Source organism: Crinia signifera, chromosome 4 (genome assembly GCF_055691185.1).
Source record: "Crinia signifera chromosome 4, ASM5569118v1, whole genome shotgun sequence".
NCBI classification, from domain to species: domain Eukaryota; kingdom Metazoa; phylum Chordata; class Amphibia; order Anura; family Myobatrachidae; genus Crinia; species Crinia signifera.
This window is the reverse complement of record NC_139220.1, coordinates 254,495,377-254,567,465: the sequence shown is the minus strand read 5'-3', so window position 1 is coordinate 254,567,465 and position 72,089 is coordinate 254,495,377. Positions and strand designations below refer to the sequence as shown.

General features: G+C 45.3%; 1 protein-coding gene across 1 annotated transcript; it reads right to left on the bottom strand.

The window, feature by feature from the left end:
- Nucleotides 1-14,487: 14,487 nt before the first annotated feature.
- ARRDC4 (arrestin domain containing 4) lies at nt 14,488-55,274 on the bottom strand. Its single transcript, XM_083184251.1, has 8 exons — nt 54,455-55,274; nt 37,035-37,098; nt 32,045-32,192; nt 27,790-27,892; nt 26,299-26,555; nt 24,062-24,224; nt 20,057-20,211; nt 14,488-15,676 (listed from the first exon to the last, which is right to left on the bottom strand). The coding sequence occupies exons 1-8, from the start codon at nt 54,735-54,737 to the stop codon at nt 15,632-15,634; spliced, it is 1,218 nt and encodes a 405-aa protein (XP_083040377.1). The 5' UTR covers nt 54,738-55,274; the 3' UTR covers nt 14,488-15,631.
- Between the last annotated feature and the right edge of the window lie 16,815 nt (nt 55,275-72,089).

Sequence of the window (72,089 nt, the reverse complement as noted above, 5' to 3'; positions counted from 1 at the left end):
TTTGGGATTGTCACCCTTGATGCTTTTGCTTTTCCATATGGTGCAATCCTTCTTTAAGTGACCCACTTCCTTTCATCTGAAGCATGCTCTTATTTCCTTAGTGTGTGGCTTAGTGTCCACCATTTTAAGTGCTTTCTCTGTGTCACTTTCAGTATTACACTCTGTAAGCTCCTTCCAACGCTGATACTCCTCTATGAGCCTGTTCTTCACAAAGTCTAGTGTGATCTCTGCTTCAGGTCTCATTTCTATTGCATTTATGTGTCTGGTAAACTGCATGTGTCTGGTAAACTGCACAGTAGAAAAGCTACTATGTGGTTTCTTTTAATTTCTTCTACCATTGACCTAAGCTTTATAGTTATCTCTAGTGGTGCATTAATGTGTTCTTGCATTGTCTTGTCTTTGTCTTGTCTTTGTCTGGTATAACTTTCTTAATAGTAATAGTTTGCTGTTCAAACTTGAACTCTCTGCAAAGCTGTCCACATGCCTTTAGCTGTCTGTTGTTGTTCTCTCTAATATGAATGAGTTGATCATCTTGCACTAGTAAGCTTATGGTTGCTGCAGCCTGTTTGTCCTTCTTATTCCACTGCTGATCCTCTTCTGCAGGTCTGCCTGCACTTATGACTTATGACCCTAAATCATCCCTTGTTAATAGCATTTCTACTTTAAACATTCATATCTGATAGTTTTCATTAGAAAGCTTCCTTGCAGCTAGTCTGAGATCTGTGTAATTAGCTATATCCCCTTTTGCATGAATCTCTCTATTCTGTAGTATTAAACTTGTTTGTACTCACATTTTTCCTCATAGATTCTCCTGGGTGGTTCTTGTCTATTTTTACACAGTCTGCTGTCAGCATCTGCTGGGACTTCTCTGACTTGCAATACACCCCAGATTTATTTTATCTTGTATAGACTTCAACTTGTCCTGACTCCAGTCTGGGCCCATAACCTGTTGGCGTTTTTCGTTGGAACTACCATAGGTGTGCAGCATTCAGCATCATATAAAAGATAGTCACAGATGTTACCTTGCAATCAGAGAGGATGAGTCTTGTAAAGGTATAACTTCTTTATGTAGAACTGGGTAACAGGATCAATATAACATGACAAAACATTGTCATGTCTGCAACATGTGCTTCTTCCTTCACTCCATCAGACAACATGAACAGGAAGCATCAGAGAGATACAGAAATATAACAGCAGACACAGAATACATATCACAGTATATCGCCATCTACTGTCCCTCCAATGTACATGCATAAATACATCCATATGAATGAAACCCACAGCCTGTTGCATATATTCCAATACCCCATCTGTCCACAGGACACTATGACCCGCGGGTGGGACAGTGGGGCAGTGTTTATGTAGCGGGACTAATCGGGATAATTGAAAGGTATGGTCTTGGTGACTTTGTTCTCTTTAAAATCACTGACATATTTTATTTATTTTAATAACAACTAATAGTAGTACATGCATGCACTAAATGCAAGCTTTATTCTACAGTTTGTCATACCTCTATAACCAGGATGTCAAAACTTTTAAAACAAACACCACATGACTCTGTGGAGCAGGCGAGCACCAATATTCAGGATATTTCATGAGAACGGAAATAATCTCTGCACAATTTATTTCAGTCTTTCATTCCACTCTGTAAATAGTCATAATGAGATTTCCTGATGATAGCACTTTGTTCTTTTTGATTAATAACACAGCCAGTGGCTGCAAGAGGAAGGTGCATACGGTACAATGTCACTGCAGTTAATGAGAATTAGGCCCAGAAATGGTTTCAGGAGACAGCAGGATAATTGGCTCTACCAAGAAAGACACAAACACTATTAAAAACAAATACTACAAACTAAAAACAGAGACTTACCCTGCATGAAGGGTGACATCGCTGACATAAGCCATTTTTGTCTGGATGGTGAAACTGGATCATGTTTAACTCTTGCTAAACTAATGTGTAATGCCTTCTCCCACATGCACATAAATAGATTAAAGCCAGTTACACACTGGAGCGTTGGGTAGTCATTCCGACACCCCCCTCAGCTCAGATCACCCATACACACTGGAGTAATGAAGGATGGAATGATCATTTATTTACATGCATAATGTCATTAGCACAACCTGACCGAATCAACCTAATCAAACCTAGCATCATCGTAAAAAATCGAGGGAGCGCACTGTATTTCCCTACGGGCGATGGCGATGCGTGGGACTGTGCACCATTTCTAAGCAATCTAGTCAGGTTTCTTAGAAATGGAATGAAAATTGCCCCGTGTGCATGCCAGTTAATCATACAAAGTGAGAACGGATCTGATCTTGAAATGGAAACAGCATGACTGCAAAAAGTACTGAATGTGTGGTTTGAAGTAGAGGGATGAGTCTAGGATAACTCTATGACAGTGCATTTAGGGGCTAGAGCAGTGGTCGCCAACCCTTCCCTCCAAGCTACTCGTAGCTCACGTTAGTGATCCGGATGGCTCGACCACTCTGTGCCCGGCTGCCTGCCCCTTCATTGCCTGCCACCGCTGCCTTCCCCTGAGGCTGAAACAGACATATTTCACCTCTAGAGTCTGACAGGGAGCACAGCGCTGCAGCACTGTGCTCCCTGTCAGATGCTAGAGGTGAAACATGACCTCTAGCATCTGCAGTGGTGTGCTGTATACTGATTTGGGCCGCGGGTGAGGTTTCCATGTGCATAGGTGACGACTGGGAACCATTCAGGAGGAGTGTGCTCCTGGCCGGAGCGCCAGCTGGTTTTACCTAGTGCCGTGATGGCTAACCTATGACACTCATGACACGCCAAGGCACTTTAAATGACACACGTCTGAGCAACCGGAAGTGCGCAAGTGAAACTGCTAAGCCAGCACGCATGCTGCGCCGCCTGGAAGGGGACAGAGGGGGCGTCACCTGTCCACTGAAGGAAGTAGAGCTAGCTCTCGATCTAGTCCGCCCCTGCTGCTGTAGTCGGGCCTGTGCTGGGGACTACAGACCCGCCTCCTGCCGCTGAGCCCTGATCGACAGAGGCTACCAGAAGAGCTTTGGGCGAGGACTGGGCTCCGGTATCCATTTTGAAAGGTGAGACACCTTTCCCACACATGGTCTCTGTTGAAAACTCTGCAGGCTCCAAATACTACACTATTCAGTACTTCTATTGGCACTGGTGGCTGCCTTTTCGACAGACACTGTATTAGTGCAGCCTTCTTAAATTATATCTTGCTCTTTCAGATTGACTTTCATATTTATAATGTGCACCATAGTGTGTGGCAAATGTATAATGGGCATCACGGTGTGTGAAATATGTATAATGGGCATCACGGTGTGTGGCATATGTATAATGGGCATCACAGTGTGTGGCATATGTATAATGGAGCATCACGGTGTGTGGCATATTTATTATGGGCATCACGGTGTGGCATATGTATAATGGGCATCCCTGTGTGTGGCATATGTATAATGGAGCACCACAGTGTGTGGCATATGTATAATGGAGCATCATGGTGTGTGGCATATGTATAATGGGCATCACTGTGTGTGGCATATGTATAATGGGCATCACGGGGTGTGGCATATGGATAATGGAACATCACGGCGTGTGTCATATGAATAATGGAGCATCAGGGTGTGTGGCATATGTATAATGGGCATCACAGTGTGTGGCATATGTATAATGGGCATCACTGTCTGTGGCATATGTATAATGGCTGCAAATATCACCAAATTATTGATATTTCTTGAAGTGACACGTGACTCGAGGAAAGCTACACTTTTTTATGATTTTCAACACACCAAGCTGAAAAGGTTAGCCATCACTGCCCTAGTGTATCATTGGGGCTGCTGATCATGGCATTTTGGGGGAGTGTACCTCTTTGCTGTCCACCTCCAGGGATGTCTGCTGACCCTGCCACCTTGACTCAAGCAGGAGATGCCACGCCTCCAGGCCTGCCTACTATGTCATGCACTACACAGGCTGGGTCGTCAGTACCTCTGGATCCTTCCTGAATTGCATGCGTCATTCTGCACATCCCCCTAGGTCTCACAGCCAGCCACTGGGCTAGATGCAGCTTGGCAAATCTCATCGCAACAGCTGCTCCTGGTAATGCTTTTACTGTTATGTATTTGAAGTTGCATTTTAAACTGTTGGGGCTGAGTCTCCTGGTTTACCACACTCCTTCAAGGGGCTCCTGCTTCCTCTGAAAGCTAATAACGGATCCTTCACAATACCTGAACAATGGTCAGCGAATTTCGGTGACCTAAATCAGGCGCTAATGTATTGGTGAGTAAATAATATATAAAGTTAAATAGAAAATAAATGCAATAAAAGTATATATATACTATCAGCTTCAGCGTTCTATATGCTCAAGTGTTTGGGCATATAAATTGTATTATAATCCGGTGTCAGAACTCTGGAACCGGACTTCACAATGAGAGATCCAATTAACCCTAAGGTTAGGAAAGCTGTGCTAATTCGTTACTGTCTCTTTAAGACACACACCATGAGTTTAATTAACGTGCAATGACAAGCTGGAGACTGCTTTAGAAAAATATCAAAAAAGAACATTTATTTACATACATATATATATATATATATATATATATATATATAGGAATACAAAACTGCCGGCACTCCAGGGTTAACACAAACAGCATACTCAGGTGCCAGAATGATGATTATACACAGTCCAATAATCCCAAGATGTGGGATAATAAACGGCACTCAGAGATTCACAGCTTTTGAAAAACTTGTATTAGGAAATATACATGTAGGGCATCACAGGTGACGTTTCGGGGTATCAGCCCCTTCTTCAGACCTTCCTACAGCAAATAACCCACAAGAAAATAACACATTTTATACCTTACCCATAGCTGACACGCTGCGCAGCGTCTTCCCGCCGCGTCATCTGCTCCCGGAAGTCGTCAGCACACACTTCCGTCTCAGGACGCCCCGGACGTTGCTAAGCAACGTTCGGCTTGCGTTCCATTAGACAGGAAGTGTCAGCCCGACATCCCAGGCAGCAGGACGAGCGGCTTGGTAACACCAGCGCAAACGTGCCAGCCGGGAACAAAGTACAAATACAAATACAGGCTGGTGTCCATATAACAAGAGGCAGTGTGGCACACTTGCAGAGCAGCACCATCGCGGATTAGTCCTATGCACTCACCATACAGGAGTGACCGGCATCCAATCCCGATGTGCGTCCCCGCTTGTCCACAACAACCTCAAAAAGTCATGGATCACTAGAACCTGAATAAAACAAAAAGAAGAAGAAAAAAATAATGAATAAAAAGAGAGAATACAAGGCATACATTGGGATGAGGAATATACAATATAACATTACATATACATGACAGATGATATTCATATCAAACTATTCAGGTTGATCTTCTCATTGAGACCACCAGGATGGATGGTACCCAACCTGAAGATCCACCTGGATTCAAGTAAAAGTAACCATTTGGCTCTATTGCCACCACGCATCGATTCAGGCACATGGTCAATCATGAAATACTTCAGGGAACTTAAGGGGTGACCCATATTCTTAAAATGACGGGCTACAGGTTGGTCAACCTCCCTACCCATAATGGATAGGTTGATTGCCGACCGATGCAGCCCCATTCTCTCCCTGAAGGTCCTGGTGGTTTGCCCTACATAGTACAAATTGCAGGGACAGTAAATGACATAAACCACATGTGTGGATTTACAATGAAGGACATGCCTAATGTCATACTGTTTGGTGGAGTGCGGATGTTTGAAAGTACTACATTTAATAATGTGGTTACAGGTGGCACAGGATGGACAGCTATAGCAGCCAGGGGGTTTGAAGGTGGTGTTAAGAGGTTTTGGAACACCTCGACCAGTGATGTCGGTGTGCATTAACCGATCCTTCAAATTAGCACCCCTCTTAAATGCTGCTAATGGCCTAAGTGAACGAAGGCCAGGCAAATCCTGGTCAGTCTTGACTATAGGCCAGAGTGCATTGGTTGCATGTCTGATTACAGGGCTAGCAGTGGAGAACATACTGGTCCATGGTAGGACCGATGTGGTGCTTCTGTCCTTTGCAACGAAAAGTTGAGCTCTGGGGAGACCAAGAACTTTTTGTTTTTGCTCCTCCAGAGTCCCAGGGTCGTATCCTCTCTGGATGAATTTAAGAATAAGCTCATCCAACCTGGTTTCAAGGCTCCCTCTGTCACTCACAATAAGCGAAATGCGCATCATTTGCGACAGAGGCAAGCCGCGTTTAAGTGCAATAGGATGATGGCTCGAGGCCATAAGGAATGTGTTCTTTTCCACATCTTTTGAATACACATCAGTGCTAATCATGCCGTTTTCAACCTTGATAGTAACATCAAGGTAGTTAGCTGTAGAAGTACTCCATGTCGCTGTATATCGAATTGTCGACCCAATGGAGTTGACATGATTTATCAAATCCTGCAATCTCTCCTCACCTCCGGTCCACAAAATGAAAACATCGTCTATATAACGAGTATATAGAAGAAGATACTCGCTAACACCAGGACAATTAAGGAAACTCCTCTCCTCCTCGACGAACATAAAAATATTCGCAAACGAGGGGGCCACGGCAGAGCCCATGGCACACCCCCGCTGTTGCAAATAATATGCTCCGTCGAAGAGGAAGTAGTTGCGCTTAAGGGTGAGACTAAGCAACTGAATAAACAATTGGTGGTCAAACAACTGAGGATCAAGATATTGATTAATAAAATTGGATGCAGCCTCCAACCCTCCCTCATGAGGGATAGAGGTATAGAGGCTGCATACATCCAAACACACCATTAAAGTCCCAGGGGGGACAGTACCAACCCTTTGAAGCAACAATAGGAAACTGGTAGTATCTTTTAAGAAAGATTCTTTGAGGGGCAAGAGTGGTTGCAATAGGGAGTCCAGCAATTGGGCCACTGGTTGGTATAACGAGTCACAGGCCGCAATGATGGGCCTTCCTGGAGGGTGCTCACGGCTCTTATGCACCTTAGGTAAAGAGTATAAGGCCGGGACCTTGGGCCATTCAGAGAACATGGCACTAAACAGTTTAGATGACAATTTACCACTCTTAACCGCCTCCGATAGAATAGACTTCAGTTCCAATTGATATTGCTTAGTGGGGTTAAGGCGTAATTTACAATATACCTCAGTATCAGAAAGTTGTCCATAAAGTTCCTGACGGTAGTCCTGAATGTCCATGATAACAATGGCCCCGCCTTTGTTGGCGGGTCTTATGACGATATCCTCATAGCTGCTGAGAGATTTCAATGCCTGTATTTCAGCAGACGTCAGATTTTTATGTATTTTCGCAGGTGCAAGTGAAAACTTGTTCACGGACTCATCTAGCAAGCGTCCAAAAGTCCGGATAGAGGGGTTTTGAGAGGGGGGATCAAAGGTGGACTTTGATCTACTCATCAGAAATTTATCAAGCGGACCATCGCAAGCTTGATGAGGGTGTGCTTGAAAGAATTCTTTAAGCCTCATTTTACGAAGTAATTTGTGGTGATCTAATTTCCACAGGAATGGATCATGGGAGTTAGTGGGGACATAGGACAAGCCCTTATTCAGGACTTGAATTTCAGTAGTGGTCAGAGTACGTTGAGAAAGGTTCATCACTACAGTCTCCGATTGTCCACCCGGCGTCCTGGATTTCGCCTGGTGGCGGAGATTTTGTTTGCCCCGGCGGGTGGGCGGCCTCTGCCTGCTCCACGGGGTCGAGCGGCGGCCTGGTCTAAAGGGGCATCCTGGGTACTTGAGGGGTCATCCGATTCTGAAATTACAAAATCACTGTCGCTAGTTGCCAAGTTGGATTCATTGCGACTTCTACTTTTATTCCCTCTTGGTTGCCACGGGCGTCTTCTCCCGTCATTAGACTCAGGCCGTTGTTGCTTAGTCCCAGAGATCCATCCATATACACGATTTTCCTCGTAATCAAGGTCGATAGTCCTCAGTTTATTTCTTTTAAATTTTGTTAAATCCTCTTTATAGGCCTTGCATTGTGCTTCAAGTTTTGCAAGCCACTGCGAATTAGAGGCATCATTAAGGACAACATTGTTCTCATTGACAAAAGTGCTGATTTTGTTGCAGGTGGTCTGCAATTCGTCCCCCGTGCCCGGGAATAAAAGTAGAAGTCGCAATGAATCCAACTTGGCAACTAGCGACAGTGATTTTGTAATTTCAGAATCGGATGACCCCTCAAGTACCCAGGATGCCCCTTTAGACCATCAATCACCAGCACCATCAGATCCAGGGCGCATCTGTTCAGAATTCCAACCCATTTTCTGACAAATTCGGGGTTATGTCTCCCGATGGTTGGGGTGTTGCGTACTCTGAATCTGAATCCCCTTGGGATCCGCTTTGCACGGAAATAGTCCGACAAGGACGTACCGTGCATATGAAAATCAATTTCGCGGCGGCGTAGCCGAAACAGTTGGTGGTATAGTTCATCCATAGAGAGGTCAGAGTCTTGTGATGACTCACCCTCCCCAAGGGGGCTCTGCCGTGGCCCCCTTGTTTGCGAATATTTTTATGTTCGTCGAGGAGGAGAGGAGTTTCCTTAATTGTCCTGGTGTTAGCGAGTATCTTCTTCTATATACTCGTTATATAGACGATGTTTTCATTTTGTGGACCGGAGGTGAGGAGAGATTGCAGGATTTGATAAATCATGTCAACTCCATTGGGTCGACAATTCGATATACAGCGACATGGAGTACTTCTACAGTTAACTACCTTGATGTTACTATCAAGGTTGAAAACGGCATGATTAGCACTGATGTGTATTCAAAAGATGTGGAAAAGAACACATTCCTTATGGCCTCGAGCCATCATCCTATTGCACTTAAACGCGGCTTGCCTCGGTCGCAAATGATGCGCATTTCGCGTATTGTGAGTGACAGAGGGAGCCTTGAAACCAGGTTGGATGAGCTTATTCTTAAATTCATCCAGAGAGGATACGACCCTGGGACTCTGGAGGAGCAAAAACAAAAAGTTCTTGGTCTCCCCAGAGCTCAACTTTTCGTTGCAAAGGACAGAAGCACCACATCGGTCCTACCATGGACCAGTATGTTCTCCACTGCTAGCCCTGTAATCAGACATGCAACCAATGCACTCTGGCCTATAGTCAAGACTGACCAGGATTTGCCTGGCCTTCGTTCACTTAGGCCATTAGCAGCATTTAAGAGGGGTGCTAATTTGAAGGATCGGTTAATGCACACCGACATCACTGGTCGAGGTGTTCCAAAACCTCTTAACACCACCTTCAAACCCCCTGGCTGCTATAGCTGTCCATCCTATGCCACCTGTAACCACATTATTAAATGTAGTACTTTCAAACATCCGCACTCCACCAAACAGTATGACATTAGGCATGTCCTTCATTGTAAATCCACACATGTGGTTTATGTCATTTACTGTCCCTGCAATTTGTACTATGTAGGGCAAACCACCAGGACCTTCAGGGAGAGAATGGGGCTGCATCGGTCGGCAATCAACCTATCCATTATAGGTAGGGAGGTTGACCAACCTGTAGCCCGTCATTTTAAGAATATGGGTCACCCCTTAAGTTCCCTGAAGTATTTCATGATTGACCATGTGCCTGAATCGATGCGTGGTGGCAATAGAGCCAAACGGTTACTTTTACTTGAATCCAGGTGGATCTTCAGGTTGGGTACCATCCATCCTGGTGGTCTCAATGAGAAGATCAACCTGAATAGTTTGATATGAATATCATCTGTCATGTATATGTAATGTTATATTGTATATTCCTCATCCCAATGTATGCCTTGTATTCTCTCTTTTTATTCATTATTTTTTTCTTCTTCTTTTTGTTTTATTCAGGTTCTAGTGATCCATGACTTTTTGAGGTTGTTGTGGACAAGCGGGGACGCACATCGGGATTGGATGCCGGTCACTCCTGTATGGTGAGTGCATAGGACTAATCCGCGATGGTGCTGCTCTGCAAGTGTGCCACACTGCCTCTTGTTATATGGACACCAGCCTGTATTTGTATTTGTACTTTGTTCCCGGCTGGCACGTTTGCGCTGGTGTTACCAAGCCCCTCGTCCTGCTGCCTGGGATGTCGGGCTGACACTTCCTGTCTAATGGAACGCAAGCCGAACGTTGCTTAGCAACGTCCGGGGCGTCCTGAGACGGAAGTGTGTGCTGACGACTTCCGGGAGCAGATGACGCGGCGGAAAGACGCTGCGCAACGTGTCAGCTATGGGTAAGGTATAAAATGTGTTATTTTCTTGTGGGTTATTTGCTGTAGGAAGGTCTGAAGAAGGGGCTGATACCCCGAAACGTCACCTGTGATGCCCTACATGTATATTTCCTAATACAAGTTTTTAAAAAGCTGTGAATCTCTGAGTGCCGTTTATTATCCCACATCTTGGGATTATTGGACTGTATATATATATATATATATATATATATATATATATATATATAGCGGATTGGATAGAGGTCTAAGCGACTACAAAAATACCTGTATAAGAAACGTATTTCTTAGGAAATATAGAAATTTATTTTATACATATAAAAATGCACAATAGCATTAGATATAAGAACAAACAGTACAGGAGATTTTAATATAGAAAAAACACAGCGATGTAAAAAATGCGTAGCTTGTTTAAAAAGGCCTACACGTGTAAACGCTAAAAAAGAGGGGAGATATCAACTAAGAATTTATAAAAAAAATTGTAAAAAAGGTTAAAAAGAGAACTTATCTATTTGTGGAGGAGTCAGAAGGCTGTACCCAACGCGTTTCGTCGATTAAGACTTCATCAAGGGGTCCCCTTGATGAAGTCTTAATCGACGAAACGCGTTTCAAACCGCGCGCGCACAACTGCATCTTTCGTGTTTGATGCCAAGGTGGGCCTGTGTATTTAAAGGCCAGGGCCTATTTATAATCCCATTCCCACCCTCTTTCTGCTCTCCTCCTCTCTCTCTCTCTACTCTCTGAGCGGGCACACTGGCACCACTATCACCCCCCCACCCCCCCCCCCCCCCTATCATGGTGCCCCCTCTGTCATTTTCTCCTGGATCCGCCCCTGGTGGATGAGAAAACCTGAATCTTCTGAATAACAGAGGAAGTAAAGGAAAAGAACCCGCTACGGGCTTATATAACTCCAAGATTACCGTGAGTGGGATACGCCCATCCATTTGAATACATTATTAATCTTCTTCACATTTAAAGAAACCTTTATAGGTGTACCCTCACCTTTCACTTGGTGAGTGAGGTACGCTCATTAAAAGGAAAATCCCGCTCTGTCCGTTTGAAAGGACTTATTATAGATCAGAGTGAGGAAAACGAATCTACACAAACATATTCTTTTATTTTCTATGTACACATATCGGGAGAACAAAAGATTGATCTGACAGACAAGAACCAGAGGATTAATATTAAAAAGATAACACTACGTGCCTGTACTCCGCCATAGATACTGTGAGTGGGGTACGCCCATCTATCTCTTCTTTTCCCGAATCCACCTTGATCTTTCTGATCCATATGGAATGATATGTAACAGTTGGTTTTCTTTTATTGGCTCTTTCCTCATATTGGGAATACATCGAGAGTGAATATCCAAGGTGGTGATAAGATTGATCGAGACACCGACACTTGACATTCCTGCCTAAAATCCTGCGCCTTAGAAGTCCGGAACCCCAACTTTTGTATTGTATGGTATTGTAAATTGTTATTCGGTGATAACTGTAGGATAGTACTGACTCGAGGCTGCGACAGCACCAGCAGGGGGCCAATTCCTATATTTTTTTCTTGTGTAGAGGATATAGTTGTTTTGTTAATACTGTAGATACAGATGGAGTAGGCTACATCCTTGCTGGCGGATCGCTAGAACGTCCCCGCTGGCGATCCGCCAGCAGCCTCGCCATCCATCATACTGAGACGCGCATGCGTCTCACGTGCACGCGCGTCTCAGTCTCCGTCGCCAGCGCGACGGAAACCCTGTCCGTCTCCACCTCAGGGAGACGGACAGGGTTAGGGGAGGTTAAAAGGGGGGGGGGGGGTGCGGGCAGGCGGCGGGGAGCCCGGGTTACCGCCGACAAGCCGGCGGGGACCCGGGGGAGCAGATGGAAGCGCTGTCGGAAGGGGGCGCGCGCGCCTCTCGTGCGCGTGTCCCCTTCTCGCCATCGATATGGCGGCTGGCGTTGCCAGGATGGGAAGTACTCCATCTGTAATGTATTTTTGAGATATGAGGTTAAGCGGGAGGTAGAGGCTTAAATTATAAAACACACATGACTCAAAGAATTATGTAGATAGTGCCTTCAGACAGTCTACAGGGACCAAAGCCCACAGTGAATTGCAGAGCTAGAGCTACGCTGTGTGACAACGGCTAGTGGATCAGGTTTGGATTCATTCATCTGCTGCATGCAGAATTCATTTTCACTGGTGGGTCCTACAGAGCTTTGTTGGAAGAGCAGTGGTCAGACTTGGATCCCACTGTGAATCACAAAGAAGCTGCTGTACATGCAGATGGCCCTTCAGTGCTAGGAGCCCAGAGGCAGGTGTTTCCATTGCCTCTGGTAGTTATGCCCCTGGAATGAGGGTGGAAAGATAATTAACTAGAAGAGATAGCAGACAGATAGTTGGAGATACAAGTGAGAAGAAAGGGGAGAGGTAAGGGGAGGAAAGGTAGATTTAAGTATCATCAGCATAAAGATGATATTGGAAGTCTACATAACTAATTAGCTTACCTAAAGAGAATGTACAAAGAAAGAAAAGGAGAGGTTCAGAACCTTAGGGGACATATACAATTAGAGGAAGTGTGTTGGAGGTGGAGTCATGATAGTAGGCAAAACAGAACAATCAGAGAGCTAGGAGGACAACCAGGAGAGAGCAGTATCATATCTACAGTGTCAAAAGCAGCAGAGAGTAAGTAACAGTGTCAAAATTTCTACTCTCCCTATCCTCAAACAGGCGATTACCATGTGGAAGTTGGTACATAAGCTCATGAAGGGTCAGGGATGGGACCCTGACACTCCTATATTCAATCCTAGGGGCTTATCAGAACTCTCCTGTTTGCAAGTGTGGGAGACATGGAATAGCTGGGGTGTTTGTACGCTGGGAGACTTACACTCTGGGAACACCTTAAAATCCTTCCAGGATTTACAAATATAATTCCCAATCCCCAACTCTCAGTTTTACAGATATCTCCAGTTGTGACACACCTTCAACACACAATTCAAATCATCGACTCTGTCCCTTCTAGACTCCCCAGTTAAGAAACTGCTGCGTGATAGGCCGCAAAGACATTTGGTTTCCATTGCTTACTCATCTATGCAGCAGCTCCACCACTCTGACCCCTTAGACAAAGATGGGTAGCAGACTTAGGCGCTATCTCAGATGATATATGGTCCTGTGCCCTTCAGGCCCCAAGACACTCTACTACTGCCATTAATATCAGCAGATTAAATTATTTATACTGCACAGAGTCTATATGACGCAATGCTATTGTGCCTCATTGGGGTCTCTTGTTCCCCATCCTGCCCAAAATGTGACTCCCTGGATGGCTCTTTTCTCCACATGATATGGTCATGTCCTAAGATTGCGCAGTTTTGGAAGATGTCATTAATATCCTAGTGGCCACTGGTATACCAAGAGAAGCCTTGTCGTCAGTGACTTGTCTACTATCGGCCATAGATGAGGAGATGCTACCTGGATATTATGCTATTAAGGTATGTACATTGGCCAAAGTATGTATAGCTAGACTGTGGTTGGCTAAGGAAGCTCCAGGCACAAACTCCTGGATATCCGTGGTGAATGAGGTAGTGGGCCACGAAAAGTTTGTATACCTAGCTAGAAAGGCAGAGAAAAAATATTATTCAATATGGTCCAAGTGGCTTGACTCCACATACTCAAAAGCAATGGCTCCAGACGTCTAAATGCTGCAATTCCCTCTTCATACTATTGCCCCACATAAATAAACCCGCCAACTTTAAGACCAGGCCCATGATTACCCTTTGAGTACCCAGATATTGCCCTGAGAAATACAAAAACATTAAAGTGCTAGGTTTGGTTTATATGATGTGTCCGCTAATTGACAACATTCCAAGACAGCAGGGGTTAAAGTGGGGAGGGGGAACTTTGTGGAACTGAGTTGGTTCCACCACCTGTAATGGGAGGGGGAACTCCGTTCCACCTCCACCACAGCCATGCACAGTAATTACAAAAGAAAAGCTTTTCCCAGTGGCTTCCTTTCTGGCATGGTGTCATTGCCACTGAAGTGAAGAAGAGAGGAGAGAAAGCTGCTGGAGGAACAATGATAGATATGTGTATAAAGGGCACTTACTGTAGACATTTTGTGTAAGGGGTACTACTGCTATGGGCATTATGTGTATATAAGCAATACTACTGTAGGCATTATTTGTAAGGACCACTACTGTGTGGTATACATGTATAAGGAATACTACTTTGTAGTGTAACTTGAATACATTTTTTTAATACAACAAGAATACAGTAGAGACCATGAATTAAAACTAGTGAACATGTAATTATGAAAACACACATCAACCAATCAAATTTAAACTCTTATATAAAGAGCCTAGAAATGAAAGTACAGTACTGTACATGCTTTTGGTTGCTTGAATTAGGGTGGGTTATTAGATAGACAGTGTCTAGATAGAAAGTCAATAGGTTTAGTGCAAGTGATTAATAAGTTGACAGGGTCAAAAGGTCGACAGCATAAACATATCGACATGAAAAAGGTAGCAACATGAAAAAGTCGACGTGAAGAATTTGCCGGTTTATTTTGGTGTCAATGACGACAACTGTCCACATGGACCTTGCCAAGGGGTATTCTCGCCATGCTTTGGGCTCAGTGTCTATGCTCCGACACTATTATATTTTCGCTCTATGCCGAAATGTATGGTGAAGTAAGAACAAGCCGGTTTAAAAAAAAAAAAAAAATGAAAACTCATGACACCCTTGTCATGTGTCTACCTATTTCATGTCCACATTTTGACCCTGTCAACCTATTGCATGTCGATCACTTGGGGTAGACCTGTTGTCTGTCTGTCTAGACACTGTAGATCTATCACAGGAAGCATCTTAAATTACAGCTACTCTGTGCCAATCTTCAAAACTGTACTCCCATATATGTTGTGGAATACCGGAATTGATTCATTATGCTTCACATTGTTACCAATTTGTAACACATTCCCCAAGTGTTGATTTCACAGTTATGGATGGAACTAAAGATAAATAAATTTATTAAAACACAAACACACACACACACACACACACACACACAATTTCCAGAATCATTAAAAGTTTGACATCTTTCCAGTAACTTCCCAAAGGTTTTCTTTTTCCCCAAAGAATACATTTAGAACCCTTTCAGGTCCAACGTCTAGTCAGTTTCAAGAGTCCTAGCATTAGAAGCAAATCCAATGGTGATCCACTTTAAAATAAGAACATTAACATCGTTCAACATTCAATGTAGACCATTTTTGAATAATTAAAAAAAAAACATTTAAACCAGACTGTTTGAATTGCAAAAAATTTGAACTCCAATGGTTAAGATGGGCTGAAAAAACCCAGAAGTTTTAGCATTCCCCATTGTTCTAGGCACAGAATCAGGATTTGTTTTAATTAACGAGTTTTCATAGTTCTTGAGTAAATTAGGCCACTCTTTCTTCTGTAGTGTAGTGGGGATGTTGGTCTACCTGCATATAGAAAACATATAACTGTGTAAAATGATTCATGAGAAAATATTCATAACACTTTGAGAATTTTAGATTTGATATACAGTACTGTAGAAATTGAAATATTCCAAAATAAATTTGTTGTTTAAACTGTTGCTAAATATATTTCAAAATATATGTCTAATGTATAATATTAATTTTAGGAAATGTCATAGTCAAAAACCAGAACCATTTAAAAACCACAAAAGTGTAAAGGTGCCCATACACTAGTGCGACTTCTCCGAAGGAAGAAGTCATACAGGATCCACATTGAACCACCTAGCAGCTTCCAGGGCAGCTGGATTGCATACGATACATCATATTCGGTCCTTTTGGATATGATGTATTATGTGGGATCCCAGAAAGGCCCGTGGTATCCGTTATTTCTATAGTGCAAGCCTTGCGATCTCTGGCTCCGATCCAATGCACGTGGGGCCATGTTGTAAAATACATGTGATTTGACACTTTTCATTCGATTTATTGGACCAATCCGTCGGAATCAAATGAAAAGTGCTTACATTGCACTAGTGAATGGGCACCTTAAGGGACAGGTTCAGTTAACATTTAGCAAGATAGGTATATTTATAATGGGTGCAAAATAGGTTCAACAGGCCTTGCACTGCACACTCTGCACTTGAGTATATTTACATTGCCCTGGGAAATTGGTCCCTCCTCATTCACTGTGCTATCCTTCCAGGGACATCTTCGAGATGATGGCACCATAAGTAAAAGCAAAGAATCTGGTACAGTGCCACAGTATCCTCTCACTTGTGCACATGCACCATGGTTCTGAAAAGTACTCAGAAGTAGGCGGACTAATCTATTTGGTAAGATCGGGGGGGGGGGGGGAGATACACTGTTCAGAAGAGGGGGTTTTCTACACAAGGGTTACCTCGACTCTTAATATACCGCTGTTTAGCCCCACCCCCCGCCCACGATGTAGAGCAGTACAAGAAGGGATGATGATCGTTTTAAGCTGAGCAACTCACCGATAACTTTAATTTAGTAAGTAAGTAAGTTTAATTTATATAGCGCACTTTCTCCAACGGGACTCAAGGCGCTTTACAGACATAAAAAAAAACCAATGCACATAATACTGGGATTTATGTACTTACCTAAATCCTTTTCTCCGAGTCCAAGGGTGTCACTGGAGTTACACTGGGGAATAGAAGGCGACCACAGGGAGCATGGGCACTTTAAATATAAATTAGTGTGACCAACTCCTCCCCTTCTACTTCCCCTCCCAGGCAGTCATAACGATTGTGCCCGGAAGAAGCAGGAAGATATTCACATACTCCCGAAAAGGAGGTTCATCACAACAATAACAACATTCAATACGTATAGTAGAAAAAAGAAACAGTGAGAAAAACACTGAAGTAACATAACACACAGAGTCAAAAAGACCAATTGGTAAAACAACCCATAACTATAACCTTGACAAGGGAAAACTCCAAGGTTACATGTGAGGAACTTAACCATGAACTATAATGGTGGAGAACAGCGCTGAGGCGGGCGTCCAGTGACACCTGTGGACTCGGAGAAAAGGATTTACAGTAAGTACAGAAATCCCAGTTTCTCCTTTATCCACTAGGTATCACTGAAATTAATCTGGGGACATCCCAGAGCTCCCAACACGGGCGGGAGTGCGCTGAGAACTCTTTAAGACAGAGCTTTCAAACTGTGAAGCTGGCGCCGCGAAGGTATCAAACCTATAGAAACAGACAAAGGTTTGACGACCTGACCACGTAGCAGCTCGGCAGAGCTGTTGGACCTAGTGGAATGTGCCCCTATGGTAGTAGGAGGTGACCTAGTGGAATGTGCCCTTATGGTAGTAGGAGGTGTCTGAGACCCAGCAATGTATGCCTGAGGAATGGTCAGACGAATCCATCTGGCAAGCGTCTGTTTGGAAGCTGGCCACGAACGATGTACAGGGTCATAAGTGACAAACAAGACATCCGACTTGCGAAAAGATGCCATGCGGGAGACGTAGATGCGCAGGGCCCTAACCACGTCCAAGGACCTTTCCTCTGGTGAAGCCTCCATGAAAGCTGGGACCACAATGGGTTGGTTTATGTGGAAAGTGGAGACTACCTGTGGAAGAAAAGATAGACTTGTACGAAGCCCTGCTCTGTCCGGATGAAACTGAAGGAAAGGAGAATGACAAGAGAGCGCTCCAAGCTCAGAGACTCTTCTGGCCGAAGCGTGAGCCAACAGAAGAACCACCTTCCAAATAAGTTAACGGAGGTCCACATATTCTAATGGTTCGAACACTGATCATTGTAAGAATCTGAGGACCAAATCTAGTTCCCAGGGTGCCGTAGGCGGACGAATAAGAGGTTGTAACCTCAGCACCCCTTGGAAGAAAGTTTGTACTTCTGGGATGAAGGCCAACCTTTTTTGGAAAAAGTTAGAGAGGGCCGAGACTTGAACCTTCAGGGAATTCAGTTTTAAACAGGAATTGAAACCAGTCTGTAGAAACAGGAGATGTCAAGCCTTTATGAACAGGGTGGCGGAAACCCCATGCCCCTCACACCAAGCCACATAAGATGGTGGTAGTGTCTTGAAGTGACTTCCTTTCTGGCCCTCATCATGGTAGGTATAACAGCTCTTAGAATACCTGCTCACCTTAAGATGGACCTTTCAGCAGCCACGCCGTCAAATGAAGATATCCTAAATCTGGAAAGATGAAGGGTCCTTGACTGAGGAGGTCTTCTTGAAGAGGTAGTGGCCATGGCTCGTCGACCAGCAGACCTGTCAGGCAGGTGTACCAAGAGCGACGAGGCCAGTCTGGCGATATTAGAAGGACTGTGACTCCCTCCCTCCCTCCCTATACGTTGTAATACCTGCAGTATCAATGGGAATGAAGGAAACAGGTACACGAACTGAAAGGGCCAAGGCAGGACCAGCACGTCCACCCCCATGACCTGTGGGTCTCGATTCTGCACATAGTACTTGGGAAGCTGGAAATTGTGACGGGAGGCCATAGGGTCCACCTAAAGATGGCCTTAACGTTGAACCAAGGTCTGAAACACCTGTGGGTGGAGACACCATTCTCCTTGGTGGACACCCTGCTGACTTAGGAAGTCAGCCTCCCAATTGTCTACTCCAGGTATGAAGAGGGCCGACGAGGCCTGATCATGGGCCTGAGTCCACAGAATGATCCTGCTCACCTCCTTCATGGACGCCCGGCTTCGAGTGCCGCCCTGCTTTTTGATATAGGCGATGGCTGTGGCGTTGTTGGACTGGACTCGTATGGCCCTGTCTGGAGGAGGATCGTGGTGCGCACCTCGTATGAGCGGTGCCCATTACATCTCCTGAGACAGTGGTCTCTTTCAGCCAGGGAGCCGGGAGCATACTGTGGCAGCAGCAACTATCTGCCTGTCCTCAATGGCAAATATTGCTGCTTTATGCCCTAATTACAAAAAAGCCCAGGAGTGAGACAAATGTTACCTGCTCCCTTTCGGGCACAATCTAAGACTGCCTGGGAGGGGAAGTAGAAGGGGAGGAGTTGGTGACACTATTTTATATTTAAAGTGCCCATGCTCCCTGTGGTCGCCTTCTATTCCCCAGTGTAACTCCAGTGACACCTAGTGAATGAAGGAGAAACAGAGGATGTTGGAAGTACAATAACAGACATGTCATAGACAAAAGAATAGATGGAATAGATAGGTGGAATAGATTACCCCTAAAAGAAATTACCCAAAATGGGTGATTTCAGTGTATACTCAGGTCCATGTATTTTTCATCCCATCCACAAGTGCACCAGATTAAGCAGCCATGGTGGGCGCACTAAGAAGGTTACACCGTATGAGGCGAGCCAAACAAGGTCCCAGTAGTGATCTTACCAAGTTTTTGGCTGTATGTGTAGACCCAACTTTTATAAAGTCCCCTTCTTTGTAAGGGCTGGGTTGGAAATGGGAAACTTACCACAAACATGCAACAGTAAAAAGTATCGGAAATACATTTTATCAGGCGAATATATGAACAGCTACCACCACCCTGGTTTTACATCTCTTCACAAACCAAAGTGGTGCCGTAAACAGTATGGGCTAAATTTACAATGTACTGTAAGTTGATGCATTTTTGGTGGATTAAATAAAAAGCTGGGCCTGTTCCTTTGAAATGCACTGAATTGTAAACGTAACCCTAAATTTACGTAAATTTATTAATTGACTACTTTCCAGTTTTATTTATAAAATATATATTTTTTTAATATTCAGTTTTTATTTAAAACTGAAGCTGCTGTCTAAAAAAAAATAACATTTAAAATAATTGCATATTGAGGTTTACTGATGTTCTAAAACGGATGCAATATCAATCAGTTAAGGCTAAATGTACCTCAAACACACATGCATACTTTACCTCTGAATACAGCGGTGGTGGCTGGAACCTGAACTGCTGCATGACATCAAGTGGTGGGAAGTGAAGGCCTTCAGCAAAGTCATCTTGTTCTGTGACTGAAGGCGCGCTCCATGAAAGATCTCCTTCTGATACAATATCGGCATAGTTTGGTGGTGCTGGTGATATAGAAAATGCAATAGAACACACATGCAAATCATTTACTGTATACTTACAGAATAGCAAAATAATAAACTACAGCATTTACACTAGTAAAACCAGGTGAAAACCAGGCTTGAATTTAGCCAGCCACAGAACCTGTGTAATGCCTGAGTATCTTGGTTTAAAGGGATAGTATGGTAAATTCATATAAAACAGAAAAGGAGCCAGCACACCTGAAAATCAAACAAAGTGTTTATCAAAAGACCAAAGCATTGCATCCATGAATATATAAAGTGCATGTAGTGGGAAGCTTGGCAAAATAGGTCATCATGGTACTGTAGTCAGCGTCATGGAATAAAATCAGCCATTGCCTATGCTCAAAAAAGTTCTGGTCAGCTCTACAGCTGTTTTGGTGTGTAACTTAACACCATCAACCATCATCAGGAGCATAAAAATGACTTAAGGCCCCCATACACTATGAAAATTGTTCGGATGAATCAGGCCGTGAAATCGGCCCAAATCGCACTTTGTGGTCCCGTGCGCATCGGATGGGCTGCACATAAGATTTGCTAAATCTTATGTGCAGCCCGGAGCCATGTGGGGGACAGCAGTGGGCAGGGGATGCCGGCTAATAGAGAGCCAGGTGGAGGGAGCAGGGGGAGGTGGCGTAGGGAGCCGGGTAGGCGAGGAAGCTGTTGCCCTCAGACTCAGAGTGCCAGCAGAAGCAGGGCGCCGGGCAGGAGAAGACGATGGCTGCCGGGCACTTGAAAAAAAAAAGCCCATACAGATGAATAGGAAGTCATTGATTCCTCGCCTGCCCGGCTCCCTATGCCGCCTCCCTCTGTTCCCTCCACCTGGCTCTCTATTAGCCAGCATCCCCGGCCCGCTGCCGTCCCCAGCACGGCTTCCTCCCCTGCCTGGCTCTCCACAACAGCTACCCCCCCCCCCCGCCCTGCCGGTCTCAAGGCTCCCTCCTCCCTGGGGACTGCATATGATAAATCCATGCCTATTTATCATATGCAAAACTTGGCACATCAAGTGCCTAATCGTGTGTTCCCCTCCTGGGGAGCTGCAGGGGAAATCAGGTCCGACTTGCCCCTAGGACTATTGTATGGGGGCCTTAAGCACAACATGCAAATATATATCAGGCAGTCAATCAATCAAACATCAAACACTCAGTAGTGCCTCTTATACAAGCTAGGCTACACAGTAGTACTATTTATATATGTTATGCCACACAGTAGTGTCACTTATACACAATGCCCACTGTAGTAGTACCCCTTACACATAATGCCCACAGTCAGAAGCAGAGCTACCATTGGTTGCGCAGGTGCATTGCACAGGGGCACCTGAGGAATAATGGGTCCACTGCTGCTGAAACCAACAATACGTTATCCCCTGGCCCTCCCACAGACCAACATTGAGCAATGTTTAATGAATGGCCCACTGCAGGGAGCAGGGCCCACTGCCTGAGGGTCATTGCCCTTACTTTAGAGAGGTAGGCATGACCTTGTGTTCTGGACTGATAGCAGAGTCCTGACACCTATAAGCACTAATGATCACAGCCACATACAGCCTCTAATTAACAGCTGTCCTTTTTCTTCTGACACACTGCCTGTGAATTAAAGACAGCTCACAAGCGGTGGGTGGTAGTGCTGGAAGAATGGTGGCAGACAGAAGTGCTGGGGTCAGCTGGCAAAGACAGAAGTGCTAATGACACAGCCGTTCCCAGCTGGCTGTGCATGGCAGTCTACACATGCGTCCACCCCTGATCAGGAGTCAAAGAATGATAAATGGTGTAGGGCCCCGGGAATGTGTATGGAGCTGCTTGTCCCTCCACCTACTACAACAAACCATGGATCAGGTGTACTACAAATTGAAAGCAACATGGAAAATTAGTCTTCTGCCCAAAAGCCTGTACAATTTATTTTAGTTAATGTTAGTTAGAATGTATACAGCAATTTAGAGACGCTAGAAGTTGTAGACTGATATAATGCAGGTCCCTCACATTTGCACCAGTAGGCAGACTTCTCAAGTTTTCCAAGCAATGGCAGGAGTCTGTTCAGAAAAGATGAGTTCTGGATGTGGTATCTCAAGCATACCGATCAGGATTTTTAAAGGTTCCAAGAATTAACAATTTTGTGATATCAGAAGTCCAAATGATGGCTCTTGCATTCAGGGGACAGTTTACACAAACTAATCAATTTTACAGAGAAGAGGAAAGAGCATCGGGACCTGACAGGGGCCACCAAATTGACGCCCCCACGTGCAAAATCTGCTGATCCAGACCACCATCTTCACCTTGGCCACGAAGGTGTCCTTCTACCCCCACCCGGAATAGACTACCTGAACCCTGGATATCTCAACCACCCTTCCTGAAACAGGAGCAGTCATGCTGACTTCCTGCACCACCCTCAGCTATGGTAAATTCTGGATTCTCTATATAGTGTGCACTCTCTTCCTTTCCCCATCATGCTCGGCCACTATGCCCTCGCTTTCTGTGGCCCTGCTCTCTCCAACAGTCAGCAGGTGGTCCTGCCACAGATAGCTCTCGAAATGCATCAATGTGCTGTATTTACTATTCCCTCATTTTTACCATGTGTCTCTGCCCCATGCTATGCTATCAAGGTGTGCCATACCTCCAATAAAGTGCATACTCAGCAGGCAGGATGTACTTCTCATGGATCTATTTTTTCAGGGTATATCATACTACCACTCAAGTGTCAGATTCCCATTGTATACCGTGGATCCTCTTATGGCTTATCTCCCACAATGTAACCTACAAAGTATGCCCAACATGGCTGCCTCACCTGGTAAGCTCGTGGATGCAATACATGGACCTGACGGTTATAGTAGGACTTTTCTCAAAGCATTAGGATGCTGCACCCTCCCATTCTGTATCATCTCGTCTTGGCATGACCTAATCCACCTAGGATAATCCTATGTGGAGCGCCCAGACAGTAACCTCATTTGGTGAGGCTATACAGGAGGCTGGGAAGATGATCAGCTCAGTCTTAAAAATGTTAGAAAGTGCTGGGACAAGATGGAGCCAGGCAGAAGGAGGGAAAATAGTAAACAGGAGGTTTTTTATAGTTGACAGAAAGTTTGGGGGGTGGGGTTGTTTCCAGGTGAAGGCTATTACATCATCTCCAGATACAAGGGAAAAACATAAGTCAGAGTTGGTTAGATGGATGAAAATGAGTGATCAGTTATATGTTGGAGTCGGAATTTCACAGAAATGAGGGGTAGGCTATTGAGGGTGTGTTGGGATGTGATGTCCTGATGTTTGGAGTCAATTTTGGATGTTTAGTACAGTAGGTGGCAAAGTCAATGGCAGAGAGTGAGTAAGGGAGTTAAGCTGGGGTGGGCAGAGGAGGGAGTTGACGATGGCAAAGAGATGACGGGGTTCTAAGTTTGGGAGGAGATTAGAATCCTGATGTACTGTATGTTTAGTGGTGGAAAGGGCAGGAGGAGAACATAAATCTGATAATAATATTAAAATAATAATAGGGGCGTATGAAAGCATTAATAATGGTTGAGGTGTACAGGTTTGGGGCCAGAAACTATTTTGTACAGGTCCTTACCCTAAGACTGCTATATATATAGTAAGCCTGATTCAGGTTGGATCGTATATATGACTCTTAGAAATGCAAATAAGGAGGAGGCGATTAATACCTCCTTTCCTGCATTAGGCGATTGCTAAAAATGTGATGCAATAGCAGTTCTAAATGAACATCATGACCATCGCATTGAGAAACAGTGGTGACCCTCCACCTACACAGATTTTCTGATTGCCCTCCACCCCCGTCCATTCCTACGAAGGCCTCTGCCTGTCAATCAGAAAAAAAAATACAAAATACTTCCTACCTTCTGGTTGATCTGGCAGTCCTAAGGCAAGCCAACTCACGTCCAGTGTAAACTGTCTGGCCACACTTGTGTTCCTGTACATGAATGCATTAAATGGGACTGTGCCAATCACTAGAGGTAGCTCCACCATCAGCTTCTGTGCACCAGGAATGTGAATATAGACCTAGGAGGATTGTATAGATTTAGACCCAAGTTGCTAAGTTAACATGAAAAAGTGGGTTTTAGGGGCATGAGAGTTAATGAGAGGGTAGGAAAGAGGGAAAGCAATGGGTAGGTGGTGGGAAGATTAAGCATGGTGATTTAAGCCACAAGCATGAGATGTGAAACCGGGCTTTTTGGGTATAGGTATAAGATTATAAAGTACTAAGTTATTATTACCAATGCTCACAGTCAATATGACACCTGCCTCCTGTAATATTTAGAAAGCTGTTGATATACACCATTCTAGAAATAAACCAATTATCATTAAGTATTTCTTAGCTGGTAGGAATATAATGTTTTTACAGTTATGTTCCAGTTGGTATTTCGCTGTACAGTATTTACAGTATGTTGGATAGCAGTGTGGTGAGTTCAATGGCTGTGGAGTCACTGGCTAATTAACGCCCTCCACCAAAAACAGTTGGGTTCCCAGAATAAGCACCAGGCTAAATAAACCAGTTGCATAATGCTATAGCTGTGGGCGGGACGACATAACTCAGTGTTTCCCTCTGCCATGCCATCCCAAATCTGGTTAACCCAGAGCTGGAGAGAAAAAATAAAAAGATATCCCCCTTCTCGAGCAGAAACCAGCACCTGATCCTGGTAGGAGGTGGGTATGGATTTTATGGTATGATATAATTGTTCTTTACAGGCAGCCTACAGTCCCCAGCAAGCCTGCCCCAACCTGCCAATTTGGAGAGCCCCAAGTGCCAGCATTCCCAGACATTAAGGACCCGCTGGCATCTGTAGTCCACCTGTAAATAAATATTAACTAAAAACAAAACACTTAACACTTTTAATAGTTTATGATACTAAATATTCATGTGGGGGTAGTGACCTTTAAGCTCTTTTGCATATCCGCCATCAGGACTTCTGAGTGCCTATTATATTCAAAAGCTCTTGTATACTACTTTACTGCTGGCACACTGACAGCTGCTGCCTGGCACTAGCTCGTATAAGCCAGTCAGAGGGGAGCAGGCGATGATGCGGCAGCTAAACTCTGCAGGATGGCTGTCAAGGAATGGACCCTCCTGGATCCATGCCCACTATCTTTGCCAGGTCCCACTTTCACTAAGACCCTTGACCTTTGCTGTGTCCTGCCACCAGATATTTCTGCTACCCAGCGGATCCAGCATTGTATTCACAGCCTAATCACATCTTCCTAATGGGATATGGTCACTAGGTCTCGATAGGTAGATAGACAGCAACTAGGTCGACAAGCCTTAGATCAACACCACTAAGTTGACATGCATGAATGTCGACATGACTGAAGGTTGACATGACCGGAGGTTGACATGGGTTAGGTCGACAGGGTCATTAGGTCGACACAAGCATTGGTCAATATGGAGATGGTCGACAGTCAAAAGGTCTTTTTTCTTTTGGAACCAACATGTGCCAACAGGCGGTATTTCATGCCCTACCATCCACTGGGCCACGGTGGGAGAATAAAATAGTGTGTCGAGCATATCGAGGCACCATGCCCGAAGCATGGCGAGTGCAGCGAGCCATGCGAGGGTATGTTTCATTCCCCGTGTCGATCTAATGCTCATGTCGTCCTAATGACCCTGTCGACCTAACCCATGTTGACCTAAACCATGTTGACCTTCCTGCATGTCGACCTTCCTGCATGTCAGCCTATGGTGTCGACCTTATGCTTGTCGACCTAGTTGATGTCTATCCAATGATCCATACCCTTCCTAACTGACAGGGGCTTGCGTTCATGTGGGCTCAAGTCACGTCCCTGAGGCCACTATAATCTACTTGTAGACAAGGTACATTGTTTTCCCCTCACACAATAGTTGGTACTTATGTATTATCTGGGCTCCCATGTTAAATGCACCCCATTTTTTCATACCCCTACTATCCAACTACGCATGGAGTTGATTTTATATAGTGTTGCGAGCGCAACGAGCCAAAGTGCCCGAAGCGTGGCGAGCGGACGCAGTCTCATAAGAAAAATGGGAGCCCAGATATTACATAAGTACCCATTAGTTTGACACAACTAGCCATAGTTTATTTGTGAATGTGAGCGTACATACCACTAGTGCATACTCCACATGGATGATATTGCAGCCCATGATGGTGGGTGATACTTGAGGTATTTTGAGTGTTTTTCCATTCCACGTTTCAGTGCTTCCAGAGGCGATGTGATTCCCGCGCACGCTTGCCAGCATCTGCCTGTGTGCTTTCGTCTTCCCACAGACTGTGAAGGTTTGGGTTTGGTATATAGCAGCTTTGGGAACAACTAAACGTGAGGATCCATTTTCAATTTCTGCATAAATGGGTATGGCTTCCCCTAAATTGAAGGTACATTAATATATAAGAACTAGTCATAAAGTGGATAAATTTTGGGCTGTGGCTCATGGCACCCACACATGTTTTTTCTTGAACCTCTTGACTGGTTCCTCTAGACTACACATCCCAGCATGCCCTGCTACAGTTTTGCTATTTGGCCTTGATAAATCTGTTGCAGGGCATGATGGGATGTGTAGTTCAACAACAGCGGGGGGGTTGTAGGTTCCTCATCCATGCTCTAGAGTGAGATTAATCAAACCTTCTAAAAAGTGAAAATTGTACTTTGCCCTATTACATTACTCAAGTTTTATGCTAAATTTAAAACATCTGGATGTAAGTTGTCGTACCATTAGGAGTTGCAGGAAACATGTAAGTATGCATGTTCCCACATGTAAGTATGCACTACTTGAAAAAAGTTATTAATTAAAACTTAACTTTTATTAATTGGAAAGGTAAACACAAAACACATAATGTGTTATAGTTTTAAATAATAACTTTTTTTCAAGTAGTGCCCCCAGAAAAAGTACTTTCTCTTCTCTTGTCTGTGTACTAATTTCTACTCTCCGGGGAGCACCTCCACCAGCCACCATATAGATTAAGGCACCCCACTGTAAAAATTGTGGAATCTCATATATTTTCATGTATAATTTTCTTCATTCGTGTAAGTGACTTGTGCACCGGTACCCTCCCTATTCCCCTTCCCCCCCCCCAACATACTAATTAAGTCACCTGTGCTCAAGCACAGCTATCCTTAAAAACTGGACCATATACCTTTCACATATGGGATATTGCTGGGGCAACCCACCTCATGGCTCAATGTGAAAGGGTCTACCCGGCTTTGAATATGATCGCAACCAGAGTCATTCCCATTTGCAACCCAGACAGATTTTGTTGTGAAAGATATGATACAGGTCACGCCTAAAAGGAGAGGATTGGTGGACTTGGTAGTATTTGGAGATGACATTATCTCCAAGAGTCAACTGTTAGGTGGAAGTACCCGGTCCAGTGTGAATGGCAGTGACCTGGCAATAACTCCGCCAGTGTGAAAAGGGTAACTAATCTAAAATCCAGCTCCAACCCCATGTTCAATGTCCCAGGTTGGAGCTGGGTTTTAAGTGTGAAAGTGGAATATGTGCCATAAAAGTGTGGTTGGGAACTTCTGCTTTACAGTATTGAGTGTATTATCCCATATACTGTACTGTATATTGTTCGTCACAACAGAAAATACAACATACCATTGCAGTAACCTTTTCGTCCAATTTTGGCACTTAAAGATATTGGTCCAGAGGTTAAGAAAAGGCAGCCAATCATCTGCTCTTTGGATCGTTCTACAGGTGTCTAAAAAACAATAATTGGCAGTACAGTCTTCTTGTCATGCACTTAGGGAAATCTGCTGTAATTAAATCACCAATTACTAGTCAGCAAACAAGTTTATAGGTAATGACATAACAAATAGTATACAAGTCCAGCTAAGACCACGATTAGCACATAGCAACAATTCACAGTGTTTATACTTTTCTTCTCATGTTTTATCCCCTTTGTGGAAATGAATCAGATTTATGCTCATAAAATAACAAATTCCCTTCTCATACTGCTTTCACATTGCAGAAACGGGTATTGACCCTGTATTCTTAAATGGGACTTTAAAACGGGTCTGAACCTTAAGACCTTTCACATTGCAGTTGAAAACCGTTTTAAAAAGCATTTAATACCATTCACACATTCAACCTGTTTAACCCCCAAGGGACACGTTTCAAGCCATAGAAATAGAGCCATTCACACTGCCTAAAAAACGGCTTTGAAACGTGTAGGACTCTGCTTTTTAAACATGTTGAAATACCATAGTTAACTTTAACCGGTAAATCTACTCTGGCACCTTCACACTGCAGCCTTAAATGTTTTAAAATGAAAAAAAAAAAAAACGGCAATATACCGTTTTGAGGGGTGAATTTATGAAGCTTGGAGAAGTGTTATCTATCCCCATAAAGAACGTTATGAGCAAGGTGATAATGGTTCAGCCAATCAGCTACAATATGTAAATTGACAGGTAAGAGCTGATTGGCTGAACCATTATCACCTTGCTCATAACGTTCTTTATGGGGATAGATAACACTTCTCCAAGCTTCATAAATTCACCCCTAAAAGTGCAGTGTGAAAGGGGTATTAGTAAAAACAAAAGCCTACCAGATACCGCAGTGTCTGTAATACAGTAAATAATAACAGTTTGGAATCTGCAACCGGTTGATTACATTGAGCACACGGATCTTCTATAGATTGTGTGAATGGTTTTTGGCCAGCATATGCAGCTTTACAGCGAATCAGAGTCAAGCGCATCTCAACCTCTTCTCAAATGCGGTTGAATAGACATTACTGGGCAACAATGGAGAAAAGCAAAGCAGTGTCACATGGGCATGTCATGGGTTTGTAGACAGAGTTGTGGTCTTTTCAGGGATCTGTCCAATTGCAGTCAGATCCTCTGTACTAAGGATGGGGCTAGTGCAATTACAGATAATCCTAATGAATGATGCTCTTACAAGCCAATGGCTTAGATTGGACAATTCAGAATACAGGTGGATGTTCACTAGGATTCCTGATTGCTGTAAGTGGGGCGAATTATGACCTCATTATGTGCACCACATAATAAGACCAATAGTGTACATACACAGCATAAGTTAGTTAAAGCAATAGGTAATGGATTAACTATTTTTTGCCCATGTGCATCTATCTGATTGTGTAGATGTGTTTATGAGCCCTTAGCAAGTTTAAATATAATTAAAAAAAAAAAAAATATTTGTGTAACTAGTGCAAACATGTGCTTCTATTGAGGATATAATGTAAAAGCCTATGTATAGATAGCCTTAAAACCTGGACTGTTGGTGAGGACTGTGCCCCTTATTCTGGTTCACTCGCAAAGGCAAATTCCTTCTCTAATGGACAAAACCATGTGCACTGCAGGTGGGGCAGATGTAACATGTACAGCAAGAATAAGATTTGGGTGGGGTTTTGCCAGTGCTAGGGTGTCCGGCGCCCTCCTGCAAACCATATATGTTGTGCCCTTTCACATTGCCATTGCAACAAGCTGCAGCCCGATTGTGGGAGTGTATGCAACATGCGATCTTATGGAGGATATCGGGTGCATGTACATGTATCTCAGTGCTGTGTCCGCAAAATGTTGCAGGCACTAAAGGTGCCCATACACGCTGCGAGAATCGCATACGTTATAGGCTAGATCGCATCGCACGGCATGCATGCAGTGTGTGTGTGATGCGATCCGAAAGCAGCACAAAAAGTATGTGCAGCACTCGTGACTGAGGGGGAAAAGAGGGGAGAGAATGAGGAGATGGAAGAAGAGGGGAGGAGATAGAGGGGGCGGAGTGTTGAGGACTGGCAGTGGCACTGGCACAGCACACTGAGACGAGGGAAGGAAGGGGAGGCGGCACTGCTGCCTGTTCGTCATTTGATTGACAGCTGACAGGCGCAGGGAGCAATGGGTAGGGGGCGGATCCGGACATGACATGTCATTCAGGCATTCACAGACAGCGCTACATGCCTCAGCGCAAGTGTCTGTGAGGAAGAGGGGGCAGGTCGCAGGAGGAGGTGCAGGGAGCTGCTCAGCCTCTCCATACTGCCATCTGCTGTCAGACAGGCGCTGCAGGAGGCAGTGACAGTGAGGGCTGAGGCAGCTTTAGCAGAGCAGGGAGGGAGACAGCGCCTCTTCAGCATGGCGCCTCCCTGCTTTGCAGGAGCTGCTGAGTGGGTAGCGCCGGCCCTGGGTTTTACTTCAAAGTGAGATCTATATTGCAGTGTAAAAATAAAGCAGTCAGTATTTTCCCTGCACAGAAACAATATAACTCACCAAATCTAATTCTCTCTGCACAAGTTACATCTGCCCCACCCGCAGTGCACATGGTTTTGTCCATTTGAGAAGGAAGCTGCCTTTGTGAGTGAACCAGAATAAGGGGCCCAATCCTCACCAACAGTCCAGGTTTTAAGGCTATCTATCCATTTTCCCATTTTTTTTAAAGAAGGTCAAAACAATGCCATCTGTAGATAAGGTCATGGCAACTGTGTTTTGCCAACACAAGGGCATGCTTCTTAAGGATTTCCTCACCAAAGGTAATGCTGACCGCTTTTGTCACACATTGAGCCGGTATTGGAGGAAATGTAGTTGAAAACCTGGTTTGCTGCAAACAGTACGATAACACCAGGCCACACACTGCCAACCGCACATGTGAGTAATTATGGCCGTACTGGACCATCTTGTACTGAGCTATCCTCCATACAGCCCTGACCTGGCACCAAGCGATTCTTCTTCAATACTCTATTTGGACCATTGAAGAAGCACCTGGGCGGAAGGCAATTTGCAACAGATGGTGGAGTTCAGCAAGCCTTAGTATCCTGGCTTCAGGCCCTTGACAATGATTTCTTCTATGCCGGGATATCTATTGGTGTACTGTTGGATCAAATGCTTAGACAAGTATGTGGACTAGGTGGATTAATTATTGATTATACGTAAATGCACAACTTTAATAAATTTACGTCTTCTTGATTAAACTATCCCCGTACAAACAATAATAATAATAATAATAAGAAAAATATCTAGGATGGAGTTAAAATACAGTGGAGTTGTTGGACAAGCCCTTTAAATGTACAGTATAAAACTTCGGCAAACAAAATATGTCACCTGTATAATTAGGTAACGGCCCAAAGCCTAGAACTTTGTACAGTCACTCAAGTCTTCAGTGAACAATTCCCCTCCAAAATGCTAAAAAAAAAAAAATCCCTACACATTTTACGTGAAATTTGTGTTGTTTAAAGTCAGCTTGAATTGCCAGAGTATTTTTGCGATGATATCATTCATATTTAAATACTGGGCCATTAGGCATCTCTATAGCTGTCATGAAAGTGCAAGGTATAATTGTATATTATTTTGATAAAATGGGAGCAGATAAAAGAATAAAGCTCATTAGCTCCACATCTCGCCACTGTGTTGTTACTCATGCTCTGATCCTCCCTGCCGCACTATGTATTTGCAGTCATTATGGAGTTCAATGCTTTAATGTGATCCAATTTGCCATTAGGGCATGATAGCTGAAAGGATTCCGCCAGCAGCTGCATACACTTACTTAGTGGTAGAAAATGGCATGAAAAATGGAAGGATACGTGACATATAATGGGCTGAGTTAGATAGCAGACCTGCAATGATTAATAATAAGTCTCCCATAATTATGTCTTCTGCAGCTGTCATTATTCATGTTTAGGACAGCAAGCCTTACAAATGTAGCTGCTGCGGTAAATGGGTCTGCGTGATCTACAGCTAATAAAACAAATTGGCACACCTGCATATATTAGGCATGCAGATACTGAATGCAGACTGATAGGAGTATGGTGCTTATTATTGCAAGGTAAACAGAAATTAAATGGAGTCATTCAGAGAGGTGTCAGGCTTCAAATAACACTTTCGCATCACTAATATACAGTAGTTCTTACAAGTAAAGACGGAGAGTTGACATCAATGGGGCTGGTGACTCGGAGCTCGCGGTGGACTCTACAAGAAGGCACGGATGGTCTCTCCAAAACTGCACTCAGTTGATATTGAACCCTACCATATTTTCCTGTGAAAGAAGTGACCAAATGTCTAAAAGTAACAAAAAGAAATAAATAGAAATGATTATTGCACATATAAGGAATGGTAAAGTAGGAACAGAAGAAATCTATTTACTAAATACTCTATGCAGAAATATGCATTATTTATTCAATCAGGCCACACACAGTTAAGTATCCCTTATCCAAATTAGAGATGTGCAGGTCCGGATTTACCCGGAACTCAAAACGGGATCTTATTGGCTATACAGCTGTCACGTGTTTTGGAGCAAAATAGCCAATGAGATCCGGTTTTGAGATCCGAGTAAATTTGAGTAGATCCGGACCTGCAAATCTCTAATCCAAATATCTGCTATCCAAATTATTCTGAAACCCCAATATGAGGACCATACAGTTTTATTAAAGTCCCTAAAATCTGAAAAATGTTCCTTACTAAAGAGTGCCTACTATAAGGAATTGTTTGTTTAGACATAGCATTTCCAAAAAGCTGATGGAAAACTGTGGGCAATGTAATAGGATTCATGCAAGGTGGTCTCAGTCATTTCATTTATTGTGATCTGACCACTATAATATGATATTTAGAGTGGTTCATGACAGGATGATATTAGCAAAACATTTTCTATTTTGATTATTCCTATACTATGAAGAACAATGTTATGAAATATAAATGCACAGTTTGCTGTACAATGTATCCCACAACAAAAAACACTTGAATTTAAGCAGACTTAAATAGTTACCAGTACTGGTCTCAGGAATGCAAAAAGATTACACAGTTATTACAGCAACTTGCTGTCAATTCCAGATGCATACCTCCCAACAGTCCCTATTTTAGCGGGACAGTCCCGATTATTAGGGCCTGTCCCGCTGTCACACCCGCAGGCAGCAGTGTCCCGCGGTGAGGGGGGGGCTGTTGGGAGTCCCCCCTGTCGGCTGCTAAGCAGCAGGGAATAAACGATGAGGCTGGGGGGAATAAACGCTGGGGCTGGGGGGAATAAACGCTGGGGCTGGGGGGAATAAACGCTGGGGCTGGGGGCATGGCGGCAAAATGGTGGCGTGGCCTTGCGGGAGAGCTGCGAGTATAGGCCACACCCCCAAAATTAGGCCATGCCCCCCCAAAATTTCGATGCGCATCAGCTGTGTCCCGGGTCTGGCGACCACAAAGTTGGGAGGTATGCAGATGCGAGATAAATATCCCAACAGTTAGTAGGGAGGTTAATTGAGAGCTCACATTGAGTTTTGCTGAATGTGTAGTTTTTAGATATCTACACCTGTGAGCCCCTTTAGGGGGTGATGGGGCAACTGTGGCACTCCGTTAATAGATAGAGTCGAGTACAGGGGGGGGGGGGGGGGTTTGCAGTCGTGCATAGATGCAGTATTTACTGACTTTCTCAGATGGTTTCTTTCTCATACCATCTGAGAAAGTCAGTGAGTTCTGCATCTGTGCACAACTGCAACACCCCCCCCCCCGTTCTGGCCTCTATCTATTAACGGAGTGCCACAGTTGACCCATCACCCCCTAAAGGGGCTCACAGGTGTAGATATCTAAAAACTACACATTCAGCAAAACTCAATGTGAGCTCTCAATTAACCCGTTGGGATAGTAATCTCGCATCTGGAATTGCCAGCAAGTTGCTGTAATAACTGTGTAATCTTTTTGCATTCCTGAGACCAGTACTGGTAACTATTTAAGGCTGCTTAAATTCAAGTGTTTATTGTTGTGGGATACATATGTACCCTTTTTCATATGTTTTTTAGCTTACTGTTTATTGTGAATTGTTAGGAAAAACCCCTCCCTTTTGGCACCTGAATGACACACCTCTGATTGAGCAGCTTACCAACAAAAGTGCTATTGTGAATTGTTAGTAAGTTGTTATTAAATTGTTTTTGTGTGTACAAAGGCGCCTAGTGGTTCTTTTTCCTGTGACTATAGAGCAGTGTTTTTCAACCACTGTGCTGTGGCACACTAGTGTGCTTTGAGCTGCTCTCAAGTGTGCCTCCAGATCTAGAGGTGCCCAAACTAGTTTACAGCCACCACCAGTTCAACTGTTATTTACTGGTCTCTTCTTTTCATTTAAAGGGCCAATGTATTTTATCTGTGTTACCTGTGGGGACCAGTGTGATTGTTTTTTATATGGGGCCAATAGGTTTGTTTTTTCCTGTGGGGCCAATGTGTTTTGCCCTGTGGGGATCTCATGGTGTGCCTTGGCAATTTTCAAATCTTATTTAGTGTGCCGCAAGGGAAAAAGGTTGAAAATCACTGCTGTAGAGGGATCGATCTGAGAGCTGAAGTGTCCTAACATTATACTCATCAAATGATAGGAAGAATAATAGCTAGAAATCAGAATCAGTGGAAAAAGACACAGAACTAATTGAGCAATTGGGTACTTATGTAGTATCTGGGCTGCCGATTTTTTGATTGTATGCCTTAAGTTAAGGCATACAATCAGATGCGATGCGATGCGATATCGCATCGCATCGCATCGCATCGCATCCGATATCGGATGCGATGACCCGATTTTTCCATAGGAATCAATGTTAAAATGATTCCTATGGAAAAAGGGGTCCTTTTCATACCCCTACTATCCAAGTGGGCATGGAGTTGAATATAAACCTGTGGCGAGCGTAGCGAGCCACCGAGCCCGAAGCGTGGCGAGCGAAGCGAGCCCCGCGAGGGGACGGTATTCGTCCCCTCGCGGGGCTCGCTTCGCTCGCCACGCTTCGGGCTCGGTGGCTCGCTACGCTCGCCATAGGTTTATATCCAACTCCATGCCCACTTGGATAGTAGGGGTATGAAAAGGACCCATTTTTCCCATTAAATTCCATGTTAAAATGGACTCAGTCCATTTTAACATTGATTCCTATGGAAAAATCGGGTCATCGCATCGCATCGCATCGCATCGAATCGCATGGTCGCATGCGATGCGATGCGATCTCCCGATCCGACCCGATTTAGAAATCGGCAGCCCAGATACTACATAAGTACCAGCAATTGTTTTGCAACACCATGGGGCTTATTCTGGTTGATTTGCAAGGCTGCAAAATTCGCAGCCCTGTGAGTCCTCCAAACCACGATGTCCTCCAAATTTCGATGGAGCCTACCATCGAATGATGTGTAATGTGCACGCATATTTATGTGACTCTCAGGTCCCTTCGATTTGCGTGCACCCTCGGGAGGAAGTGGGTGGGCAGCTGACATCAGGTGATGTTAGCTGTCCACCCCGGGTACCGACATCATGGCCCAATTACCATGGTAACGCCCAGCATTTACATGGAAACACCCATGAAACGCTTGGCGTTCCATAGCACTATCCACGGCCGCCCCCCTCCGGCAGCAACCTTCGGTGCCTGCACCCAGAGAACAGTCTGTTCACCATGGCCGCACGTACACGGCGTATGCACATGCACAGAAGTTACCCTGCGCATGCGCATACACCCATCGGTGGCCACTGAGGATCAGTAGGCCTTAGGTCAACACAGAGAAAAGGTTGACATGTCTAGGGCCGACAGGGTCAAAAGGTCAATACAAGCATAATGTCGATATTGGGAAGGTCGACAGTGAAAAGGTCAACATGGGTTTTTTCACATTATTTGATCGGGCACTATCATATTCTCCCTCCAAGCCCTAGTGGATGGTAGGGCAGGAAATACATGTTGGCACATGTCGGCTCAAAAAAAGTGAAAAAACCATGTCGATCCTTTGACTGTCGACCTTACCAATGTGGACCTAATGCCCGTGTCAACCTTTTGACCCTGTTGACCTAAGGCCTGTCGACCCAATTTATGCCGACCTTAATGGTGTTAACCTATCGACTGTTTCCCAAACAAATAGCAGGATTAAGGTGCATCAGAATACACCACGGCCAGTTACTATCAGAGACGTAATCATAAATAATTTTTCTTACTAAAACAATTTGAAAATTAGATCTTTCCCACCCTTTTGACATCATTTTAAAATATCCTAAATGTATTAAATGGCTTTTAGATGAGTTTCATACATCACATCTTTTTTTGGTAAGCAGATCCCATTTCCCATACTTGTATTTGGATCTGTCTTTCATGCATGCTGACAGCATGGCTGAGCCCAGAGTCATTCCGGACTGCAGGTGGCTTGCTAAGCAAGAAGTGGACTCGGGCTCGGAGGCAGCAGGTGGTGATCGGTATTATTTATATGAACGTGCAGCAACTGAAGAGAAGGTGCTGGTCTGTGAGAGTTCTGACTGTATAGATAAAAGGCGAGCCACAAAGAAATAAAAATTTGGATCTTAGTTTGAAGTGACTTACAGCAACAATTTGTAAGATCCTTTTGATGTTTTTAACCATGTCTGTCTAACCACTAGAACGGCAGTGTAACACAATTTTTGGTATCTGGGCTCCCATGTTAAATGCACCCCATTTTTTCATACCCCTACTATCCAACTACCATACCCGAAGCGTGGCGAGCGAAGCGAGCCCCGCGAGGGAACGCTGTCTCATAAGAAAAATGGCAGCCCAGATATTACATAAGTACCCAATTTTTTCTTGTCTGTATACACACTGACTAACCATTGGTCACACCACTAAACTTCGGAAAGACCCTACGCTGCCGGGTCAGTTGAACAGTGTACAAAGGTGCAATTGCTGACTGTGACACACGCCCCCAAATTGCTTGCTACGTGTCCTCTTTTAACTAACCACAATCCGTTACCACTATAAATGCATACTGATGCTTCAATCACTCTGCATCTAAATTCTCACCGTGACCACAGCATGACGTAAATGCATATGTAGTACTAAAAACAAAAAATAGCTCAAATGCGCAAACACTTGTATAGTATCCACCTCTAAATCAAGCCCACAGTGTTAGTGGAATAGGACTTAAACATGAAAAAAAGCTTACTCAGCGGGTAGTTGGAAGTGAAACAGAAATGTATGCCTCCCAGCTGTAACCTTGAGGATTTCACCTAAAAGAAGGAATAACAAGCATTGTAACATCAGTACTCAAATGGAAAGTGGAAAATATATAAACAAAGTGTATTAAACTATTAATAGAATACAACAGTGATTGCCGAACACTTATCTCAAGTTACCCTAATAGGCAATCACCTTCCATACGGTCAGCGATCAAAAAGTAGCAGGATTTTATCGCAGGTTGTGTACTACTGGCTGTGTGCAGGAGCATTCTATCAGTAATTGTCCGGCCTGCTATTTCACTCCGATGGAGGTCTTAAGTGATAAGGTCTGAATAAGGCCAGATAGATAAGTTAAATTAAATTTACTGACATACAGTACAAATTAGTCACCTGTGTTCAACCATGATTGCCCTTAAAAATCTGAATTGTTAGGGTGGTATGAGGACTGAGTTTACCTGGGAACAAATTGTATTAGTGTAGTTATTCTTCCTGTCAGGGACTCTGGTATCTTTGACTCTTTATGCAGGCTATGTGGAAATTATGCCGGATGATATGTTTATCATGACGTGTGAGAGCTCGGATGAGCAGGAGCAAGACTAAACTCCTAGGAAGTATGAGATTGGGGAAGCTCCACAGTAAGGGATGTTAGGGTTAACAGGCTATGCAGTTTAGCCAATTAGGTTGTTGGTGGTGTGTTTTAGGGTGGAGTTAAGAAGATGTTACTCAATTGGGTACTTGTGTACTTTCACGGCGGCAGTTAGGTAGTCAGCGTAGCGTCCCTGACAGAATCAGCGTAGTGTTCCCACGGCCAGCGTAGCTAGCATAGTCAGCATCCCTATCAGAATCAGCGTAGTGTTCCCGCAGCCAGCGTAGTTAGCTTAGTTACCGTAGTCAACATCCCAGTCAGAATCAGCGTAGTGTTTTCCGCGGCCACTTAAGTACTGTAGTTAGCATGGCGGCAGTTACGTAGTCAGTGTACCCGCGGCTAGCATAGTTAGCATAGTCAGCATCCCTGTCAGAATCAGCGTAGTGTTCCCGCAGCCAGCATAGTTAGCTTAGTTAGCGTAGCCAGCGTCCCTGTCAGAATCAGCGTAGTGTTCCCGCGGCCACTTAAGTACTGTAGTTAGCATGGCGGCATTTACGTAGTCAGTGTTCCCGCGGCTAGCATAGTTAGCATAGTCAGCATCCCTGTCAGAATCAGCGTAGTGTTACCGCAGCCAGCATAGTTAGCTTAGTTAGCGTAGCCAGCCTCCCTGTCAGAATCAGCGTAGTGTTCCCGCGGCCGCTTTAGTAGTTAGCTTTCCTGTCAGAATCAGCGTACCACAGCACGGCTACCTGGAACTAGCCAGAGCTTACGTAGTCAGTCAGTGTTACGCAGTTAGCATGTTATGACCGTAGGCTGGGAACGATGAATCAGGCGTGAGCCCGTAGCCGTGACCGCCGGTTAGGACGGCCAGAGCGAAACCCTACTCTCAGTCTGTTGAGTACCTCTGGCAGATGTCAAGCCCCTGCGAGCGCTAGTGTTCACCTGTGGCCGCCGCATCCGAAGGAGCGAGTTAGGCCCGCTCCAACCCCGATGCAGCTAGGTCTTAGGATGGGACAAGGGACTAGCGATCGTCAGAGGTATGCTCAAGAGGAAATCTGACTACTGGGCCTAACTGGAGATGACGCCCTGTCTACCGGCACCAGGCCAAGGACGGGAATGCGACCCAGTCGCAAACACAGGAGGAGTGATACGGGGAATTTCCAACATGCAGGGAAAAACAAACATACAAATCCCCAAAACGACTAAAGCTCGGAACTGAGATAAACCAGCCTGACAGGGCTCTGGCGGAGGGAGAGGAGACGTGAGAGCAGTCCTGAATCAGCCCCACTGCTGATGGAAGCCAGCAGGGCTAATAGAGACTGCAGGGACCTAACCCTAAACAAGGAATGGCTGGACAGCCAAGAATATAATAACACAAAGGATAAGGCAACTTGCCAACAATGAGAAAATAAGGAACGGGACCAAGCTCCAAAGGAGCACTCACGTGGCCCCAGGAGGGGGAGCTGAGCAGACTGGACAAGAGAAGCAGGGAAGCTGACCAGAGACCCAGTGGAACAGAATCTGGGAGCTGGAACAGACCAGGATAGCTGAATAACTGCTATAACCGGCGCCCTCTTGCTCGCAGCCATCCCTTAAAAGGGATGGTGCAGCAAATGAACAGGCGCCGTGATGGACCGGCCCCCCGACTCCTAACTACCATCAGGTGGCCGAGCGCGCGTCCCTCGGCGTCCCCTGTTGCCTGGCAACTGCTGGGCGGCTGCAGGGGAACGCCGAGGACTTATCCTTCCGTCTGACTGACGGGCAGACGCGTCACTCCGCCGGGCGGAAGTGACGCACGGGCGCTCGGAGACGCCGGGCGGAAGTGCTGTGTGCAGCCCTCCAGCACCAGCCCCCCGGCGCCGGGCGCTCGTGCTGCTAACAGTACCCCCCCCTTGAGGAGAGGTCAAACGACCCCTACCACCGGGTTTATAAGGAAAATCCTGAAAAAATGCCCTTTTGAGGCTGGGAGCATGTACATCCTTATCAGGAACCCAGGATCTCTCCTCAGGCCCGAATCCTCTCCAATGGACCAAAAACTGCAGAGAGCCTCTAACGAACCTTGAGTTCAGAATCTTCTCCACACGGAACTCCCGCTGTCCCCGGACTACCACCGGAGATGATCCAGTGTAAATTCTACGAGAAAACCTCCGTGAGAAGAATACCGGTTTCAGCAGGGAGGAGTGAAAGGTATTGTTGATCCTCAGGGATCGAGGCAGCGAGAGGCGAAAAGCCACCGGGTTGACTTTCTTGATAATCTGAAAGGGACCAATATATCTTGGCCCTAACCTTGCCGAAAGTTGATGAAGCTTTATGTTCCGGGTGGACAGCCACACCCAGTCACCAACTTTGAATCGACAAGGAAGTCTGGATCTGTCTGCGAACCTCTTTTCCTTAAAAGCTGCTTCCTTAAGTGCTTCATGAACTCTCTTCCAAATGAGTCTCAGATGGGAGACAGAAGAAGAGGAAGACCTGGGGGCTTCAGGTCCCAAGGCACTGGTCCGAGGATGGAATCCATATACAGAAAAGAAGGGTGAAGTCTTCGAAGCAGAATGATATGCATTATTATACGCAAATTCTGCCAATGGTAGAAAGCTTACCCAATCGTTTTGCAATTTGGACACAAAACACCGAAGGTATTGCTTTAGTGACTGATTCAGTCGCTCGGTCTGCCCGTTGGACTGCGGGTGGAAGGCAGAAGTCAAACTGATTTTAACTTTAAGGGAAGAACAAAACTGTCTCCAAAACTGTGCCACGAACTGTGGCCCCCGATCAGAAACGATATCGGTGGGAAATCCGTGGAGTCTAAAAATGTGTTGCAGAAACAAGCCCACCAACTCTTTGGCTGACGGCAACTGTCGCAAAGCCACGAAGTGTGCCATCTTAGAAAACCTATCCACGACAACCCAAATGACTTGACACTGGCCAGAAACAGGTAAACTGACTATGAAGTCCATGGCCAAGTGAGACCAAGGCCTAGCAGGTATGGACAGGGGCATGAGCACCCCAAGAGGCCGTGACCGAGGAACTTTATGCTGCGCACAAATTGGGCATGATAATACAAATTCCCTGGTGTCCCGTGACATCCCTGGCCACCAGACCACCCGGGAAAGGAGATCTACCGTCTTCACAATTCCTGGATGACCCGCAATTTTAGAATCGTGTAACTCAGACAATACCCTGCGTCGCAGTGACTCAGGAACAAAGAGTCGGTCTGCTGGGGTCTGGGCAGGAGCCTGACTCTGGGCCTGACGAATCAGTCCCTCCAGGGTCTGGTTGATTCCTGCATGGATACATGATGCCGGCAAAATAGGAATCTTGCTCGCTCTGTTCTCCTGTTGGGGAAGGAAACAACGAGAAAGAGCATCAGCTCTAATGTTCCTAGAACCGGGTCTGTAAGAAATCAGGAAGTTAAACCGCATAAAGAACAGGGCCCAGCGAGCTTGTCGAGCATTGAGCCTTTTAGCAGTTTCAATGTACTGTAGGTTCTTGTGGTCAGTAAGAACTAGAATTTGATGAGCAGCTCCTTCTAACCAATGACGCCACTCATCAAAGGCCCACTTGACAGCGAGTAACTCCCTGTTCCCAACGTCAGAGTTGGCCTCGGCCGAAGAGAACTTCCTTGACATGTATGCACAGGGGTGCAATCCCAAAGACTCAGGATCTCTCTGCGACAATACAGCTCCGGCCCCCACTTCGGAGGCATCCACCTCCACTATGAAGGGAAGGTCAGGATTGGGATGTTTAAGAACCGGAGCCGAAATGAAGGCTCCTTTTAAGGTTTCAAAGGCTTGCTCTACTTGCGGTGACCATTTTGATGGGTCCGCTCCCTTCTTGGTCAAAGCGACCAGGGGCGCTACAATAGAAGAAAATGCATGGATAAAACGCCTATAATAATTTGCAAACCCAAGAAACCGTTGGACCGCCTTCAAGTTGGTAGGTCGCGACCAATCGACAATAGCCTGAAGTTTCTTGGGATCCATCTGGAATCCTTCAGAAGAGATAATGTAACCCAGAAACGACACCTGAGGCACTTCAAATTCACATTTCTCGAGTTTTGCAAATAATTGGTTTTCTCTCAACCTTTGCAACACTTGTCTGACTTAACTCCTATGCACGTCCAGGTCTTGGGAAAAAATCAAGATGTCGTCTAAATAGACAACCACAAATTTGCCCAAAAAATCTCGGAGGACATCGTTAATCAGATCTTGAAACACGGCCGGGGCGTTGGAAAGGCCGAACGGCATCACTAAGTACTCGTAGTGACCCGTCTGAGTACTAAAAGCCGTCTTCCATTCATCCCCTTCCTTGATGCGGATGAGATTGTAAGCTCCCCTGAGATCAATCTTGGAAAAAACGGTAGCAGATCGCAACTGGTCGAAAAGTACCGAGATCAAGGGAAGGGGATAGGTATTTTTTATTGTGATCTTGTTGAGGGCACGAAAGTCTATACAAGGCCTGAGAGACCCATCTTTCTTTGCCACAAAAAAGAAACCGGCACTAAGGGAGGACTTAGATGGTCGAATGAACCCCTTCTTGAGACTTTCTTGGACGTATTCATTCATCGCCTTTGTCTCAGGAATTGATAAGGCGTACAATCTTCCTTTGGGCAACGGAGCATGGGGAACTAACTTAATGGCGCAATCGTAAGGACGATGTGGGGGAAGACTGTCCGCTTTCCCCTTAGAAAATACGTCTGCGAACTCGACATAGGGAGCGGGAATCTCAGAGAGGGACATAGAAGCTAATAACATCGGGAGGTGAATACACTGTTCCGAACAGTAAGGGCTCCAACGAGCGATCTCCCCCGTACCCCAGTTAAAACTCGGATTGTGTTTCACTAACCAGGGGTGACCTAAAACAATGGGAAGTTAAGAGAAAAGTAATCTCTTCTGAATGAAATAACCCAATGGTAAGGCGTACCAGAGGGGTTTGAGACGACACAGCCCCATTAGATAAGACATTCCCGTCTAAACCCCGAAGGGTAATGTATCCTTTGAGTTTGAGAGAGGGAATGCCTAATCTCCGGGCTAAGGAAATATCTAAAAAATTTCCCGCCGCACCACTATCTACAAATGCGGTACCGGAAAAATTATTTTCCTGAAACGAAATACTACAAGGAGCTAGTAACGCATTATGAGAGGAAAATAGTAGATGGCCTAAGTGAACCCTCTCCTCGTTCACTTGGCCTGGGGTTTTACTGGCCTCACCGGGCAGTTACGGAGGAGATGTCCCTTACCACCACAATATAAGCAAAGACCAGCACTAAAACGGCGGGCTCTTTCTTCTGAGGAGATGCGAGTCGACCCTATTTGCATAGGTTCCTCACTGTCCTCAGGAATCGGGGAAACAAATGGAATAGGGCGTACCGGAACCCCCCGCTCCGACTTTCGCTCGCGGAGACGGCGGTCGATTCGGATAGCCAATTCCATGAGCTTATCCAGGGAGTTGGGCACTGGGTATTGGATTAAGCTATCCTTGATGGCGTCTGAGAGCCCACAACGGAATTGGCTCCTTAGTGCCGGATCATTCCAACCGCAATCATTAGACCAACGGCGGAATTCCGTACAATAAGCCTCTGCTGGGTCCCTCCCCTGTTTAAGGGCCCGAAGGTGAGTCTCAGCAGAAGCTTCTCTGTCAGGGTCATCATAGAGAAGGCCCAGGGAAGTAAAGAAGTTCTCTACAGAGGTTAATACTGGACTATCAGCTGGGAGACCGAATGCCCAGGTTTGAGGATCTCCTTGCAGTAGCGACATCACTAACCCAACTCGCTGAGACTCAGAACCAGAAGACCGGGGCCTAAGCCGAAAATATAACTTGCAGCTCTTGCGAAAATTAAAGAAAGCCCTCCGGTCTCCTGAAAAACGGTCAGGCAAATTCACTTTTGGCTCCGACACCCCTGGATCTGGGGACCGAGTCCTCCGTTCTTGAGCGGCTACTTTCAGTGATAAATCTCGCACCATTTGAGTCAACCCCTGAACCTGGTCCGAGAATGTCTGAGGAGTGGGATTCATTTTCAACAAAACTACAATAATTGTTATATAAATACTTCTTTATATAACCTGTTTGGCCGGTTATAATGTTATGACCGTAGGCTGGGAACGATGAATCAGGCGTGAGCCCGTAGCCGTGACCGCCGGTTAGGACGGCCAGAGCGAAACCCTACTCTCACTCTGTTGAGTACCTCTGGCAGATGTCAAGCCCCTGCGAGCGCTAGTGTTCACCTGTGGCCGCCGCGTCCGAAGGAGCGAGTTAGGCCCGCTCCAACCCCGATGCAGCTAGGTCTTAGGATGGGACAAGGGACTAGCGATCGTCAGAGGTATGCTCAAGAGGAAATCTGACTACTGGGCCTAACTGGAGATGACGCAACTTGCCAACAATGAGAAAATAAGGAACGGGACCAAGCTCCAAAGGAGCACTCACGTGGCCCCAGGAGGGGGAGCTGAGCAGACTGGACAAGGGAAGCAGGGAAGCTGACCAGAGACCCAGTGGAACAGAATCTGGGAGCTGGAACAGACCAGGATAGCTGAATAACTGCTATAACCGGCGCCCTCTTGCTCGCAGCCATCCCTTAAAAGGGATGGTGCAGCAAATGAACAGGCGCCGTGATGGACCGGCCCCCCGACTCCTAATTACCATCAGGTGGCCGAGCGCGCGTCCCTCGGCGTCCCCTGTTGCCTGGCAACCGCTGGGCGGCTGCAGGGGAACGCCGAGGACTTATCCTTCCGTCTGACTGACGGGCAGACGCGTCACTCCGCCGGACGGAAGTGACGCACGGGCGCTCGGAGACGCCGGGCGGAAGTGCTGTGTGCAGCCCTCCAGCACCAGCCCCCCGGCGCCGGGCGCTCGTGCTGCTAACATAGCATAGTCAGTCAGCATTCTGTCACCACTACTTTCATTGTGTCAGTTATGGCTGCCGCAGTATTAACCATCTTTAACCTGCCGCAGACTGAGGAGGAGTCGGTGCAGTTTTTAAAGCGCCACCACTTGCTGCCAGAGACACAGACTATAAGGCTTAATATAAAGGAGCGGATGTGGCGCTGCCAAATTAGATCCTGTGGCAAGAAGATTAGTCTCCGGGCCGCTCAATGGTTTCAAGGATGTCACCGGATGCCACTCTTCTATGGTTCATATTTTCTTGTGCAGAGGTGCTAACAAGTACTAAATTTAGTGAGCGCATCCTTTATGATCCCCCCCCCCCCCCCCCAAAAAAAAAGCCATTATTTACAACAACCCTGCATTTGATGTCACAGCCCCAACGCCGGATTGGCAGGTCCGGCAAAATAGTTGAGGTGGATGAAAGCGTATTTGTACAGCAAAAAAATCATGTTGAACGCGTCCTGCCTCAACCGTTTGGTTGGTGGCATATCCCATGAGACAGGTGAATGTTTCGTAACACCTGTGGCCAGCCGTGACGCCAGCACAATGATGTCCGCTATCCAGACGACTATTGAACCAGGTACCACTATATACTCTGACTGTTGGCGCGTGTACACACACACACAACAACTTGAGCAGGCGGGTTACCATCATGGGGGTCATGCAAGTGGAGGAACAAGAGACACAGGGGCACTGGGTGCAAATACCTTGACTCCTACCTGCAGGAGTTTATATGGCGCAAAACACTTGGAGCAGAGAACGCTTTCCTGTGCATTTTACATGCACTAACTTTGATCCCAACAGCTGACAAATCATCAAACACAAATGTTGCGCAGCTGTATATGAAGGCAATGCAGAAAGTGAAAAATTACTGTTTTTATAGTTTCTTGGACTTGTTATTTGATATTATTGTACTTTTTTCATTGCTTTTTTCTTCTTTATTATTCACTAAAATCCAGTTACCAGTTAACACATGTCATCATTACTGTTTCAGATGTATGATAGGCCCCCACTATCCACGCCAGCCCGAAGCTTGGCAAGCGCAAGCGTTACGCGTCCTTCTGACCTGTTCATACTCCCACTATCCATGTTGGTGTGGAGTTGATTTTATAAAGTGTGGCGAGCGTAGCGAGCCATTAAGCCCCGCGAGGAAACACAGAATAAATGTGCAGTAATCCGTGGATCCTGGCAGGGCTCGCTGTGCTCACCACGCTTCGGGCTCGGTGTCTTGCCACATTTTACAAAATCAACTCCATGCCAACGTGGATAGTGGGGGTATGAACAGGTCGCATAACGCTTCCCCTCGCTTTGGGCTGCCGTGGATAGTGGTGGTTTGAAAAGGAGGCATTTGCCAGTATGTAACATGGAGCACTGGCAAATGCATCCTTTGTTGTGCATGAGAGGCACTTGCGCCTGCACCCCCTCTTTGTGCACGAGACGCACGTGCTACCGAACCCCTAACCTCGTCTCCCTGAAGCGGACACGGACAGGATTGTGGCACCCTGCCGCGAGAATTACTGGGATGCACAAGTGCCTGAGACGCTTGTGAGTCTCAGGCAGATGGAGTACCTCTCCGCCGGCGCCCGCATGATCCCCTCCGCCAACGTCCGCCAGTGCAGGGGATCTGTGTGAGAGGCGCTCTGCAGGCTTGCCAGGGACAGAGCTGCAGCTTGCGGGGACAGTATGGTGACTAGGGCTGCCGTGGGAACACTACGCTGACTACGCTAACTACGCAGGGCTGCCGCGGAGACACTATGCTGATTACGCGAGGCAGCCATTGGGCTACGCTGACAACGTAGTTAAGGCTGCCGCCGTGATAATACACAAGTACCCACAATTGTTAGTTAGAATTTGCCTCTTTTTCCCCAGATACCCTGCCCACCCTCCCTCTTTCAGTCCTTGTTTTTTCTTTTCTTTTGCCTGTTGGGGTTTGTCAAGCTTCCTGTTTCAGGACAGCAGTCCAGTGGCTAATGTGCTGCTTTATGGAGATTCAGTCTCTGTTCAATACACAAAACTAGTCTAACCTACCCTTCTCAGAGTCAGGGGCACTTGCTGTCTGGCCGGCCCATCATGGTGTATTTAGGGGAGAGTTGGGGCCTCAACATTTTATTGATGTAACCAAAGGGATGAGATAAAGGCATCTTGTGGACATGAGATAAACGTTAAGATGTAATGGCACTGAGCAAAATTGCCTGTTCTTTCTGCCACCACACTTATTCTGCAACCCCTGCTTAAAAAAAGGAACATCGTATGCACACAGCATCTATTCTCGGAAGGCAGAGGGGCGGCAGCAGCAGCAAAATGGGGGGCAATTTTGGACATGCGGCAGTGCAGCGCAGCGGTCAAGCTGGGCCCCCAATGAAAGTTGGGAGGTATGGTGTGTCTGTGTGTGTGTGAGCATCCCCTGACATACCAGGATTACAGCATTTCACAGGTTGTTTGTGGCATCAGAGGTCAGTATTAACCCATGTGACACATTCCACATTGCAAGAATGTTCCCAGCTAAAGTGAGTTTAACATATTGGGAAAATGTAATTAATTATTATGAAAAGATTAAGGGGCAGATTTATTAAGCTTGGAGAAGAGATAAACTGGAGATAAAGCGGAGAAAAGGTAAAAGGAGATAAAGCACCAGCCAATCAACTCCCAACTGTCTTTTTCAAACACAGCTGATTGGCTGGTGCTTTATCTCCTTTTACCTTTTCTCCGCTTTATCTTCAGTTTATCTCTTCTCCAAGTTTAATAAATCTGCCCTTAAAAGTTCATCCATGCCACGCCAATGCAATTTCAAATCTTTAAGGTGCCCATACACGGTACACACGGTAATTGCATGCGTTTTTGTTCCGATTGCATCACACATCGAATGCGATTTGCGTGTGATCGGAACCTCGTTCAAAAAGTATGTGCAGCACATACTTTTTGATCTGTGCGATGGGATGTGCGTGGGAGCGCGCATCGCACCCGCAAATCGCAGCTTGTATGGGCACCTTTACAAGTATTATAAAAACCTACAGTTTTGGCTGGCAGCTCGGCATTTTGCTGCCCAGCATCTAAATATTGTTATGTTCCAAACTGTAGATATATTTGGATTTTTGGTTACGGTGCGTGAAAATGACAAACCACAGGCTGGGAGTAGTTTGTGCTCAGAGATGAATTTATCTGCCTATGACCTAATGACAATTGAGAAGCCGGCTCTCCCTCCAGTAACGCAGCTCTGGCTGCAGAAATAGTTCTGTGAGATGCCAGATGAGACAGGGACAGAATGTGTTACTGCTAAATATACCTCCAATATGAGCAGAACCAAACATTCTATACCTATTGGGGTATTGGTATACATGTCATATACATACTTCCCACCACTGTACTCCACTAGGGAAACATTCCCCTTGCTAGTCCTAATCCTACTAAAGCTATATAGTGTATACTGAAATTTAGGGGATGCTTCTGGCTTTGTAGTGAAATAGTTTTTGGCTTATATGTTAGTTAAGGAGTTTTAACAGTTCTGTCATAAATATTCAAATATGAAATAGTCAGCATAATAAAAAAAAAGTACTAACTGTAACTGCCATCACAATGGTCATAAAAAAATAAACAATTGCTTATACCCCTTTTACACCGCTGCAAAAACATGGGTTTTTCCCTCATGGACCCGGTCAGTGGCGGTGTAAAAGGGGTTAACCCGTGTCCCTTGACACAGGACTTCTACCCAGGTCCTGACCAGGGTAGCACACGGGCAGGGCCTGGGTAGTGGGTAGTGTAAATGGGTATTCTGGGTCATCTGACCCGGCTCCCATTTACAGCAATGGGGGAAGCCCAACCTCCAGACCGCAGCGTCCTGCAGTCAACATGGAGGTTGGGCGGGGGGTGCACACAGCCTCCGGTGCTGTCTGCTGTACTTTGCAGACAGCAGCAGAGGCAGGGATGAGGTGAATGGATGCATGTGTGCAGCATCCATTCACCTCGCGGTTTGGGGCTCAGGGGGTGCACAGAGGTTGAGGGCAGCCCAGCAGCTTACCTTGTTGCTAGTCTTGCCCCCAGCACGGTGGCTCAGGGCCCGGCGTGGTGATCGGCTGCCCTGGCGCATGAAGATGTTGTCATCACCAAGCACCGGCCCCGTTTACACTGTGGGTCGGCACCGCAGTGTAATCAGATCAAAATCCCGTATCTGACCTGATGGAACCGTGTTCCAAATACCGGGTCGGATCCAGGATTTTGGTGTAAAAGGGGTATTACAGTACATATAAAACACAGTGTCTCCTGGCAAAGGTAGCAATGGTTGAGTCACCACCAGCGGTGTAGCTAGGTGCCATGGTGCCCGGAGCAAGGACATATTTTGCGCCCCCCCCCCTGTGGGGCGTGGCTAACATGCGTTGGCATGTTACATTTGAAATATATAAGACGCTGTTGTAACGGAATCTGCTGCGCCATATAAGACACTGTAATGGAATCTTCTGCGCTATATAAGACACTGTAAAGGAATCTGCTGCGCTATATAAGACACTGTAACGGAATCTGCTGCGCTATATAAGACACTGTAACGGAATCTGCTGCGCTATATAAGACACTGTAACGGAATCTGCTGCGCTATATAAGACACTGTAACGGAATCTGCTGCGCTATATAAGACACTGTAACGGAATCTGCTGCTCTATGTAAGACACTGTAACGGAATCTGCTGCGCTATATGACACTGTAACGGAACCTGCTGCGCTATATAAGACACTGTAACGCAATCTACTGCGCTATATAAGACACTAACGGAATCTGCTGCTCTATGTAAGACACTGTAACGAAATCTGCTGCGCTATATAAGACACTGTAACGGAATCTGCTGCACTATATAAGACACTGTAACGGAATCTGCTGCGCTATATAAGACACTGTAACGGAATCTGCTGCGCTATATAAGACACTGTAACGGAATCTGCTGCGCTGTATAAGACGCTGTAACGGAATCTGCTGCGCTGTATAAGACGCTGTAACAGAATCTGCTGCGCTATATAAGACGCTGTAACGGAATCTGCTGCTCTATATAAGTCGCTGTAACGGAATCTGCTGCGCTATATAAGACGCTGTAACGGAATCTGCTGCGCTATATAAGACGCTGTAACGGAATCTGCTGCGCTATATAAGACGCTGTAACGGAATCTGCTGCGCTATATAAGTCGCTGTAACGGAATCTGCTGCGCTATACAAGACGCTGTAACGGAATCTGCTGCGCTATATAAGACGCTGTAACGGAATCTGCTGCGCTGTATAAGACGCTGTAACGGAATCTGCTGCGCTATATAAGACACTGTAACGGAATCTGCTGCGCTGTATAAGACACTGTAACGGAATCTGCTGCGCTATATAAGACACTGTAACGGAATCTGCTGCGCTATATAAGACACTGTAACGGAATCTGCTGCTCTATGTAAGACACTGTAACGGAATCTGCTGCGCTATATGACACTGTAACGGAACCTGCTGCGCTATATAAGACACTGTAACGCAATCTACTGCGCTATATAAGACACTAACGGAATCTGCTGCTCTATGTAAGACACTGTAACGAAATCTGCTGCGCTATATAAGACACTGTAACGGAATCTGCTGCACTATATAAGACACTGTAACGGAATCTGCTGCGCTATATAAGACACTGTAACGGAATCTGCTGCGCTATATAAGACACTGTAACGGAATCTGCTGCGCTGTATAAGACGCTGTAACGGAATCTGCTGCGCTGTATAAGACGCTGTAACAGAATCTGCTGCGCTATATAAGACGCTGTAACGGAATCTGCTGCTCTATATAAGTCGCTGTAACGGAATCTGCTGCGCTATATAAGACGCTGTAACGGAATCTGCTGCGCTATATAAGACGCTGTAACGGAATCTGCTGCGCTATATAAGACGCTGTAACGGAATCTGCTGCGCTATATAAGTCGCTGTAACGGAACCTGCTGCGCTATGTAAGACGCTGTAACGGAATCTGCTGCGCTATATAAGACGCTGTAACGGAATCTGCTGCGCCCCTATAAGACGCTGTAACGGAATCTGCTGCGCTATATAAGACACTGTAACGGAATCTGCTGCGCTGTATAAGACACTGTAACGGAATCTGCTGCGCTATATAAGACACTGTAACGGAATCTGCTGCGCTATATAAGACGCTGTAACGGAAACTGCTGCGCTGTATAAGACACTGTAACGGAATCTGCTGCGCTGTATAAGACACTGTAACGGAATCTGCTGCGCTGTATAAGACACTGTAACGGAATCTGCTGCGCTGTATAAGACACTGTAACGGAATCTGCTGCGCTAAGACACTGTAAAGGAAGCTGTTGCGCTATATATAACATGCTGACAGCTGTAAATAAAGAAAAATTAATAAAGATAGCTAAATATATATACAGCAGAAATAAAGCTATATACAGCACAGCAGGCCAGGGCAGCAGCAGAAGCCAGAGATTCACTAACCCCCCCCCCCCACACACCACAACCACCCACCCACCCCACCCCCACCACCACCACCCACCCCCCCCCCCCGGCTCCACATATCCAACAAAACAACAAGTTTACTATGTTTATTTTAATAACGTTTAGCTGTAAAAAAAAAAAAATCTATCCACCTTAAATAATTGAATATCGCACGTGCGGCAGCCAGCAACACACCTTCTCCTCCAGGCTACAGCCAGCGCTTGGGAAGGCTGGTGATGACGCGCTGCTGTAGCCAGGGAGGAGGGAGGGGGTCAGAGTCGCTGGGAGGAGTGTGACATTGTTGTCACTCACACACACTAGTGCTGCTACGTCGCTGGCTGCCTGCGCTGCCCGGAAGCCAGACCGGCAGCAGCAGCAGCAATGCACAGGCAGCCGTGGTGGTGACTGTCAGCCCGCCGCCCGGCCTCACCGCCCGTGACGCTTGGCGGCGGGGACTGGGCGAGCAGCCTGGGCAGGAGGGGAGGCAGGCGCCGGGCAAGGCAGCCACAGGCGCTGCCCGCCCCGGGCGTACGCGTACCCGCCACAGTGCCACACTAGTAGCAGGGACCATTTGCGGAGGGGGGGGCGGGCCGGCGGCGCCAGCCAACCAATCGGCGCCCGGAGCAGGAGCTCCGGTGGCTCCACCCTCCCTACGCCTCTGGTCACCACTGTGATCAGGAACCTGATGCTGCTAGAGACCCAAACGAGGAAAATAAAAGCTGTACAGTGGGAGGCGGCATTATAAAATGTTCTCTCTCTCTCCCTCTCTTTCTTTCTCTCTCTCTCTCTCTCTTTCTATATATATATATATATATATATATATATATATATATATGAATTCAAGTTTAATCTCGCGAAATACGTTTTAATCAAATAAATTTTTTCATAGTGTGTCCGGCTTGTTTTATACTGTACACTTTATTTTATCCCTGGGAACAATCTAGTACATTTTAGTGAAAGACTTGGTAGCAATGCCATCATTGTGATTGTTGGCACTTTTTTGCCGTTATTGATCATTTACCTGTGCACCTCTATGGGAGTGCGGAAATACTAGGCAAATGGCTGACATGATGTTCTATTCCTCATTGTGGCCAAGCCAAATGCTGAATAGCCCCTTCGAATCATTGTATTCTTTGACGTCTATCCTGCTGTTTGTCATATGGCCCACCACTCTCTGGTACATCTTAGGGCAGTATTCAATGAGAAAAATTCTCCGTGTTTTATGGAGAATTTATGCTTTGTTCGCCTTGGACGGAGCATTTTGCTCTCCAAAAGCGAGCAACCCTATTCAATGTGAAATATTCTCCGTCTTTCTAAGTGATTTTCTCTGTGTCTCTCCGTGTAGCAATTCTCCATCTTTTGATGGGGAGCTGGAATGTGAACTTTTAAACTAAAAGTTTTTTTTTTTAATTTTGGTGTAAAAAATCAGGTTTTTTTTTTCTGTGAAGGGGCATGTTATTTTTATTCATTCATGCTTTTAAATGATATTTATTTTTTAAAAAAATATTTTTTTTTAATTTTTTTTTTTTTTTTACACAGTGCAGCCAGCAGGGGGCCGGAGCGCTCGAGCCGCTCATTAGATATTCATATATTCACTGCACCCGATCGTTAATATGCACGATCGGGTGCAGTGAATACTGGGTCCCCCGCTGGCTATAGGGGGGGGCAGCCTGTGCTGCCTGGGTCCCGGGGAGCCCACCTCCCCTCCACATTCCTCTGGAGCAGCCAGGGAGACTTTAATCTCTCTGGCTGCTTCCGTCCCCCGGCTCCCTGAAAGCTCCCTGCCGCGGATGCTGCAGGGGTTAACACTCTCCGCGAGTGGCGGCGAGCATCAGCCACATTGAATAGTGGATAAAATGCCGTGACGGAGAATCTCCAAACATGGAGAATCTCCGCAAAAACACGGAGAGTGCATGGAGAGCGAAATAAAACGCTCTCCATGCACAGAGAATTTTCTCATTGAATACTGCCCTTAGTGGTGGCCATGGTGAGTGACAGTGCCTCCCTGTACACAGTCGTCACAGCACATCACTGAGACATAAATATATTTATATAAGGTGGTGTGTGTGTGTATGGGGGGGGGGGGGGGGGGCACTAATATTTATCTTGCCTTCAGGCACCTGCGACAAACATAAGCCACTGATTGTCTACAAATGTCTAGATCTGTCAGTCCCCCTGCCTGCATTGTGTAAAATATCTAAACATACACTTTGTTACTTTGAACACAAAGTAGAATGCACAAAAAACTGCCCTGAGATAGACATGCAGCAATAACCAATGTACTGTACACCCGACAATGGTTACCTGCAATTCAATTGTTGCTCCAATCTGGTGCAAATGCCACAGGTGCACATATTTTCATATTTTTGCTAGCATCATCCTGAGGTTATTGCCAGAATTTATCACAGAATCAGTGGTTTCGTGCTCTAATCAGGACTTTAACCGACTGTAGCTACTTTATGTGGCTACACCTTTTGGTTTCAGGCACGATAAGCACAAAAACTAATAGGCATCCAAAGACAATTGAATTGCTCTGTTGGGCACTCATTGTTAAAAGCTTCAAAAAACAATTGGATGCCACCCATTATACTGATATGCAATTATTCATGCTGTCCTAAAAGAGATATATTAACTCCTTCCCTGGTACTCCCGAGAATTTTCCGGGCTGTGCTCCAAAACGGAGACTGCCAAACCCAGAAAATTCTTGGGAGTGCCACTGCCTGCGCTCCCTCTTGCCAGGCAGTGCCGCACACAGCCATGTTGCCGGGGGCAGGGCCAGGCAGCAGCTGTTGTCCCTGGGAAACCTAGTGGGATTTTCTTTTTAGGGAGTGCTCCCCCCAAAAATTCCCAGTGGGGAGTGCTCCCTAAAGCTGTACCTTTTTCTGACTGGGAGCTGCCATGTTGATTGCTCTTAAAGGGCCTTATTTTGGTTCATTCTTTCTGACAAAATCCTTCTTAGATGGGCAAAACCATGTGCACTGCAGGTGGGGCAGGTGTTACTTGTGCAGAGAGAATTAGATTTGGGTGGGGTTTTACTTCAAAGTGAGATCTATATTGCAGTGTAAAAATAAAGCAGTCAGTATTTTCCCTGCACAGAAACAAAATAACTCACCCAAATCTAATTCTCTCTACACATGTTACATCTGCCCCCCCTGCAGTGCACATGGTTTTGTCCATCTAAGAAGAATTTTGTCACAAAGAATGAACCAAAATAAGGCCCAAAGTGAGGTGTATTACATCTTTAATTAGAATTAGGAAACTTTTTACTGTGTATAATTTCATCTCTTTTGCATTACAGAAAAATATTTTTACCCTAATAACCAAATGTTGTTCACCAGCCAACTGCACAGATTGCCCTCAGCTGTGGTGCCTGACATTGTATTAATGCCCTCACCTGTGGTGCCCAAACCTGGTACTGATACCCGCACCTGGTACCACTGCCTTTATCCATTGCACCCAAACCAGGTACTGATGCCCTCACCTGTGGATGCAGCCAGTAAGGTAACTTCCTCATTAAGGTACTGCACATATTCTCCTGCAAATGGTGCATTTTGTCTCTCTCCTCCTCGCCTTGGTGTAAAGGACACTACTGCACCACCATGTGCGTACAGGTGAAGGCCTAATACATGAATATCCTCTGGCATCTCCAGAATCACCTGTCCAGATACAGAATCACCTGCAGAGTAGCCATTTTCTCCCTCATTCTCAAGAACAATGTTCATTGTACATGCCCCAATCATTTTCCCAGAGCAGTACGGGGGCATGTATACTTATGCAACAAAATGTCTCATGGTTGTAACAAGTTATGCAAGCCCTGGTTGAATGAGCAAAGTTTCACCCAAAGATAAAAGTCTTCGGAACTCCTAAGGGGCAGAACGCAGCAGAGAGACTTGCACCCAATCGAGCACAGCAGCTTCTACACTGTAACACTACAACAACTATGCACAGTAATAGGAGCTAATCACACAATATAATGCTCTTGGGGATTCCAGTGGGAGCAACAGGTGGCAGGTGTGTGTATGTCACTGCAGGCTGTCATCGAAACACAGTGTGCAGAACAGGTCTGTAAGGAACTGGCCACACTGCAGGGCGCAATGTCGCAGGCTGGGGGAGCATATGCTCATCACGTAGATATGTCTCAGGCTAAGCATAGCTGCAACTCTCCCAGGTATCCAGGGATAATGTCTGCCACAGAACAGCAATGTTCCAAATAATCTAATCAACTTGTACCCCTGGGATTCTCCAGCCAGGTCCCTGTGCAATCCTTCCTCATGCTGATAAGTACATACAGTGTCTATTTCTAAGAGAGACAGCTCGCATACAAAAACACTTCCGTGATTCTCAGCCCAATCCCCTCCCCACTCACAAACATTTGTGATGTCTTTGTGACACTCACCAATCCCAGCACTGGCCCGTGTGCCTTATACAGCACTGCAGAAGGGAATGTGACACTGAAGCTCCCTGGAAACTGGATCCGACAGACTTATTTTTATAGTAGTTTGTTGTGAACCTTCTGTACTGTGTTTATGGAACTAGTAAGCATTAAACAAGGGAGAGGATAGAGGAATAGAATGGTGTGCGTGTGCCTGTACTGTATTTATAGCCATGGCTATACATTAATTTGCAGGAATCTATGATCTGCAAGCTCTCTTTGTTCTAGGCAATAGGATTGCCACCTAGCAACAGCTGGTGGGTTATGTGCAAGCCCCCAGATTGCCGCTGTGAAGGTATAGTGAAATAAAAAAACTTCATATACCTTCACACAGCCAGAAAAAGGGATTCTGTACTGCAGGAGCCGCTGGGAGGTGCAGGACACACGCGCACGTGCGCGCGCACTGTTCACGCACCCACTGTATAGAAGGTCAGGCCCCACCTCCCTAAGGTCATATTTTACGGAAGCTCACAGATGGCAATCCACCATAGAACTGGGGAGAGTTATGACATGAGAGACATCACAGGTAACTTAACGTATAAAAATAAAGGGCTCTAGACTGAAATGTGCATAAAGAATGTTTACTGTAATGTTGTAACAGATTGAAACATAACTGAAAAGTAGCAAGATCCAGGCAATCTCGGACTGGACCAAATAAGGACTAGGGAACTCTGGTAATCGGAAGGTCTCCAATAGTGTCTAATGAAGGTCTGAGAGGATGACCAACGTGCAGATTGCATTATGGATTTAGCACCTTTAGCTGCTGTCGAAGTAACGGTGGCTCTACGAAGGGCGTGACCCTTAAAGAGGTAGGTGTCAATTCCTGAGCGGTGCTTCGTGGGTACTATCCAGACCCTGATAGTCGAAGGTCTGACAGGACGATGCGGTTTTCGGCTTGTGATAAAAAGATTTGAGATGTCTGATCTCAGAGGTGCCGCAAGTGACAGGTAATTGGTTAGGCAGTTATCTAGGAACTATCAGATCAAATTTCACCAGAGGAGTATAGATGGAACTTTTCTTTGTATGACCTCGTAAAATGATGTTGTGGTCATCCAGGGTTCGCAAATGTGGATTAAGGAAAACTCCGCCCCTCTGGCTGTGAAGGTGAGAGTTAATAGCAAAGCTAGCTTTTTCTAAAGGCGGAAAATGTCAGCCGATGGTGATATAGGGGGAAATTTACCAAAATGGATTCGTAGAAAAAAGGTGTATTCGTAGGGACAAATACACCTTTTTTTTACGAATTTGTATTTTCGGGATTTTCTATCCCCAAAATACAACAATTCGTAGTCCGTTAGGATACGACAGGAATCACCATTCAAAAGAATGGTGGTTCCTGATTAACTAAGCAGCCGTATAGAAAATACGGCTGCTTTTGTCCACGAAAATACGGCAGAAAAATAGAACACCATTTTCCTGTCGTATTCTCGGTTTAGCCTGCGGTGTAAAAATAAAAAATAAATAAATAAATAAATAAAAAAATGGCGTGGGGTCCCCCCCACAGCCGAAACCAGCACCAGGCTGACAGAGCCGGGGCCGGTAATTAAAAATCAGGGAACCCGACAAATAGGGGTTCCCTGATTTTTAACAACCAGCCCCAAGCTCCTGCTCTGGGGCTGGTTCCCAAAATACGGGGGACAAAATGAGTAGGGGTCCCGCGTATTTTAAGAACCAGCCCCAGGCAAAACCAGCCAGCAGGGTAATGCCACAGCCGGGGGGAGACTTTTTATTCAAGTCCCCCCGGCAAAAGCATTCATCCCTACCGACTAGTCAGCCTGGCCAGGGGCCCTGGAGGAGTGGGGACCCCCCCCAATAAAGGGGTCCCCCCCCTCCAGGACTTACCTGACCAGGCTGAAGCCTGGTGCTGTCCCCAATGCCCCTGGGCGGTGGGCATCGGGCTGATTCAAGTGTAAAAAAAAGATTAAACTATTGTTTTTTACTGTGGCACTACAAGTGCCAGCAAGCCTCCCCCGCAAGCTGGGACTTGGAGAACCACAAGTCCCAGCCTGCTGGGCATTAAAGGGCCCGCTGGCACTTGTAGTTCCACAGTTAAAAAAATAGTACACAAAACACACTGACACAAATTTTAAATAAAAGTTTAATACACACATCACATACACACTGATACTTACCTATCTTGATCCCGTCGGTAGGTCGCTGGCTCCGGTGTCAGCGGCTCCGGGGTCGGCGTCCTGTGTGAAGAAAATCCATGGTGGACCTGTGGAAGGAAATCCCTTCCACAGGTCCACCATGTGGAAGGGATAAATATAAAAAAAAAACGGTGTGGGGGACCCCACGCCGTTTTTTTTTAATATTTATTTATTTTTCTATTTTTTTTACACTCTGCAGCCTGCACGGATCTGACTGATCCGTGCAGACTGCTAGAAAAATTCGTATTAGCGGCCGTATATATGTGCCGCTAATACGAATCGGAGGGTTACAAAGCAGTCGTATATGACTGCTTTGTACATCCCCCTCCGGAACACGACTTTGCATACGACTGAAACAGTCGTATGCAGTCGTAGGGGAAATACCAATACGAAAAACTAGGTTTTTCATATTGGTAAATTTCCCCCATAGTGGCGCGGATGTCTAAAAAGGGGGTGATGTCCCAAGTAGTGGAATATTGTGGACATTGTGGCCTAGAGAGGAAAATACCTTTGAGTAGTCGGAGGTATAGTTTATTTTCCGTAAACCCTGGGATTAGGAGTGATAATGCTGAACCATATGAGCATATTGTGGTGGAAGCCAAGCATTTTTTTAATTTAGAGGCTAAAAAATCTAGATCCAATTTAGGTTCAGAATAGGTGGTTGGTGGAGGCAGCTGGGTAGAATGCCAAGAAAGAAACTCATTGATTATGGTTTGATATTTGGATCTTGTCCTAGGCCTAAGACAAGCATTAAGCAAAGCTGAGGCGGAGGCTGAGAGATTTGGGATGGTCAACAGCCTAGTAAGATCGCTATCCACATGCACTGTGGAAGCTGTTACAGAAGGTCTGGGGTTTCTTGAAAGCATTCCCTGGACATCCCCAAGGGGAGTTTCGGCCCTTGCGGAGAAGGTTGATCAATGGGAACCAAACTCTGGAGGGCCAAACCAGGTATACTAGGATTATCTGAGACACCCTCTCTGTCCTGATTTTGTGGAGAACCCACAGTAGCATGGCTGGAGCAGGGATGGTGTAAGACAGAGATAGATCTCTCCACGAAAAATACATTGCGTCCATGTGGATTCTGGACACAAAGGTAGGGACTTGTTTGTTGGATGTTGTCGCAAATAGATCCACCTGGGGTACACCAAAGGTCTTTACAATGGAGTAAAAGCTCTCTGGCCTGAGAGCTGCCCAATTTAGCATGAGCTTGCTTCTGGATAGGTTCAGGTTTTTTGGTCCCTGCGCACTGTTCCTGGTTGGTCGGGGTTAGCTGCTTCACTTTCCGGATGACCGGTCCGGTTTGTGCAATTAAACGGTGGATTAAGTGCAGCGCTCTACCCCTTTTGTGCTTGGCGTGGTTGGTAAATGAATAATGGGCAGGTGTGGGCATTAAAAAAGACTTTACAATGCAAAAGGTTACAGGGAATTTAAACATGCAAATATCGGTACAATCAATTGGTGTTCATACATATATAAAATAAGGGAAGAAAGATAAAATATAATGACAATACTGCAAGAAAAATAATGCCAGCTTCAAAGCCGATCAAGCACCCCCCCCATAACCATGCCCACCAGCATGGGACTACACCATCACTAATCCTTGACAAAGGCATTTGTTGCTGAAACGTGTTTCAATCTATGAAGTCAACCTGAAAAGGTCTGAGTCTACCAAGTTGGGGATGTCTACAGGTCTGGGTGCTACATCTGTTAAGCCTGCAGTCAATAGACAGCAAGTTCTGTGGGCATTAGGTAGTCAAAGGTTTGTCCTATCATAAGCATAGCCCTACGGAACCTGCCATTACCCCATCCTTTTCTGCCTTATCCAGTACGAATAATAGAGGATCGGCAGCATATGCTACTCTAAACTGGACTTTCCTAAGTAGCTTATCTGTATGGGGGCATTTTTCCAGCTAAAGTGACACAGGCCTTTTGTTAGTCGCTGTAGTCGCCTCTCGTTCTTGTCACCTCCTCAGACTCCCTGTCTACTGGGGGTAAGCTTGTCTCCTTATGAGAGCGAGCTGGGGACTGCGTTCTGAGCTGACTGGTCCCTCTATGTGCACGATCCTGTGCATACTGCCAGTCAGGGGCAGGAAATACTGTATGTGCCGTCAGTGGGCAGATGAATGTGGTCTGCTAAGGTACTCTGAGCTATTCCTAGCACAGGCAATACCTGGAAAAGAGAAATTTTTGCTTGAACAGGCGTCTCTAAGTGAAACATGTGTGTGTTTCTTTTTGGCATTTGCATTTCCTCATTACCTTCTGAGAATATGCAGGAGGATAAGCAGACTCTGTTTCCAGACTAAACACTCCTTTTTCCTCAGATACATCCATGCTGTCCTCTGACCTGGCAGGGTTAATAAGCCTCAGTTTTTTACGGAGTAGATACCCACTCCACGGGATGCAGTTAATATCCCGGCGGTCGGGATCCCGGCGTTTAGAATCCCGACGCCGGAATCCCGACCGTCGAAATGCCGACACATTCTCCCTCCTGGGGTGTCCACGACACCCCTGGAGGGAGAATAAATTAGTGTGCCGAGCGTAGCGAGGCACCGGGCCCGCTGCGTGGCGAGCGCAGCGAGCCCGCAAGGGGGGGGGCGATCCACGTCCCCCCCTTGTCGGCATTTTGGCTGTCGGGATTCCGGCGTCGGGATTCTGTACGCCGGGATCCCGACCGCCGGGATTCAATACTGAATCCCCACTCCACTCCACACGTGTACCTCCCACGATTGAACCTTTGACAACATCTCAGATGAGGAGGTGTGCAGTACAGCAGACAGCAGCAGAGGCTGTGGGCGCCCCCCGCTCAACCTCCATACTGACTGCAGGATGTTGCGGTCGGTAGGTTGGGCTCCCACATTGGTGTCAACGGGCTCTGAGTCGAATGACCTGGGATACCCATTTGCACTGCCCCACCATCCGGGTCCTCCTCTGAATTTTTCTTTCAGGTACTCCATGTCAACGAGGCAAAAACCCAGGTTTTTGCGGTGGTGTAAAAGGGTATAATGAGTTCTGAAGCTGGGTCCAACCAGGGAAATTCCTGTGTTAAAAATCACAGGTCCATCTTATGATTCTAGTGTAAGAGGGGTATTGCTCTCCCTACATCTGCTGTGGCTGTTACCTTCACCCACCCTCACCCTCACCCTCACTGCTTCATGCACTTAATCTTACTGCTATCTACACCCACTATCACTGCTCCCTACACTTACTCACTCTTACAGCTCTCTACACTTGCCCTCACTGCTCCCTACACTCACTATCACTACTCCCTACACCTGATCTCACTGCTCCCTTACACAAATAAAAACCACCACAGTGTGGCATGCTGTGTATAAGGTGTTCTACTGTTGTGTACTGTATATAATGGTAAGACTGTGGTGTTACTTTGTGTCAAAAGAGTTAAGAAAAACACAAGAAAAAGAAATCCATTGTGGTTTGCAAAAGAAGTAGCAAGTATTGTGAAAGCAAAAAAGTTGGCCTTTAAGAAATTTAAGCAGACGCAGAAGAATGAGGACAAAGAGGTGTATCTTGTTAGACAGAAGGAGGCTAAGAAGGTAATCAGATGTGCAAAAGCACAGGCTGAAGAGAAAATGGCCCAGTCAGTGGGTAAAGGGGGGGAAACTTTTTTTAGGTATATAAGTGAAAGGAGAAAAACAAAAAGTGGAATAATTAGACTGAAGACAGAGAGTGGAAGTTTTCTTGAGGGGGACAATGTAATAGCAGATAATATTAATAATTATTTCTGCTCAGTATTCACTACTGAAAGAGAGGGGAAGGGGCCACAGTTAAGTTGTAAGTATAGTCAGAAAACTGAGGGAGAGACAAGTACATTTACAGAGGAGAAAGTCCTCACAGAATTCTCAAAACTGAAAGTGGATAAATCAATGGGGCCAGATGGGATACATCCAAGGATACTAAAAGAGCTTAAAGGGGAGCTGGTAAAACCAATAACAGAATTATTCAACCAGTTACTAGCTACTGGAGTAATCCCAGAGGACTGGAAAACAGCGAATGTAGTCCCACTGCACAAAAGTGGAAGCAAGGAAGAGGTAAGCAACTATCAACCAGTGAGCCTTACATCAGTAGTAGGGAAATTGATGGAAAGACTCTTAAAACAAAGAGTTGTAGAATATCTCAAAACCAGCAATTTACAGGATCCAAAACAGCATGGGTTTACTGGGGGAAGATCATGTCAAACAAATCTTATTGACTTTTTTGACTGGGTGACTAAAGTAATAGATCAAGGTGGGGCTGTAGATGTAGCTTATCTAGACTTTAGTAAAGCTTTTGACACTGTCCCACATCGCAGACTGTTAAATAAACTTGAAAGCTTGGGATTGGATTCTAAGATAGTTGAATGGATAAGAGCGTGGTTGCAGGACAGAAAACAGAGAGTTGTAGTAAACGGGGTACTCTTTACTTAGAACGGCGCCCACGATTTTGATCGTGGGCATCGTTAGTAAAAAATCTCGGGCATCTCGGGCATTGAATGCACTAAAAAATCGGGTGCGATGCGACCGACGAGATGCCCGCGATTTCCCATAGGGAACAATGTTAAATGTCTCAATTGACCCAATTTTCCTGTTCAATGCCTCAATTGACCCGATTTTTCCATAGGAAACAATGTTAAATGGGCCACAGAGGCCAAATAGGCACCTTGAAGTGTATAATGGCCACCCGAATTGTTAACGCCACCCCACGATCAACGTGGTACGCGTCCTACGACCTTTTCATACCCCCACTATCCACGTTGGCGTGGAGTTGAGAATAGAAAGTGTGGCGAGCGCAGCGTGCCACCGAGCACGAAGCGTGGCGAGCGCAGCGAGCCCCACGATGGTACGCGGACAGCTGTGAAGCCCGCGAGGGGACGCGAATACCTGTGAAGGTATCCGCGTCCCCTCGCGGGGCGCGCTGCGCTCGCCACGCTTCGGGCTCGGTGGCTCGCTGCGCTCGCCACACTTTCTATTCTTAACTCCACGCCGACGTGGATAGTGGGGGTATGAAAAGGTCGTAGGACGCGTACCACGTTGATCGTGGGGTGGCGTTAACAATTTGGGTGGCCATTATTCACTTCAGGGTGCCTATTTGGCCTCTGTGGCCCATTTAACATTGTTTCCTATGGAAAAATTGGGTCAATTGAGGCATTGAACAGGAAAATCGGGTCAATTGAGACATTTAACATTGTTCCCTATGGGAAATCTCGGGCATCTCGTCGGTCGCATCGCACCCGATTTTTTAGTGCATTCAATACCCGAGATGGCCATGATGGGCGCCCTTCTAAGTAAAGAGTACCGTAAACGGAGTACAGTCAAAGGAGGGAAAGGTTACAAGTGGAGTACCCCAGGGATCTGTACTTGGACCGGTGCTTTTTAATATCTTTATTGGTGATATTGCAAATGGAATTGAGGGTAAAATGTGCCTTTTTGCAGATGACACAAAGGTATGCAACAGGGTAGACACACCAGGAGGGGTAAAACAAATGATTGAGGATCTAGGCAGATTAGAGAAATGGTCAAGAGAATGGCAACTACAGTTTAATGCCAAAAAATGCAAAATCATGCACTTGGGTCTCAGAAATCCAAAGACTCAATATAGTATAAATGGCACTATAATGGAAACTACTGAGGAAGAGAGGGATCTAGGTGTCACTATTTCAGGGGACTTAAAAGCAGGTAGGCAATGTAACAAAGCAATGAAGAAGGCAAGTCTGATGCTTGGTTGCATAGGGAGAGGTATCAGCAGTAGAAAGATAGAAGTAATAATGCCACTGTATAGGTCATTGGTACGACCTCACCTAGAGTATTGTGTTCAGTTCTGGAGGCCATATCTCCAGAAGGATATAAATACATTAGAGACTGTACAAAGAAGAGCAACTAAAATGGTGCATGGCCTACATCACAAAACGTACCAGGAAAGACTAAAATATCTTAATATGTATACTTTAGAGCAGAGAAGGGAAAGGGGGGACATGATAGAAACTTTCAAATATATCAAGGGCTTTAACAAGGTACAGGTGGGAGACATTCTTCACAGGAAGAGGAGCAACAGAACACGAGGACATGCACTGAAACTAGAGGGAGGAAGATTCAGGGGAAATGTGAGGAAGAATTTTTTCACAGAAAGAGTAGTAGATAAGTGGAATAGCCTCCCAACAGAGGTGGTAGACGCAAATACAGTAGTACAATTTAAACATGCTTGGGATAAGCATATTGATATCCTTATAAAAAAATAAGGATCAAATATGGTTTGAGGTAACATGTTTAAAAAAAGGGGCAGACTAGATGGGCCAAGTGGTTCTTATCTGCCGTCAAATTCTATGTTTCTATGTTTCTATGTTTACTACTGTGTGGGTTACTGTGTATAAGGTGTACTATGGTGTGGCATACCTTGTATAAGGTGTACTGCTTTGTCAAATACTGTACAGAAGAGGTTCTACTGTGGTGCAAAATAAATCCTGTGTAATGTAATATGAATAGGAGGCACAAATGTGTGCTGTGACCAAACCCCTTTCCCTCAAGTCCATGTTAACTTTTTTTTGCACGCACCTTGTACTGTTGCATGCAGATTGGTCATTCCCCCCCCCCCCCTACATATGTCCTCCACTCCCCCTACTCTCCTATGCTCCCCCTCTCCTCTGCTTCTCCTCTCCTCCATTCCCCTCCCTCTCTCCCTCACTGTCTCTTTATCCCTCTCCCTCTCTGTTTCTCCCTCCCGCTCTCTCCTTCCACATTCTCTTTCTCTCCCTCCCCCCTTTCTATCGATGTAGCAGATCTTAGGCTGCACACCAGACTTTGTACTGGTGGTAGTGTAAGCTGCTGAGACAGTAGGTATTTGACTGAATACTGGCTGCTACTGGTGGTATTGGACATTGGCGAAAAAGTGGGCTTAGGCTTGACACTGGAGCTGGAAACACACCTAAAGAATTTTCTGTCCAATCTATCTGGTGGGAACAAAAATAGAGTGCACTGTGGGCAGAGTCTAGGCGACTGAGAGTAAATGCACCTGGCATGATCTCTTCAGATCAGATCTACTGTAGCACCCACTTCCAGTTCTGGGAAACCTGCTGCAATCAGGAATTTGAAGATTAAACAAACAGGATAACACTTAGGTGGTTAGCAGTAAGTATCCAGACATATGCTCATGCTGAAAGTGTTTTATCTTAAATGCTGAGTAATTTATGAGCAGGGGCAGAACTGCTGGAGCCAATGGAGTCAGTTGCCACCGGGCACCTATTCCATTGTCCGCCACTGGTTCCTGCTGTCCCTTGCTATGCTGAGCTCAGTACTAGATACCCACTCCACACGTGTACCTCCCACGATTGAACCTTTGAGAACATCTACAGTATGTCTGCCACATGTGTGACTTTAGATGCAATTGGTAAGTATCGTTTTCCACTCTGGAGTACGGGTTAAATAATTCTTGATTTTTCATAGGTCAGGTAAGTATGGAGATTGATGGTCTCTGCTTTTCCAGGTTAAATACAGCAACACAGTATTCAATGAACTGAATTTATTACAACTCATAAATCACAGACAATACCGTTTTGGCAGGTAGTGGAGTACACCAATAGACACTTTTGCAAACATATAATCAATTTATTGTACTGGAACAGGAATTTATTCCTCCGGGCTCCATTCCGATTCTATTCCACTCCACACATTAGACATATTTTAACTTACCGTACATACTATAAGAAAAATACAAACATGAACACGCATACAATGTGTATACTTTAACTAGGTCAGAATTCTGGACTTCACTTTAACACCGTTTCATGTAACTTTAAAACTATTAACTTAAATGATTATTAATATATTATTGTGCAATAATGCTATACATGACCTAAAACACTAGAAAGCGCTATCTTATTACAACAGAACCTCCCTCCCGTGGCCACTGTCCACTGAGTACGTTGAACGAATTGCACCGCGGGTCGTAGTGGGACTATGCCTCTGAATCCATAAGTCTGCGGTTCCACTCACTATGCAGTGCAATTAAATGTTTATGGCGTATATCGTACCAACTTGCTAGATATCCACTGTTTCCTGGGTTCTCTGCTGTTTAGCGTACACGGTTGCAGACTGCCTTGAGGACGTAGTATATCCCTCCTAAGGGCTCACTAGTAATTTACTGCGCGGTACTGGAAATTGTCCTCTGCTGGAGTTGTCTACAGCGACCAATCTCTTAGCCGAAATTACTGCAGCACGGCTAACTATGTCCTAACGGTAGATTTCCTTTTAGACTGCGGTTACAAAGTCGCCTGCTGAGCTGTCCCTACTGACCACCTTTCAGATAAGACTCTATGGGCTCAAAAGCCAGTGACTGTCCCTCCACAACTGCTCAGTAGTATAAATTTTACTAGGGATTCCCCTGGCCACCTACGCCGGGTTTCGCCCTTGCTTCTGTGGAGACCTGTCACTTTGAATTGGGGCATCCCCTGCCCTCCTACGCAGGGTTTAGCCCATGCTGACTAAGTATTATCATTGTAGGAATTCCAGAGCCTCATAATTACTGCAGGGCTCGGCCACCAATGTAGGCGTTTCTGGCCGTGATTGATACTGCCGGGCTGTGCTATGACTGTAAGCCCTGCTGAGCCTATTTATTATTACAGGCTGTACTGTGGGCGATTCTGGGAGGTGCTTGATACTGACGGGTGGTGCTATGACTGCAAGCCCAGCTGAGTATGTTTATTATTGCAGGCTGTACTGTAGGCATTTCTGGGAGGTGCTTATTGCGACAGGGCTGTAACAGAGTAGCGGGGCAGGGTTGATCACTCACCACTCCCCGGTTTCCGTATTGCAGCTCTCATCAGACTTCTTCCATTACACCTGACGGCCTCCAGACTCCGCCTCCACTTCCGCCCCCAAGATGACGCCTCCTTAACGATGACGTCGCGGCCGCTTCCTCACCCTGGTCACCGGACTCCCGTCTTCCAGCACAGCCTAGACTAGCCGCGCTTCAGGATTCTCCGGTAAGCACAGGTTCCGCTCACTCCAGCACCGCTTCTAGCTGCACGGCTCTGCCTTCCTTGTCAAACTCCGGGGGAACTGCGCCACCAGGCTAACGGCTCCCTTCTTATAGCAGCCAGCCTCCTTGCGCATCCTCGGGTCTCGGATCCTGCCACGCTCCAAGCAACTTTATTGACCATGTCTCTGCGCTTGTCTGTGGACCCGAGAGTTCCTGAGTAACTGCCTGAGGCTGTCCTAAGTTTATGGGGCATTATAACCCAAAGCCTGGTTATCGGGCTTTGCTGTCCATTAACACCAAGCACATTACATTATGACTCCTGTAACCCCTTCCCTCCTATGAGAGCATGAAGCTGGTGTCCAGTATGTGCATCAAATCCTCCATATATTAGAAAACAGGGACACCACACATGATCAGGAGCACTGGAGGAACACAGACAATTGTGGACCACAGGGAGTGTTGCCGCTGACTGTAGCTCCGCGCCCTGGATCCTGGCACCCAGCTCCGACAGGAGCTCTAAGTTGAGGGCTGTTGGCGGCTGTATATTTTCTTGTAGCTGTATATTCCTAACCTGCAGTACACCAGGGGTGGGTTGGGGGGAGATCTCCCTTCAGATCTCTCTCTGCCTGACCCCCTTCTCGCTCCCCGGCTCTCTCCCTGACCCCCCTCTCGCTATATGGCTGATCCCCCTCTCACTCTCTCTGTCCAACCTCCCCTCTCTCTCACCGCTCTCTCTATCTGCCTGACCTCCTCTCTTTTTTTACCCGTCTCTTGCCCAACCCCAACCTCTCTCTCTGCCTAATCCCCCTCTCACCACCTCTCTTTCTCTGTGCCTGTTCCCCCTTTTCTTACCCTATCACTTCTTTTCTCTATCTGTGCCTGACCCCTCCTCTCTCTCTCTATTTCTCTTGCTTGACCGCCCCATCATAACTCTCTCTAACATCCCCCTTTCTCTCTTTCTGATACCTCTCACCCCCTCTCTTTCTATCCCTGACACCCATTCTCCCTCAGCCCCTTCTCTCTATCCCTGACACTGTCTCTCTCACCTCCTGTCTCTCTTCCCTCTCTCTCTCCCCCTCCTCTCTTTGTATCTCTCTGCCTGACCCTGCCTTTTCCAGCCCCTCTCTCTGTGTCTGATCTCTCTCTCTCTCTCTCTCTCTCTCTCTCTCTGCCTGACCTCTCTCTCTCTCTCTGACTCGGAGTATCAATTTTGCTCCATTACCTCAATGTGGTGTGATCAAAGGTCACAAATTAACAGACAGTCATCCCCTTCCCCCACCCCCCAAAGTCCCGCCTCTATTTCCCCTTCAGGAGGTCTTTAGCAGGGGATTTTTGCCTCTGTACTTTGAGGTTTGTTTGCCTTGAAATTTAGATCACAAAGTTTATTTTGATAGCAGGTCACTTTAAATCAATAAACAACTTGATTACATTGATCTGAAAATACTATCATGTGCACTGCAGGTGGGGCAGATGTTACGTGTGCAGAGAGAGTAAGATTTGGGTGGGGGTTTTACTTCAAAGTGAGATCTATATTGCAGTGTAAGAATAAAGCAGTCAGTATTTTCCCTGCACAGAAACAAAATAACTCACCCAAATCTAATTCTCTCTGCACATGTTGCATTTGCCCCCCTGCAGTGCACATGGTTATGTCCATCTAAGAAGGAATTTGTCAGAAAGAGTGAACCAAAATAACCCCCATAGTCACAAAGTAATTGACAGTTATCGGGGGAAGGTTGGCCATAGACCCTACAGGAAAGATTTCAATGAGTGCATCTGTCAGCCAGTGACTTTTTATTTTAAAGATTTGGCCCTACACAGAGTAGTGGCCCTGTTCCCCTTAAACACTCACACATACAACCTTTGCCAGTTCACAGATCACCCAATGCTGCAAATTCTCATCTAAGGTGAATGCCCATCTCTATTCTGTGTGACATTTGTTAAAGGGCCAGGATTAGGTGCTATATTGGGGTGTAAAAAAATCTGGGGTGTTTCTGGGCTCCACTGGGGGAGCGGTGGGGATATTTTTGATATTCAGGGGATTATGTTATTGAGTTTTTTATGATTGATGGAGGATTTGGGTCTCTGTTCAGTCTCAGTAAGGATAGTTGGGGGTATTATATGAAATGTGGAGGTTTGGGGTTTTTCACAGAAGCTTAAAAGTCTGAGGACCACTATAATGAAACAAATGGCGGTACTTGTAATATCTGGGCTCCCGTTTTTCTTATGAGACCGCGTCCGCTCGCCACACTTCGGGCGCGGTGGCTCGCTGCGCTCGCCACACTATATAAAATCAACTCCATGCGTAGTTGGATAGTAGGTGTATGAAAAAATGGGGTGCATTTAACATGGGAGCCCACATAATACATAAGTAAACAAATGGCTTCTGCACAGGCATAAGAATGTATTCATTCTGCCTATTTTGGCATGGGTTACTCCTACATTTGATTTTGTTCCCGCCCACGTGAGGCCACTTCTAGAAATTTTTCAAGGGCCACTTTTAGTTCCCAATCCACCTCTGACAGCAATAGCTCCAATGTTGTGCGACAATATAGTTACTCAGAAGGTTAATGATATGCTCCGTAGACATGCTTTGATACAGGGTAATTTTCAATTCAATTTTGCTTATAGAAGCACAATCGAATTGAAATTCAATCGAAAATGTCTTTGAATTGAATCGAAGCGTGTTGATGCAGATTCAATCCCAGGGATCGAAAGTAGAAATAGACTTGCCTCATAAACTGGTCATCACCAATCAGTTGATGATGATAACTGTTGATTAAAAGTGTATTTAAAAAATATAATGTATATATATAAATCAATAAATACTGTACATGTAAATACAATAAAGAGCCACACCCCAAGAGTTAAAGTAAAAACTGTGCCTGCTTATAAATGCTGTCTGGATGATAAACTTTTCCCCTGCAAATGCCTCACCTCATATCATGTAATGCCACGCAATGGTCTCTCTAGCTAGTGGCTTGTTTCCACTATAGCAGGGAAATATTATACTCAAATCCCTCAGCCAACAATAGTATCAGCCCCAAGATATGTATATACTGCTGTTGAGTGTTTCATTATTGCATATTTGTATTTTTTTATTTTTTTTACTTACTATTAAATCTTTGATTATTCATTTCAAGAGCCCATTCATTTAAGTGAAGTTTGTATGCAGGAGACTTCAATGAAATTAATCAGACATTGAAATTAATGGAAAAGCACTGAGGTTGGTTGCATTTGCAAACATAGGATGATAGATTCAGAAAGTGAGAGATTTGGTAGAAAATCTCCAGGTTTTTTTTAAAGCGGCAATCATTTACACGGCAAAATCAAACTGGTTTTGCGGTGTAAATGATTGCCGTTTAAAAAAAAAACCTGGAGATTTCTTACCAAATCTCCCGCTTTCTGAATCTCTCATCCTATTAAATGTCCCCCTTTGTGTTTTTTTAAATAACGTTCACATGTGGTTTGCATTTTGCATTGTTATGCTGGGTACACACCTAAAGATTATCTGTTCAATCTGTCTTGTGGTAACAAAAATCTGATAATGTATAGGAGGTATTGTATGGGAGCAAATGAACCATTTGCCCCAAAACACTGGAAACTAGAAAATGGACAAAATTGATTGTCTGGATACATTTGTTAAATCAAATGGATTTAACAAATTTGTCGGAATGAGCATTTTTGTTTCTTTCAACGTTTGTGTGCAAATGTTCAACTTTTATTTCCTCCCATATATTACCAGATTTTTGTTCCTAGCAGACAGATTGCATAGATAAATCTTTAGTCCATTTTATAAGCTGCACTTCAACAATTTCATTTTTCAATGTGACCCAGAACTGAGACTTCTCTGTAAGCAGGAGGACCAATTATAAGTCACAGTTAAGGGGTTGTGTTTTAAGATTGGTCGTACCACTCTCCCATTCACTCCCTGCCATTCTTGCATTTAAAGATGGTAAAACAATGGATAATCTTACTATAGTACAATTATCTCAATAATCTAGGGTTATGGAAAGAATTATTGACAGCATACATAAACACTTTTAAGGGGCTTATTATTAGCGAGGATTTCTTATTTAAAGTTGTGATCATGTGGGATGGACGCAAGTATATTGATGTAACAGTTATAGAAAGTATAAAAATTAAAATATTGACCTCTCTAATAAATTATGGAAGTATATATATATATATATATATATATATATATATATATAATCTATAGGGTTGACTGGCACTCTCTTCACTGAGGTATATGCCACGGTGCCTTCCTCGGATGGGTATACAAACAGTAGAGTTAGATTGAGGGACCTGGGGGGACCCCCAAAGAAACAGGCGGCACTCGATCAGCTGGATGGGTAGAATCCAAATTTTATGTGCAAAGTTTTCAAAAGAATACAAGCATGTCTGCAGACATGCTTGTATTCTTTTAAAAACTTTGCACATAAAATTTGGATTCTACCCATCCAGCTGATCGAGTGCCGCCTGTTTCTTTGGGGGTCCCCCCAGGTCCCTCAATCTAACTCTACTGTTTATATATATATATATATATATATATATAGGGTTTCAATAAAGAACTTTTATCTTGAACGGATTCCACGTATTATTCGGGAAAGGGACAAAGAACTGTCAATATAAATGTGATTGTTGCTTTATTCAGTAAATTATTACAAGAGTGACTAGGTGGTACTAAGTCAAGCGCTCTCCGATAAATTCTTTTTCTTGTACTTGTTGCTAGACTCTCACTAACAGGGGAGTCTTATCGGAGTAGCAGCTAATAGTAAAACTCTTTAGCGCAAGACGAGGTCCAGATTGTTTTTTTTATATATATATATATATATATATATATATATATAGGTCCTATGTAGTATATGTACTTACCTGTAGATTACATAAGTCTTAGCTTTCAAAATTCATTCCATGTTTAAACAATACTCCAGTAAAGACCCGGGCAACTTTCTGCACTGCACATCACTTTCCTGGCTTTCTTTCCAATGCATCAATTTGTGCGTTGACATTAAGTAAGTATTTCACTGATGACCAATTTAAAAATCAAAATAGGAACTTTGCAATGAGCTCCTCGTAGTCCTAGGGTTCTGGGAAGCTGAATATCCCCCAAGGCTTGATTGATAAAACGTGGCATTTATCCTATCCCTTGGATGATGTTCAGAAAACTTTATGGCTGAGGCAAACAGCTGGTAAAGTGGGTTCAGAGAAAGGTGAAGGTAATCCACACATACAAATACAAGAGGATAATGATTTTAAAAGGCATAATAGTTGTAATAACACCATTAACCTTTTGCTTCAAATTATTGAATGTGTGGTCTTTTTTCAACAGACTAATGAAAGGTTCACACTAAGTATGATGCACATTAAGGGCACAATATGCAATTTTTGATGACTTTTTTGAGATATAAATACAGCCATGCTATTTCCCCAGTTTGGAAAAGAATCCGCATTAACCAGCATTTTCATGCTGCACTTTGTGCGTTTGAGTGTTTTTCAAATTTAAGAGCTTTTAGGTACAAGCATGAAGAACGACATTGCATGTCATTGGCTTTATGTGTGTCTTCTAGAGA

What these genes read in the sequence shown, in the direction of transcription:
- ARRDC4 (XM_083184251.1), bottom strand. Translation starts at nt 54,737, where the DNA reads ATGCCCCCGTACTGCTCTGGGAAAATGATTGGGGCATGTACAATGAAC. An exon ending in TCAACTCTCCGTCTTTACTT is followed by an intron (nt 27,893 to 32,044) that starts GTAAGAACTACT and finishes ATTGTTTTTTAG; the next exon opens with ACACCTGTAGAACGATCCAA. An exon ending in ATGTGGAGTATGCACTAGTG is followed by an intron (nt 24,225 to 26,298) that starts GTATGTACGCTC and finishes CAATCCTCCTAG; the next exon opens with GTCTATATTCACATTCCTGG.